The 72089-nt window shown below is 32.8% G+C and overlaps 3 protein-coding genes and 1 non-coding gene across 4 annotated transcripts; 3 read left to right on the forward strand and 1 right to left on the reverse strand.

Annotated features, from left to right (window-relative positions):
* The first annotated feature begins 34777 nt into the window (after positions 1-34777).
* On the forward strand, positions 34778-38482 carry LOC133781853 (bZIP transcription factor 29). Its single transcript, XM_062220955.1, has 5 exons — positions 34778-35087; positions 35227-36675; positions 36768-36900; positions 36993-37077; positions 37889-38482. Exons 2-5 carry the CDS (start codon positions 35417-35419, stop codon positions 38146-38148), a joined length of 1737 nt encoding a protein of 578 aa, XP_062076939.1. The 5' UTR covers positions 34778-35087; positions 35227-35416; the 3' UTR covers positions 38149-38482.
* Positions 38483-40921: 2439 nt separating this feature from the next.
* Positions 40922-41005, forward strand: TRNAL-CAA (transfer RNA leucine (anticodon CAA)). The gene has a single exon. It is a non-coding gene; the product is annotated as a tRNA-Leu (tRNA).
* Positions 41006-41151: 146 nt separating this feature from the next.
* Positions 41152-45789, forward strand: LOC133781854 (tRNA-dihydrouridine(47) synthase [NAD(P)(+)]-like). The gene is made up of 10 exons (XM_062220956.1): positions 41152-41562; positions 41949-42065; positions 42174-42407; positions 42984-43236; positions 43346-43602; positions 44128-44400; positions 44633-44914; positions 44993-45113; positions 45213-45382; positions 45477-45789. The coding sequence occupies exons 1-10, from the start codon at positions 41278-41280 to the stop codon at positions 45573-45575; spliced, it is 2091 nt and encodes a 696-aa protein (XP_062076940.1). The 5' UTR covers positions 41152-41277; the 3' UTR covers positions 45576-45789.
* A 3165-nt stretch (positions 45790-48954) lies between these two features.
* Positions 48955-51112, reverse strand: LOC133781855 (amidophosphoribosyltransferase, chloroplastic-like). Its single transcript, XM_062220957.1, has one exon. It carries the CDS (start codon positions 51034-51036, stop codon positions 49279-49281), a length of 1758 nt encoding a protein of 585 aa, XP_062076941.1. The 5' UTR covers positions 51037-51112; the 3' UTR covers positions 48955-49278.
* Between the last annotated feature and the right edge of the window lie 20977 nt (positions 51113-72089).

Genomic DNA, 72089 nt, shown 5'->3' on the forward strand with positions numbered 1-72089 from the left:
ACATTGACGACATGCTCGTCAAATCCCTCATTGCAAAGGACCATATCAACCATTTAAAACAATCTTTTGACATTCTTAGGAAATATAATATGAAACTGAATCCAACTAAATGTTCTTTTGGTGTCCTTGGGTACCTAGTAACCCAAAGGGGAATTGAGGCAAACCCAGCACAGATAGAGTCAATCCAAAGGATTCCTTCCCCAAAGTGCGTAAAAGACGTACAGAAACTAACTGGACGCATTGCAGCACTCAGCCGATTCATCTCAAAATCTTCAGAACGATGTCACCTCTTCTTCAACACACTAAGGAAGTCAAAAACCTTCGAGTGGACAGCTAAATGTGAAGAGGCACTGGGCCAGCTAAAACAGTACTTGACCAGCCCGCCTCTCCTCTCAAAGCCAAAAGACAATGAGACATTATTCATCTATCTAGCAGTATCCGAGACGGCAGTTAGCGCAGTCCTAGTCCGGGAAGAGGAAGGCAAGCAGTCTCCAGTCTACTATGTAAGCAAAGCTTTGCTTAATGCAGAAACCCGATATAGCCAGCTGGAGAAGGTTGCACTAGCACTCATCCACGCAGCAAGGAAGCTACGCCCATACTTCCAGTGCCATCCAATAACGGTCTTGACCACCTTTCCACTCAAAACAATCCTCCACAAACCAGAAATATCAGGAAGACTGACCAAGTGGGCGGTAGAGATCAGCGAGTACGAAGTAACATACAAGCCACGAACTTCCCTCAAATCTCAGGTATTAGCTGACTTCATTGCAGATTTTACACCTAATATGCATGTGCAGGCAGAAAAAGAACTTTGTTGTCTGACCGAGGGACAGTCAGTCGGAATCTGGAAGTTGCAAGTAGACGGCTCAAGTAACACCAGAGGAAGTGGGCTGGGACTCGTCCTGACTTCACCCCTAGGTGACGTAATCGAACAAGCAATCCGATGTGGGTTCAAAGCTACCAACAATGAAGCTGAATACGAAGCAATGATAGCTGGACTCGGACTAGCCAAAGACATGGGAGTAAAAAAGATCGTGGTCTTCAGTGATTCTCAATTGGTAGTCAACCAAATGCAAGGTAGCTATCAGGCCCGAGATAACAAAATGACAGCCTACCTCAACAAGACTAAAGAGTTGCAGTCAGTCTTCGACGAGTTCACTATCAACCAAGTACCAAGAGGGGAGAACAGTCATGCAGATGCATTAGCAAACCTTGGATCCTCCATCCAGACAACCGACCCCAAGACAATACCTGTAATATATCTCCAATGGCCAGCTGTCTGGAAAGATGAAGAAGAGCAAGTTAATGACATCTCCAACAACCGAACATGGATGACTCCAATAGTCGAGTACTTGGAACAGGACATCCTCCCCGAAGATAAGAACGAAGCACGTCGGGTCAAGGCTCAGTCAGCCCGCTTCACTATTATACAAGGTAAACTCTATAAACGTTCATTCTCTGGTCCATATTTGAAATGCATTAACCCTGCAGAGGCCAAATACGTACTGGCTGAGTTGCATGAAGGAGAGTGCGGCAACCACTCTGGAGGACGAAGCTTGGCGCACCGTGCCCTAACACAAGGCTACTACTGGCCAACTATGCGGGCTGATTCCTCTGACTATGCAAGACGATGCGACAAATGCCAACGGTTCGCTCAAATATCCCACCAACCTCCGGAGCGTCTCATCTCAATCACATCCCCTTGGTCATTCATGAAATGGGGGATGGATATAGTAGGCAAGCTTCCAACCGCACCAGGTCAGAAGATGTACATGCTTGCAGTGACCGACTACTTCAGCAAGTGGATCGAAGCAGACTCATTCCACCAAGTCCGAGACAAAGAAGTAAAGGGTTTCATTTGGAAGAATGTGATCTGTAGGTACGGAGTACCAAAATAAATTGTGACAGAAAATGGCTCTCAATTCATCAGTTTCGACTTCCAAGACTTCTGCAAATTCTGGAACATCAAGCTCAACTTCTCCACACCAAGGTATCCCCAAGCAAATGGACAAGCAGAGTCATCCAACAAGACCATCATGAACAACATCAAGAAGCGCCTTGAAAAAGCTAAGGGAAGATGGGCTGACGAGTTGCCGGGAGTCCTATGGTCCTATCGAACCACAACCAGGACTGCGACAGGGGAGACACCATTCTCATTAGCTTACAGGATGGAGGCAGTCATCCCTACTGAGAGCGAAGTTCCGACAGCCAGATTTGAGCTGACTACAGACGAAGAAAATTGGGAAAACATGTGCCATGAACTCGACACCATCGACGAAAGAAGGGACAAAGCACTCTTAAGAGTCTCGGCCTATCAACAGAGCATAGCCCGACATTACAACAAGAACATCTGCACTCGGACATTCAAAGTAGGAGATTGGGTTCTACGAAGAGTCTTCCAGAACACTAAGGAAGCTGGAGCAGGTAAGCTCGCCCCGACATGGGAAGGTCCCTACCTCATCACAAAGGTAGTCGGACATGGAGCATACAAGCTACAAACAAAGGAGGGACGCGATATCAACAACAGCTGGAATGCTATCCACTTGAGACTGTATCACTCTTAACTTAACCTAGTCTACTTTCATTTTCTTTCATCAGTAATCTCACAAGATCTTCATTCGAGCAACATACTGACACTGTAATGCAGGAAGTGTCAGAACTACATTTGGGCTTGATCCCTGCAAAGGGTATGTAGGCAGCTCCACGGAGCGCAGCCCCCTATCACAACCATTTTTTTTTATATACTACGAACAGTTCAATAACAAATCTAAGTATAAATTGACTAAGTAACTTTATACTTAGATTGGGGGAATAAGACACTAATATTCCATAAGTCATTCAGCCAATCGGCATTCAATACAATAACTTAAAGAACACTAACAGAAGCTACAACAAGCCATAATACAACAAAACTAGGTCAGTTAGATCAGGAAACAATACTACATAAGAAAAAGTTCATACAACAACTAGAAAAGGCCCGACAAACTCTGTCATCCCACGACAGTGAACACGAGTAGAAGAGGAATCAGTCATCCACAACCAGATCATTAGTAGTCATGATGCCAAAAGAAGTGGCTAACTCTTTGGCCCGGGTTATCTCTTCAGCCCTCATCTTCTCCAATTCCTCAAGATCAGCAATGTATTTGGGAACATCCCAGCTATCAGCCTTACCATCCCGAAACTCACAGGCCATTACGCCACGGCATTGGATCTCAGCCTCCAGCCCAATGACCAACATCCGATTCTCCAACGAAGCAACCTCGGCTTTCAAATCATCAACTTTACCAAGAGTCACTCTCAGCTTCTCGACATCAGCTTCCTTGGATTCTAGCTGAGCCTTCAAATCAGCTATGAGTTGATCAGACTCCTTCTTGGAATCTTTCAGCCGACCAACTTCACCCTGAAGATCATTTCTTTGACTCCTTGCTTCCTTTAGAGTTGCCATTAAGGACTTGATTTTCTTCTTCAGCCAAATGACCCCTTGCAAACCCTGACACATAAAAAAAGAAAATGTAAGACAACACGAGAAATCAGCTAGTCGGCACAAACAAAACTAAATGAAATCTTCGTACCTGGAACAAATGGGAAACAGTGGTATCAATTGACCCATCCGTACCAACCTACTCCATTCTGTGATCATCTTCGGGCCATGTTGCGAATTTTTACTACTGCGCAAGTATACGCAATCGAATAAACAAGTAATAGTAGTGGAAATAGATTATCGTTCCGTCAGGGAATTGATCTACTAATTACCAATAGCAAACTTTTATTTCTATTTGACTAATGAAATTTTAGTGACAATTAACAATGAACAATAAACTAAGAAAGCACAATTTAATTAACGAAATTTAATATAAGCGAAAGATTAGAGTATTCTAATTTCATCAACCTTCAATTCTATTCAATCAATAATACAACTAATATGTTTCTTTGATCTATGGTTATAGCAAGTTTACTAATGACAATTCTATTCTCTCTCAAGATATAAAATATTCAGTTTACCTGTGAATTTTCTACATGTCTGTGATAAATTCGACACATAAACCGCATTAAGAACAAAAACCTAATTGCTACACAAACCAATTTGATACTTTCGTTCTAAATTGAAATCTATGTCTATTGTCTAAAGCTATTCCAATTCTCACTTTTCAGATATTGAATTAAAACCAATAATCATGCAACAGATGGCCACTCAATTACAAGCATTAAACATAAGAACAATAGATAACCATAAATTCAAAGATTCATAGAAATTGCATTAAAGACGAATAGAATATCCAGTGACTACATTAAAATACTCTAAATAAGAATTTAGTTCATAATATTAAACTTCATCATCCAATCTAAAATTCAAAAACAAAAAATAAACACAAACGAAATAAACGCGGATTCTTCTCTGTTTCTTCCTCTTTGCTGTCAGAATGCCTTTTTTTTTCTGTTCCTTTCAGATCTTCTTTTTATTCTTTTTACAAAAATCCAAAAACCTACGAATTTCCATGAAAATTTCCAAAAATGCCCTCGTGCCGATATATCGCCCAAGACAGGCGATATATCGCCTGGCGAATTCTCTCGATGAAAACGCGAGTTTCTGATGTCGTTTCTGCAAAAACAAAATTTGGAATTCCTTCTTATGCCGATATATCGCCCAAGACAGGCGATATATCGCCTGTACAACATTTCCACATATTGGCCAATATTCGGCTACTAAAACCAACATTTATCCAAATTCTCGAACAAATCAGAATTATAACGACAAACTGCACAAGTTCACCAAACAGATTAAATAGAAACTTTCTCTTGAGAAAAGCAACCAAATCTATCTGAAAATGTTATTAATAAGCGTATATTTTATACGCTTATCAGGCCACAACAACTTATCAATCTCTCCTAAGTGAGGCCCAATCTCACTATAAGCAGCAGCATTGGAAGGGAACGAAAGGGCAACGGTGTCGCTAAATGGGTCGGAAGAATCATCCTGCACAGCCTTCTTCTTTTTTTTCGTTTGACTCCGTGTCAAAACAGGGGGATCAGTAGGAGGCACGACAACCTCTCTATCAGCTTCTGAGCTCCCAACGGACGATTTCTTTGCTTGACGCAAACGTTCCAAGACATTGGAACCGGTTAGAGGAAGTGTAAAGGGTCGGGACATAGCTACGTCTGCAAACAACCGCTCACTTGTCGTCAATTCAGTCAAAAAATTGGGAGTATATCCCAAGACTTCTAAACTTCTCTTGATAAACACAACACGAGGATTATCAGGACTCTGTAGAAGAGGAATACCTTTAGGGAGTTTTTCAACAGAGCACCACAAAGAACTCTGACGGAGACTCGATTCAGACAACAAATCACTCCACTCATGCTCCGCCTCAGGAATAGCAAGAATACTCTTAAGTCGACCAGAAGACTCCCTCGAACCCCAAAGGTACTCAACTCGAAGCCTACCTGCAAAATGATAGAATTATCAGCACACAAAATATAAAAAGAAAACAATAATAATAATTAAAATAAAAACAACAACAACAAGTATATGCAAGGAAACGGATCAGTAGGCAAGCATAAAGACTCACATGCAGGAGACCATGAACAAAGTATCCTACTATCAGCAGGTAACCCCAACGAGACGAAAGGGACGAAGAAGTAACGGTTCTTCCACCTCTTATCTCCACTCTTCAAACTAATAATTAAAGGAGGGTCCTTCCCCCTAGTTGTTAATTGGTACCTACCTTTGTCATTTAGATGTGCCTTCAAGTAGTACGCTCTCAACAAGTCAGCCACCCCAAGTGTTATCTTGTGCCTTTCACAAAGAACTTCGAGAGACATCAAAATCCGCCATGAATTGGGCATTAGTTGTCCGGGCAAAATCTCGTGGTATTCACATAACTCAACGACTAATCGGGGGATAGGAAACCGAAGCCCTTCTTTGAAGGGAAGTTCATACAGACACACCCAACCAGGTAAATGCCAGTCAGGCCGCTCCACCTTAGCAGGAGCATGCAGACTGATGGTATCAGGGATCTCATAATGACGACGAAGATAGGTCAACTCACCTAAACGTATGGAAGACCTAGGATTAGAACTAAGCATACTACCAGAACCCGACATACCACCATCAATAGGTTCGTTAGAATCTACTCCCCTTCCAGTAACATCACCTAAAGGACGACCCCCCAATTCTACTACTATAATTCGGTTGCAATCAACCATCTCAGCAGAACTTTAAAAGAGAGAACTAAAATCTTCTTCACTAAACGAACAAGACAGTCGAAAGACTGAATCAGCGTGGCTATCACACCTACTTGTAGACATAATGAGGTGATCACCTAGAGCAAAACAACAGCTAAGCCTTAAGGAACACAAAAAAGATATGAAGAACATTTAGCTAGATACACAATCAAGAAACGCTGGACGACTCATCAATCAGTCAGACGGACCAAACATAAAAAACATATGATAAAACGAGGCAAAACAGACTATTATATCAAATTAGATTACAAAGTATTCAGTTAGACAGCAGTCAGCCTATGAGTCTTTACTAATCAATCAAACATACCACTCGGCTCAAGGAACAGAAACACATGAATTAGACATACGCCTAAACAACAGAAATTCATATGCCACCATTGCAATCAGATCAAACACAAACAGAAAATCTACAAGATCAAACAAAAATAGTAGTTGAATAAACTAACCTAGCACGAAGAACGCGAAGAACATGCATAAGAACATTGAAAGGAAAACAAAGGGGAGAAAACTTACCTCTTGAGAAGCTCTTTTACTCCACACCTTGCACCTCCCCTCCAAGCCTTCCTCAAATGAATGCAATGGTAAAAACAAACCACCCTTATATAGGCACACAAATCCACCAGATTAGTGCCAAGTGTCAACCATCAGGTGGCCCTACCAAAAAGGATTTAACTTCCTAGGAACACTTAAAGTCTCAGAGACAAATGAAAATTCACATAGAGTAGGCCACTCGGCCATCCCGAAAGAGCACTAGGCCCACTCGGCCATCTCACCCGGACATACTACCTTCTCGGCAGGCCACTCGACCCAAACACACGAGTCACTCGGCCACCCCGGCGAAGCACTCGGCCCACCCGGAGGAGCACTCGGCCATGCCGACGAAGCACTCGGCCTTCTCGGAGGAACACTCGGCTATGGCAGCCCATTCAGTCGGCTAACATGTGACCCACTCGGCCATGCCTCAGGGCCACCCCGTGGACCACTCGGCCAGAAGGCCGTTCGGCCCAAGCATCCAGTCGGCCCAAGCACTCGGCCCAACCAGGCCCGCGCGCATCCGCAAGCCACTCGGACAGCCGATTGCATAAGGTGATCATCACTCGGTCGGATGCGTAGGTGCGCATCACTCGGCCGCAAGTAAGCAGCCAGTCGACCCAAGCAGCCGATCGGCCAGCAAGACCCCCGTGAATAATTTCTGAAAAGGGTAAATTGAGTCAATGCATATTCTAACAATTTTCTCTAACTATTGGGAAAATAGATAAATTCTGATGGAATTAATTTCTTTTTTACTCTTTGATAATAGAATGAATTCTATACCAAAGAGTGAGGGACAAACTGTAGTGGACAAAATCTGTATACTTGATAAATAATAGTCCAACAAGCAGTCAGTCAGCCCAATAAGCTATCTAACTAGCCAAGAAGGCCCAAAGCCCATGTAAAATAGGCTCGCATATACAAAGTACCATCCAAATACCCAAAACCATACCCGGACTCGAATTCGGATACACTCAGTCAGCCAGGGACCTTGAAACAGTCAAGGCTCCCATCACGTTCGCCAAGAATCTCGGAATGAAACCACTTGGAGCGAGTCAAACGAATCAGAAAGACGGAGGAGGACGAAACGAGGAGGAGGACAATAAATAAGACCATCAAAGGTTGAGAAAGGGCATCAGATAATCACTGAATTTTCTTTACTCTCCAATTGAAACGAAGGCTGCTCTATTTATGAGCAATCCAGTCAAGCAAGACTAAATTAGTCAGTCTGATTGGACCTGACCTAGTCGCTTGACCCCTCCGTCATCGCCACCGTCACTCTGACCATTTTACGACTCCTCCATCCATCATTATTTCGATTATTTATATCTTAATTTTATTGCTTTCTATTAGCTCTCATTACAACCCGACTGACTTGAGCGTCGGAGTCCCTTTGGCTGACACCCCACCGGTGCTCCCAATTGAACTCTCGTCTCTCTTCTCTTTGTTCTTGACAGGTTGCTGGTGCCCATCTAATCAATTGTAGGAAATCACTTCTACAACGAGTAATGTGCTTTGGCCGACCAGTCACTTCAGTAATGTGATATAGCCGACCAATCACCTCATAAGGGGGTTTCACCCGACCAGTTACATCAGAAAGGGGTTTCATCCGATCAGCTACATCAGAAGGAAAATTTAACCGACCAGTTATGTTAGATTTAGGAGTGTAGCCGACCGAATGTGTCAGAATCTCAGGAGTTAACTTGTAACGACCCAAATTTACTAATAAGGCTTAAGGGCCTTGATTAGTGTGTCGGGAGGGCATAACTATATTATATGTGATTTAAATAATTAAAAGCATGTTTATATGATTATTTGGATATACAAGATGCATGACTATGTGTATTAGTATGCATGTAGGCCCTGATTAGGTTATAAGGGCATATTTGTAATTTTGGCTCGTTGATGGCATAAATGTAAATATTTGTGATAAATTTTTGAGACCACATTATTATGTGGATATCTTTGTAACTTGTGACTCGAGGCGATCCTAGTGAGCGGTCTAGCGAAAAAGTCACAGTGGGAATTTATACCCAGCTCGGGGCAAGCCTAGGGGTATTTATGGGAATTTGAGAAGTATATTGGAGATTATTTGATATTGAGGAATATAATTGGTGACTAGTTAGGTGTCGAGATGTAAGCGGTAAATATTAGAGACGCTCGAGGAATTAGCGGGAATTGGGAGCAAATGACCTAAATGCCCCTAGATTGATTTAAAGGCTTAGGATTTATGGAAGGGCAAATTGGTCATTTTGTTTAAACCAGAGATAAGTATTGTTTTTGGCTTTATTGCTTTATTGAAATGTGTAGAAAACTTTAGAAAGTCTGAAGGAAGGAAAGAGACAAAAGGAAAGAAGGAAAAACAGAAGTCCCTTCTCTCTCTATCGGTTTAGGTCTTCTTCTCCATTTCTTGAAGAAATTTGGAGCTAAAATTTACAGGAGGCTCTAGGCTAAGGCTTCACACTTGAGACCTTGATTTGGCTTGAGGAATTAGCAGAAGTTATTCATCCATTTGAGGTAAGGTTTTAAGGCTGTTATTCAGTTTTTGGTTTTTTGTGTTGAAATGGATTTTTGAACTGAGTTTTGATGAGAATTCTAGGGAATTAAGGCTGAGGTTTTGAGGAATGAAAGCTAAGGAGGTGTGGAGGATAGCCTAAGGTTGAATTTCCCCATTAAAGGTAAGAAACTTTGGACTTGGTCACTTGAATTCTGAATTTTGATGTTCTGTTGAGTTTTTGAGTTTCAAGATCAATCATGGCTTTTTCTTGGTTTGATGATGCATGTGGTTGAGTTTTGTATGGTTGGGTCATATGGGGTGAGATATAGATGTTGGTAGGCTTGTTTTGGTGTTTGGTTGAGGTTTGGAAGGATTTTGGAGGGTTTTGGATCAAGGAAGTTCGAAGAGGAAAAATTAGGGTGTTGTCTTAGGGCGCTTCAGCGCTAGGCTTGGGTGCTTGGGGAATTTTTGGCTCTGTTTGTAGCGCTACAACGCCCTTTTTATGGCGCTGTAGCGCTACCCTCTTTCCTGAAGAGGGTTTTTGGGATATTTCTTAGGGTTTTTGCCCGGGGGCTCGGGGTTTGATTCCACCACCCCGTTTGGTGGAATTAGAGCTTCCCGAGGGCTCGGGATTGGTCCCGATGTTAGGTTTTGGAATTGAAGTTTGGTATGGTTCTAACCTATGACCGTGACTAGGTGTACGCTAGGGCTCAGAAGGGATCATGTTTGAGGGTTGTCATCATTGATCAAAGCTACCGGAATCCAAAGGTAAGAAAACTACACTCGTTTATGTGATTGTATTGGGACTAAGAGCTCCCTATATTTGCATAAATATCGTAGATGGTATTATGCCATGGGACATGTGATAAACGGCCTAAAAGTGTCGTAATCAATGTTTGCGCACAGGGCGCAGCTCGGCCACTGGTAGCTGAGGACAGCTTGATATTCACTGAGCTCGGTTTAAGCTGCTGGAGTCAATGGGATAAATAGGGGTGCGACCTAAGGGCATCGACCCTAATTTTTTTATGTGAATTGGTTGATAATGATAATCGATAAGTTTGATATGTTGAATGCTTGATTATATGAATGTCTTGGACTGTTGGGTGTATGATTGCACTGTATTAATTATTTGATTGTTGATTGATGATTATGCTCTATTATTGTGTTTTCTTGTTGGGCCTTGGCTCACAGGTGCTATGTGGTGCAGGTTAAGGCAAGGTTATAGTGGACCAGTCCTGAGTGGGAGAGCTTGAGGTTGAATGTACATAGCCAGCTGATCGGCCGCCACGACCGAGGAGTGGTACAGGAGGAGAAGAGCCTAATTGTCTGTTTTGCCCTTAGAGTGGCTAGTAACTGTACTTTTATCCTGAAATTTTGTAAATTGTCTTTTAACGTTACTACTTTTGGGATCCCATGTAAAAATGTTTGATCATAAGAAATAAAACTTTTGTGACCAAAATCTTTTAACCCTAGTTCAATTGTAGTTTCAATAATACATTTCTAACTAAATGACTTGATTAGCAAGTCTTGCACCTTTGTAAACACAGTGTAACGGTTTTGGCTATCCAGGGCGTTACATAACTACCCAGTGACTTCTTTACAGAACCTCAGCAACGACTTCAACCCGAATAGCTCGCAACTACTGCGCGAATCTCTCAAATATCCCGAGGTAATATCAATATTGTTGTAATTTAAATTTGTTTATTATTTATTAATTAAATTTGGTTGAAACAACCAAGGACCCCGTCAAGACGGGGTATTTTTCATGTACGATCCATGAGCCTATAAATAAAGAGCTCATGGCATCATTGAGGGGGGATCTTTTGGAGATCTTTTAGACTCTCTCATTTTGAGACTTTGGGACATTCTTGGGGCATTTTTTTGTGAAAGCTTAGAGATAGAAAGCTTGTATTCTCTAGAAAGAGAAACTCTGTATTTTTCTACTTACACTTAAGAAACTCAGTTCACTCAGGTTCATCTGATCTTAAGTGTAGGCTACATATATCACAACTCCAAGTGGATTAGGCTATTACCAACAAATTGGGGTTGAACCACTATAAAATTATTTGTGTCATTATTTTCTATTCAAGGCTTAGTGTCGTTTTTGCGTCTACTCGCCGTTGGCCCAAATCATGGTCAACAGTTGTCATTTGGTTAATTTAAATGGACTTTATTTATTTTAGTTACTTATTCGTTTGTGACTTATATTTTAAATTTAACATAAATGGATTCAAATGTTTTTTTTGAGAATTTGAAGTTAATATAAATGGACTCCAATGGTTATTTTTTAAGTTTTAAATTAAGCATAAATAGATCCAATAATTTATATATAACAAAATGATATTTTTTAATTAAAAAGAATTACAACTCATAACTACCCGGCAAAGTTCAAAATTGTCAATCTTTTTTGGACTGTTAAAAAAAACTGAAAAATCAAAATCTAGATTTAGAAATTATTAGAAACCACCCAAACTGATCATTGTTTAACCTTACTTTAACTCATGTATGAATACATTTCAAAGCTCCAATGATAAAAGACACATATGTGAGTATTAAGTGGACACATGGTAATAATAATATATATAATGTGAAATGAAATTATTGTTTTTACTATATTAACAATTTTTCTATTTCTTTTATTACGATAATTATACATTTAAATATATATGTTGCACCCAGATTTCGATGATGGAAATCTTGATCTCGAAATTCAGGTTTGTAAGGTGTGAGCTCGAAACAAGCACAGTCATCATGTGATCCTCCAGTCAGACAGTTTTGCTATAAATGACGACCTCGTAAGCTCGAGCAATATATAGCCTCGAAGATGCTCCGAGCTTATAAAATAGGCTCGCAACTAACAATAGCAAGGGTTCAACACTTGTATAAACTTCTTGATGCATCTCTTGCTTTCAGACAAGATGCTTCGAGCTTGAGGGCTTCGAGCTTAAGGGCTTCAAGCTCGAAGGTGATAGCTTTGTCAATGGTTACTTGGCGGGAACATAGGCAAAGTAAGATGACAAGCTCGTAATAGGCAAACAGTCTCGAAGGCGCACAAGTCTGGTGTTTAAGCTCGTCAATTCTATGTGAACATATTTATTGTTATAAATTCCCTATGTTTAAGGGATCTGATGTAATTTGTTATTCAATCCCACATTTTATGGGATGTTACCGTGTACATGGTAACTAATGCATTTATTGGCATTATATTATTTGATTTACAAAATATCTTCCCGAAATATGTGGGAAGCAATTTTGAAATCCTCTCTATAAATAGAGATGGGTAATTCATTTGTGGAGGACCGAATTATTGGGATTTGGAGAAAAGCCTCTGGGAAATTATTCTCTTAAAGTTTCCAGAAAACTCTAAAGAGTCAATAATATAGACTTGTGAACTAGGTAGATTTTAACTGCTGAACCATGTAAAAAATATCTTGTTTTCATTATTTTTTATTCACTTCCTCTGGTATATTTTTGTTTAATTGTTCTCCTTTCTTAAGTTGACGAAAAACGACATCAATAATATATATATGTATATAACCACGCGAAGCGCGACATTATTTCCTAGTTTTATATAAGAGTGTACCACTAATAGATTTTAAATTAAGTAAAAAAAACAACAATTCTTCTATGGTTTTTTTTTTTTTTTTTGTCAGGAATTCTTCTTAAGATTTTGATTTTAATAGTTTGCGAGTAAACTAAATTAGTAATTTAGTATCCATTTTTATTAGCCAACTTTAAACCATCACAATGAAAAGGAACCCTTTCCTCTCCTTTTTCTCTCTTCTGAAACCCTAGTTGTCAGGGGTTCTCTTTGCACTCAGGGCCTTCTCTCGGCCGGAGAGTCCAGCGCTGCCTCTCTCTGGCGTTGTACTCTTCTTTGGTCAAGAATGGATGATAGGGTGCAGCTGAGTGGTGGTGCCTTCAGTGTTGTGCTCTTCTCCAATATTTTTCTCCTCTCCTAGCCGGCATATGGTGGGTTTGGCTTCTTGCTGGCGTAGGTGGGGCTTCTGTCCCTAGTCGGCATGGGTGGGAGGTCAGTGCCTCCATGGTTTTGGTCAGAGCTATTGAGGGGGGCTTGATGCCGATGCGGGGGTTTCTTATTCCATTATATCGGTTTGGAGTGTGTGTCTAATGGGGTGGAGACTCGTTGCTGCTGGTTTTGGGTGGTAAACCTCTTTCTCTTTGGCTCCCTCGTTGGCGGGCTGCAGGAGCCAATGGTGGGTAGAGTATTTGGGTCGAGTTGCTGCCCTATTTAGTCCTTATGTTTTTAGTTTCTTTTCTTTTGTTTGTCTCTGGTTTTGTTGTTTTGTTTGGTATTTTTCTTGTAATAATTTGTATCGCCATATCTTTATGACTTTGGCTTGTGCCTTTTTTGTTTGGTTTGGTCTTAGTTTTGCTTCCACGATTGGGGGGTCGCCGAGAGGGTTGGAGCGTCGTAGCTATATTGTTAGATGTTTCAAAGGCGTACCTCCTTTGGTCGTGGTTTGTTGCTTGGGTCACGATCCTTTCCTATTGGTTGTTCCTTGGTTGAATGTAGTTATTATTGGATAGTTGTGCTCCCATATTATAATCGACATAGTTTGCTGTTTGTTTGGTCATCTCTTTGTGACATCTGTGCGGTTTTGTTTACACCTGACTTGCATGGCTTTGTCCCGTTAACCATTAAATGAATATTCTCCTTTAAAAAGAGTATCCATTTTTATCTACTTTTAGCACATTTGGTACAAAGGACTATGAATGTGATGTGAATTATTCATAACTTATAAATAAATAAATAATCAAAAGCTTCAAAATAGTCATATTTTATGAAATTATGGTATTACAAATCACGCTCAAACGTATTAAGCTGACTTAAATACCAAATTTCAATGCTGCAAAAAATATTAATATCAACATAATTATGTAAATATTATGTTATGAATATTAATATGCTATATCCTATATGAAGCTAAGTTCTCCATGTTTTAAATAAAAAAGAGAATATAATTATTTGGTGCTTTGTGTTGAAATATAGTTTTTGTGTCTTATGTTCTCTATTATATTTATCGAGTACCTAATAATTTGAAAGTGTATATTCCTTGATATTCTATCTTATTAATAATGGTCATTAGGTACCTTATAATTTAAAAATCGCGCTGTAGTTTGTTATTCATAGGAATGTACCCATTTAGTATCCTGTAACTTGTGAATAAATTTGAACTTAGGATACTAAAGTATATACAATTTAAAATTACATGACACTCAATTAATGATCATTATCAAAAACATAAAATGTCAATCTTGTATTTTGTGAAAACACAATGTTATATAATGTTAGACAGCATAAAATTTTATACTCAAAACATTATGTTCAATGATATGATAATGCAATTTAATTATACATTTTGAGTGACCTCATCATTATTTTTTAATAACATTGTATTAATTTATTGTAATAAAAAAAATAAAAGAGTAGTTAAAAATGTTAGTTGGCATGAATAAAAATTAGTTAGATTTCCAGATAAAATCTGCTACCCAAATCATGATGTATAGTTGTATAGCATGTTTATTTAGTCATTAGTAGGGTGATGATGAAGATTTTTGTGTATAATTTATCAATACTAATTTCTACGTTAATCATGTAGCACTAAGAGAAAGGTTTGTAGAACAATTAGATTACCCACTAGCTACTAATCATAATTGAAAATGTCATCGATGTATAATTCCTAAACAACCCAAAATTGATTTTGCATGATTAAAAAAGAAGCTTAATGAATTTTTGTTAGTAAAAGTCACAATTGAGATCTTGATTTATTAGAAGAGTCAAATAAAGAGTCTATTTGGGGGTCCCAACTTCCCAAATGGATCTATTTCATCAAATGATTGAGGAGCAACTAACGCTATAAATATGATAATAATAATATATGCTTCTTTCTTTAGTGATTGAGAAGTGAAAATATATATGGTCTTTATTGCAAATACTAATGCAAAAGTAGTTATAATAAAGTAAGGCACCAACCTTGACATGCTCCACCAATCTTGCTCACACAAATTCTAATTCCTTTTCATAAAAACAGATGAAAAATACAAATACATATATTGACATATTATTGAGAATATAACCATCTCGTACTCTGTGTTTCATCGAGCTACAGACTTGTATTCTGTATTTTTAATAATGCTCATTTGTTATTTTGTAGTTTAAAGTTATACATATTTAGTACATTGGGTTCAAATTTGACAATAAAATTTTATCAATATGATCAAACTGTCATCAATTATATGAGTTTCAAATTTAAATTTTATTACTTAATTGTATATAATTGAGAACAGATTGGTCATATTGATAAAATTTAAGTATAAAGTACTAAATATGTACGATTTTAAATTACAGAATACTATATGAATATTATTACAAATATAAGATATCAAATATTTCGATAAAACACAATGTATAAAATAAATATTTACCAAATATTATTATTATTAAGTAAACTACCCTCTTTTTCAAATATGTTTTGTTAAAAGGAATATATTAAAAATTAAAAAAAACATTATTGATAATATTCAATAGCTAGATGTGACCATCCAATCAATTCTAAATCTAAATCAAAATCTAGCTAATTTAACATTGCACGTAACATCAGATCTAATTATTATTTTGATTGGATTGATTTCTTTAATGTAAATTTTAGTTTTATGTATCATTACATAAGAAAATTTTTTAATATGACAACTTAAATATTTATCTTGTAAATGTGCCGCCAATTATGTTTTTGGACAAAAATACTTCTTTTATAAACATTTTTTCATTAATGTGTATCTATAATTCACTTTTGTGTTCTACGTAAAAAAAAATTTAAGACTTTAAATATACTAAATTGGTAGGTTTCAAAAAACTAGTAAGATTAAAAAAAATTAACTAGTTGTGACTAGTTTGTGCTTTGTATTATAGATCTGTTTGGTCAAAATTTTAGAAAAGCTAAAAACTATTTTTTTGAAGTAGCTAAAAACTAATATAATATAATTATTTTATATTAAAGTTTTTTATTTATGTTATTGGGTGAATAAACAATTAGTAACTTATTAAAGAATTTACACCAAAGCTAAAATATAAACCTAGAAAATCCCAATTTCAACTTCATATTTTAGTTTGTATGAGAATATATAATTATTTTATATGTTTACTTGATAATAGACTGATAATCTAAAATAAAAATATTTGAAGTACATAAATATAATAATTATACATAAAAATTTATCAAAATTTAAATTATAAAAATATTTTATTTTTGTTCAAAAATATATATATTTATAGGTTATATCTATTAGATATTTTATAATATTATTTATTTAAGTAATTTTATGTTTACACAACACTTTACTTATGTAGTTTATTAAATAAAATAATATTATTTTTGCAACTCACAACACTTTTAAACTATAATTTAACAAATAACAACTTTTTCTCATAGGTCAATTAAAGTTGATTAACATTATTTATTTTACTTCTTGATTCAAGATAAAAAAAAAACAATCAAAATCTTGACAAAAAAAAACTAATAGTATTATATAAGCAAGTGACAATTTACATTCTTATGATAATTGGCGCATTTTATAGTTAAAACTTAATAAATAAAGGTTGATTTTGTCAAATTTTAATAATTATAATAGAATTTATTCATATAATGATAGATTTTTGTTCACGTTGTTTTTCGTTAACTTAGATATGAAGAACACTAAACAATGATGCAGAAAAAACAAAAGAATTCACAAATTTTTTACATAGTTCAGCAGTTAAAATCTTATTAGTCCACAATTCAATATTATTAATCTTACTACTCCCTCGAAGCTTTTTTAGAAAGCAATTTGGCAGAATATTCTTCAATACAATTTGTGTGTGAATACAAATGAAATACTCCACACTATTTATAGACCTAGTGGGAATAATATCTTCTCATTATTTTGGGAAGTTACAGTTAGGCATTTAAATTTGAAATAAATACAAATAATGCATTAATTACATAATGAGTAATGATATGTGCACCCAAAATATGGACCAAAACATTACACACAGTAGCGTGTCACTGCTTTTTAAAACAGTGGGTCTCAGTTTTAATAAATGTGATTGGCTGGGCTAAACTGCCACATCACTGTGTGTAATATTTAGGTGTATATTTTGGGTGCACATATCATTACTCTTACATAATATCCCATGATAATATGGATTTAATATCTGATAACAACAAATCTCTAAAGAATAGGGATTTCATAACAGTCTTTCCGCGTGCAAAACATGTCGCAAAGCTTGATTGTTAGGCTGATGCACTTTAGAGACTGATCCATCGTCATTCCAGTTATAACTTCCTCCTCATCTAACGATTTTACCAAACTCGTTCCTCGAAGAAGGTTAGTGCCTTTGAACCTGCAAATCTGGCTTGAACAATGTGACTCATGCTCAAGTGCACAAAATGGATGGAAAGCTAAAAAAAAAAGAAAATTTGGCTACTTAAAAAAATAAAAAGTCAAGGTTGGTCTTAGCCTAAGTCAAGTGAGGCTCATATCTAAGGCTCTCCAAATTCGGAACTCCTAAATAATAATAATAATAAAAATTAAATATAATAGGATTAAAATTCTTTAATTTTGGTCAAATTTATAAAGCTGGTGGTCCTTTAATACAATTTTACTGTAACAAAAAAAAAACCGGCCCTAATTATAGTTGTAACAAAACAATTAATAAGTTTAGCGGATGAATTTGCCAAAAAAAAAGATAATACAGTAAAACTTCCTTATAGTAATAATGTTGGGACCAACATATTTTATTACTATAAGGAGACTATAACTTAATTGAATATTATATATATAAAATGTTGGAAATATAGACGTTTAAATTTAAATTAAATATTAATTGATAAAACATGTTAATTCAATTTATAAACATTGATAAATAAAAATGACATAAAATTATAGTTATAATGTCTATATCTATATAATGTTATAAATATACAAAATTATTTTACAAGTCTAAATTGATAATTAATTTTATCATAAATTTTTAGTATGTATAAGATAGCATATATATAAAAATATTTAATATTAACACAATTATTACTTTGTGGAGTCATATTTTCTAAAGGCGGGACTAAGAAGTATTATAACTTATTTTACAATGTGGAGTTTATGTTCATATTTATAATTGGTCTCAAGTTAAGACTAAAACTTCTTATGACTATAAGAGAGTTATTCCAATATAAAATTTATGGAGGCAAAAAAACATACAAACTGATAATTTTGCAAATAGACAAAGGACATTTGAGAGAGAATAAAAAAGAATGCTAGATTTTCATTATGTCGAAAAGATGATAATAAAAGTACAAAAATAACAAAATATATAGCCAAAATAATAAGAGGCTAAAAAACTAAACTACCCTTACATATTAATAAAACTTATATTATTAACACCACATCACAGAACTAAAATAAGATGAGAGAAAAACATCCAAAGTAAGAAGCCATGATGACCATAGCATAAAACACAGATAAAAAAAACATATTCGAAGGGGTAAATTCATATAGATTTCCATCCATTTGGATTGATTATAGAAAGGGAAAAAAAATGCCCAAGTTTCCTTTCCTTCTATGTTTTTCTCTTATTATTATCACTGTATAAAGCATAATGATTGAATAAAAGGGTATTTAATCAGTGATATGGACTATTAAGTGACAAGTGAGGGTCCAATAAATTTGACCTATATTAAGAGGTTGATAGGTGTTTTTGGCAAAGCATAAGGGTACCATCACAATTATCTCATTCATTCATATGCATTTTCATGCCATGCTTCACAACTTGTCAAAATTTTGATAAGGAATGTGTGGCCCATTTCCTATAATCACCAAATGCTATGTCTCTACTTAGTTAACAGCCAATTTATGATTTAATAGGAGTGTCCTATTCATATTTAGTAGCTAAAATCTTTGCTCAAAATATCTTCATTTTTAAGAAGAAGAAGAAAAATAATAATGTTTATCTAGAAATACCATGTGATGAATGACTTGTTTTGTTTTTTTAAACAAAAAAATTAAATAAGAATTTGAAATTTGCACAATAATTGCATGAAAAAGCAAAATTATTTTGCTGATTCCCTTTTATAAGATTGTTATTTTGACAATATCCTTCTTTATTCCATGGTAAATTAGAATCTTATAACAGATAGATATAAAAATAGATTTACAAATTGAAAATGAGGGTTGACAACTTATACATAGATGGATATCTATAACCTAATATTATTTTTTTACATATATATAGCTCACTCTACTCCACATTAGTAGAAACTCAATTCAAAAATAATTTCAACATAGAACAAAGTCCAAACATATTTTGAAATGCTCAAAAGCAAATACAAATCTCACAAGGAGATGACTCAAATAAAGGCTAACCAAATCAATTACACTAATGAAACACACCAAGGCATTGAATTTAGATAATTAAACTAATCTAAATCTCTAAAAAATATAATAATTAATTTGCAGCTTTCTTTAGATAAAATAATATAATAAATTAAACACCAACGTTGAATCAACGTCTCAAATCAAAAAGTCCACAACCTTGAACAATCTGAATGAATGATTCTTCTTTTTGTGTGAGTGTATTTTTTTTTTTTGTGAAAAATGTGATGTTTTAGTCTTAAAGATTCTTATGATTAGATTTTTTTTTTTTGTGGGGAAAGATAAAGAGATACTTACTTATCTTGATGAACTTGATTCTATTCCACTCGGTTTGGGAAAAAGGCTAATAGTGTAGACAATAAATTAGTATATTGTATCTACAAGACCAATATAACATGGTGAGTTGGTTTGTTGGTAAGCTCCATCAATGTTCACATCCTTATATTATATATATATATATATATATATCATTTAAACATTACCAACAAAATCACTAACTATGGCACAACTAATTTTTTTTTATTAATGATATCTTTACTAACTCAGATCTTCAATAACTGAAAAGATATAAAAATATGAAGACAATCAAATATAAATAAATTATAATTATATATATAGTTATGTAACTTTATTTTCATTTCTAGACATAAAATTACAAGAACTACAATAAACTATAGAAATAAAAATCTTATCATCATAATAAATAGACTCCAAAACTAAACAAATAAAAAGATCTAAAAAAATATTAAGAAACCATAGAATACATATAATACAACACATCTCTATGTTCTAAAAAATCTCATTATGATATTCACTTGTAACAAATGTATCTTATTATATATTTTGAAGGATCCAAAAATCTCAGACAAGAAAATCTAAATCTTATTATATAAATTAAAATAAGGCATCTGTATTCTCTCAAAACATTAAATCAAAGTTACGAGAATATTTTAAGAAGTTAATGATAATTTTGCTTTTTATGGGTCCATCTTTGATTTTGGGTCAGATAAGGATGTTGTCTTAGTGGGGCCCAAAGAATGGCAATACTGGGCTTTCGTTTTCAATGAATGGGCTCACCTTTTTATTAAGTGGGCCCAACCTCACTTCTTTTCTGTTGACAATAACCTCAACCGCAGTGGATAAGTTTTCTCCTTTTCCTTTGGGCACTAAGAACGTGCCACGTGTCCCTAAAAGCGATCTGCTGTAGCTTTCAACACGTGTTCTTGGATGGTTGCCCACTGCTTCAAGTCAGCAGCTAGACTTCATCAATGGCTGTGCTCCTGCCACGTTTCATACCTCTCCTTTCATCAACGGTCTTGATCTCCATACAGATTAAGGATATCCTTAATTGCTAAAAAAAATTATGTTAGGTAGGATGGAATTTGGGAAAGTAGAAGAGTGTATGAAAGAGTTGGAGGAGAACAAAAAACATTTTGGTAAGAGAATGAGTATGAGGTAGAGGAGAGATGGTGAGATGAGTTCTTAATTTTTCCAAATGAATCTAATCTAAAATAGAAGAATGAGAGAACAAGAAAATTTAATTATATAAATATCTTTTAAAAAAAAGAAATTGGTGAAAATGATATATCTTTTTAAGTGATTTTGCACTCTGGTTTATTTTTTATAATTTTTTGCAAAATGACATCTGTCTAAAATTCAACCAGTTGTCTAAATTTTTCGATCAACTGTCTAAAATTTTTTACCGAATGTTTGAATTTTTCGATCAACTATTTAAAATTTTGACTAACTGTCTAAATTATGAAAGGTTATTTTGCAAAGAATTATTAAAACTAGGCCAAAATGTAAAATAACTTTAAAAATATGTCATTTTTCCAAAGGACCCTTCAAAAATATGAAATTTATATTTTATAATAGGTAATATAGTAATTTTGTAATTATGCATTACATCCTTTTTTATTTCTCTTCTTTTAATATCCAACATCTAAATTCAAATTCTATATAAATTGTGGTTCATAATGGTTCAGCTTAGCAAAGCTTACGTCTAATGTAAAAAATTATCATCTCTTTTCATTATCATTTGACTCTCTTTTATAGTCGCAGAGAGTCGTTACAAATAAGTTTAGTTGTAACTCCAATATTGATAAATATATGCATAGCTATTTAGTTTTTTACAAATAAATAGAGAAACAGTTAACTAATTTATGATGGCACAAGAAAAAATATATAAAAATATCTTTTAAAAAATTAAAATTATATTTTATTGTGAGTAATATAGTAATTTTGTAATTGAACAATATATCCATCTCTTATTATCAAACACCATAAAGGAGAATTATTATCTCATACAACTAAACTCAATTCCGTACAAATTATGAAAAGCTATCAAATGAAGAAATAATATCGGAGATTATAATGGTTCAACTCAGTTAGAGCATACGTCTAATGTAAAATAATAACTTCTCTTTTCATTGTTATTTGACTCTCTTTTATAGTCACATAGAGTCGTTACAAATATATTAATTCTAGCAGTAACTCCCATATTAATAAATATATACATATTTATTTAGTTTTTTTGCAAATAAATAAAGAAATAGTTAGTCCGTTACATCATTTATGATGACACATTATGTTGCTCGTAAGTCTCTTCTAATGACATCGTGACATAATTATAGTCTCTGAAATCGCACTTTCATAAACACACATTTTGAGATCGCGTGTTTGTGAAAGATGTATCATGTTTACACGTTAAGAAAAGTTATACCAGCTCGCATGTTAATAAATTTTACCATATAACATCACATACATACAAAATATTGTGCTTATCATATGTTACCAATTACAATTTGATCGACATTTTGAAGAAATTTAGGATCCATAGATGAAAATTTTAACTTTTATTAGAAAACACGACTTTATTATTAAGAAATTAAAAACAAAAGAGATTAATTTTCAAAATTAAAATTTTAGGGACCAAATGGTAAGAAGTGACATAGTACAAATGAAAACATACATAAGGGGAAGCGATATAATTTGAGAAAAGGGTCCACTTTCAAACTTCATTTTTGGAATGTCATTCTTTATATGTTAAAGGACGGAAAGGACTAAGGTGGTAATGTTTGTAAAATACATGAGCCAAATGCCAAAATACAAAAAAATATTTATTTATATATAACCAAATATTATTAGGGTACTTTTCTTCCTAATAAATCACCTTTTTTTCGAAAGAAATGAAACACCTTTTTATTAGCACCACGATTAGTGACCCAACCATTTCTTTGTTTGTTAGCTAAGTTGAGATCATCTTTTATCCACTCCACAAAAATAAAATATTAAAAAAAATAACAAGGCCTAATTGTGTATTGATTCCTGAGAAAGATTGTGGTAAGACTACTTTTTTGGATGCACCCATATGATTATTTTTTGTGTTTTGTAAGTGGATAAATTATAATCTAAATTTTTTTATATGACGATATATATTGTAATTGTTTAGAATCTTCTACATATTTTTTAAAAATATGAATAGTTTACTGTGCCAATTTTTTTATATGACAGCATCTATTGTAGTTGTTTAGAACCTTCCACATATTTTTGATATATTTTAAATAATTTTATGTGCCAAAAACAAGGTTTAATATAATATTTTTGAGACGCATATAAAAAATAGGTACGTGTAAAATATGTTATTTGAACTTTATTTTTAACATATATTCGAAATTTATCAAAAATGTATGTAAACTTCTAAATAGCTATAATATATAGTATCATATAAAAACATTCGGGTTATAACTAATCCACGAATCGAAAATAAGAAGTGATCGCACCAAAAAGATAGTCTTACCGCAACTGCTCCCTATATTTTAAAAATTATATTAAATTGCAATTAATTAAAAAAAATATATCAACTTCCAAACTAGTTACAATTATCAAATAAAAAATTTATGTAATTATCATAAATAAATAAAAATAATAATAAAAGAGAGTTTAATCTATGTAAGGGGGAATTAGTGGGGTTGGCATGCATGCAAAAGAGATTTGATTTTGTTTGGTTATTCGTGGGTACTTAGTTTGACGTTAAAATGAAATGAAAGTGGTTTTTAGTGGAAAGTCCATCAAACTTGTTCTGACGACACACGAAAGTGAAACATTTTTTCAAATTTCCAATTGTCCATATGCGAGGCAAAACCCTTCATTTCGTACGTACCATTCATTTCATTTTATTTCTGACATTTCCCAATTTCACCCACGAATGCTATGTTTGCTTGCTTCTATTATTTCGTATATCAAAAAAATAAGTAAATACAAGAAAATTTATCATCAAAACAATAGTAGTATTATTATTATTTTGTATGTACATAATATCCACCTCATAAAACTTATAATGTAAGCAATTTTCATCAGTAATAATATATCATATCATAATCATAATAATGGTTTTGGTCTTTAAGCTATATGAATTAACCATATTTTAGAATTTATCTTCTTCTTTTTTATGGGTATATGGCTATTTGTTTCGATTAAATTTAAAAGCGAGAGTGTTTTTATATAATAGTTACTGTATTGATTCATGAACTTTGAAGAAAAAAATTGTGGTTTTAGTTGATTTAGTTTTATCTATAGAATTGTGGCTAAGTTTGGTAAATTTTATAAAACAAAAGATAATAAATAGAATTTTTAAAAATAAAAAATTAAATTAACTCAAATTCAAGAGCCTACCTAGTTTTAAAGTTTCAGAAACTAAAACAATCTTTAGAAAATTCAAGCAAAACAGTGTCTAAAACGCTTATATATAGTTAAACTATATGTGGAAAAATTGTCAAAAGTTTCTGAGTAGAGTAGTGTCACATGAACACATGCATAAAAGTCAATGATTCTTATTTATAAGAAAGAAAGAAAAAAAGGTGAAAAAGTCAATGTGATTCTTGTAATTACTTGGTTGCTTTTCTGACCAGAATTTGATTCAAGAAGAAGCAAGTAATAGTAGTGAACGCAACTCAACTCTCCATCCATACAAAATTCTCATAATTGAAGAAAGAGAATGACCGTTAGAACCTTCCCAATAATATTATTCCCCTTAATTAATCCAAATTATAATTTTTCTTTTTTTTTTGGGTTAGGTGAATTTGATGGGACAATATGGCCATCTTTGGTGGTAATTTTGTAATTTTGTAAAATATTTTTATTTTTTATGGTTATTGTCGGCTGGTGGCCGAACTATAAAGTTAATTATTTTTAGTTATAAACTTTTTAGAGTAATATTTATTAAATAAATAAATAACAAATTTAACCCAAAAAGGTCAACAAGAGAATCATAATGTGTGCAACGTTTGCATTATTTTAATATCTCAATATTTTTTTACTTTTCCCTAAGCGTAGGTTACCCTTTAATCACACCCTAATGTTATATATTTTAAACAAAGATATAAACTATATAACAATAAATAAAAATGTATGCCACATTCAAAGGGGAAGCTTTATATTCATATAGAGAAGTTCTATTAGAGGGTTTCAAAAAGTGGTAGGGTTTTTGAGTATTCCCAACCTGTGATTAGTTTTTTGTGGAATATTTTGATGACTGTGTATTTTGTAGTTATTTAGAGCATTTTGCAAATTTTTATAAAATTTCGAATAATTTACAATGCCGAAAATTAGGTTCAAAACAGGTTGTCGTACTCATGATTAATTTTTTTTATGCGCATAGAAAACAACATATTTAAACCTAGTTTTTGACATTGTAAATTATTTAAATTTTTTTAAAAATTTGCATGATAGTTTAAATAACTACAAAATACACAAACATAAAATATAATTTCAAAAATTATTCGCAGATCGAGAATACACAAAAATTCTACCGGTAGGGCTCTTTGTGAAGCCCCTCCATTCAAATTTCCTTACTATAAATATAAAAGGGTTTTGTGATTTGCAAGACGTGCATGAATTGTAAAATGAATCAAGTGGTGTGGGGGTGGTATTGGGATGATGCGTGGGTCTATATATATATATATATATTTGGGTAGCATTCACGAGACACCAGACTAGGAAGGGTCTAAAATGCTTCCTCTTCACTACGTCACTATAATTGAGTGCCCTTTAAGCAACTTAATTATAATTGTATATATGATTTATTTTGTATATATATATATTCAAAGGCTCTACATATTTACATGTTATTATGTAATTGTTAAAGAGTGCCAATAATGTGTGGATATATAATTACATGGATGTGTATTATTGATTATTGTGATGAACATATCTAGGGAACAATAAAGAAAAATAGAATACTACTAGGGCTAATCCACAACATAGGATGATGTGAAGTTGGGCTATAATAAAGTACAAAATGTGCATTGGAATACTTTTGAAGTTTGATTCCTTATGTTGTGCTTTGAATATAATATTAACTCATATATATATATATATGGGAGTAAATATTGCTCCATTCGTACATAAAATGAAAATTTTGTATTGACAAAAAAGAAAGAAAGAAAAAACCAGATAAAAATAAAATTTGATATTAATAAAACATACCAAATTTATACTTACGCTCTCAAAAACGACATTTGATGACAAGATCAATTACTTATCATCAAAAGGGTTCTAGACTTTAAGCACTTGCTCGACGTCAAAACTCCTAACATTAACGTCATATTAGGGATTGGGATGTTGTGTATACTCTTTCAATAGATGTATACATATATCAATTTTATATTTATATATAGAACATTTGAATCAAAAAAGAAAAAAAAAGTGTTAGAAACTCTAAATACTTACCAATCGTTGTTCGCCCATCCAAATGAGAGATGGATAGAAGAGAAAGAGAGAATAAATATGTGTGTGGGTGAGAAAATAATAAGAGAAAAAATAAATAGTGTTCGGGTTTTTTGGTTGAGGTCCGAGCTTTATTTCATTAGGTTTCATCGAGCATTGCTCAATGTTCCACTTTATCTAACACAAAAGACGTCGCATATGAAAATGTGTATCGTCTTTATGTGCCATCTTTTCTATATATATTATAATAGTGTTAATAACATAAATTAGAATAAATCCACTCTTTATATAAAAATGAAACATCATCCAAAGTCTACATATAGTTACATTTGGACAAAAAGAAATAGAGGATTGGTTTCATCACAAAATATTGACATTACATGTAAATTATATAGGTAATTTTCCAAAATCACTAATGATTGAATTTATAAAAGTATATCAGGTTAAAAATAAATATATTAACACACTTATAAGATTGTTAGTTACTCCACTTAAATAATATTGAACTAAAAAAATTCTTAAAAATACTATCTTTAAGAGTGTCTCGTATCGAATATATGTGATAATATTATTTCACTTTTTTTTTTTGAATAATTTGTAATTTTCATTAGAAGTTAAAGTACATAATTACAATTTTGAAATAAAGTTTAGATTAGAACCATTCTAAACTAACTCATCTTTTAATTCTAAAGCGTTTTTAGCAAAATTATGAGTTAAAGTATTAACCTGTCTTAGGGAAGAAAGACAATGAGTGATTAATACATTGGATTACATCAGAAATAAGAGATAAATCCTCAATAGAAAGCTTATTAACTGGATCAATAGCAAAATTTGAGCCAACCTCCACATTGAGAACACCATTGGATTACTTTTATTAGTATAATGAGAACACCATTGGATTAATTCACTTTTAATATAATGAATTACTTCACTTATAACAATTTATTTTAACAAAATTCTTATTTTACGTTATCTAGATAAAATTACATTCTATAGAAAATAAAATAATGCAAGTACTCGTTAATATATAGCAAAAATAATCACCGCAAATAAAATAATATCTAAAGAAAGATAGAATGAGACTCTAAGGGCAAGTATTATTACAATTGCTCAAAGTCGTCTAAAAACTAAGTGCTTGGATGAATTTAAAAATATATATTTTAGATATTTGAAATTATAAAAGAATTAGTGTCCATATGTTTTCTCTTTAAAAGTTTATATATATACATATATATGTATATATATTAGGTAAAAACAACGTGCAATGTACTTTTGCTAAGTTTTATAATTGTAAACATTGTCTGTAATTTTAACAAAAATGGATTCCCTATTTTTTTTTTAAATATATATATATATATATATGAAAGACTTCTCAATGGTTATTACCCATAGATGGGTACTAACAATTATGATGATGTGGCAACATAGTGACTTGGTATAGCAAGTCACCAGCATATAAATATTTTTTTTTCTACATTAATTTTGAATTTACTTTTTTTTTTGTCATAATTAATGTTGTTTCCAACTAATGAGAGATAATAATTATATTTAGAAATTGATATATATTTGAAAAATGAAAAATTTATAATATTATATTTTCATAATAAATATACGTTTTTCATCAGGAAATGCTTCCAAAAATTTGAAAAAATTAAAATTTATTTTTAGAAATATTAATTAACAACTGTAAATATGGACTATTGATCTTAATCTAATGGTTAATATTAAAGTAACTATCCATGGGTAGTAACCATTAAGAGTGCACCCATATATATATATATATAATAGAATGAATTATAGTTATATAGCATATATAAATATTTATATCAATAATTTGTCATATATGACGTCTAAATACAATGTTGACATATATATATACTAGATACAAGCAACGTGTAATATTCAAGTTTGCTTATTTTTATTTATAGAATATATTAATTATTTTTATTAAATTTATATTAATATCATATAAATTTCAAATAAATATCTTATTTTACTTAAATAATTTATTTATTTTTGTGTAAGTTTATGTTTGTTCTAGTTTTTGAATTTGAGAGTGAAAACAAGAAACTATATATTATATGTTAAATGTAATATTAAATATTATATGTGAATTTTAAATTTAAGTTTCTTGTTAGTTTTCTAAAAAAAAGTAATTTGTTGCTAATTGATAATAGATTATATTATATGTTTAATATGATATTATTCTAATAAGTGAGTTTAAGTTTAATTAAATTTTATTTAAGTTATAAAAAGTATGATTTTATTATTTTTAAATAATTATCATTGTAAAATATCTAAAAAAAATATCATATTTTAATTTGTTTAATTATTTATTATTTTTAAATAATTATTATTGTAAAATATCTCAAAAATATCATATTTTGATTTTTTTAATTATTTATTATTTTTAAATAATTATCATTGTAAAATATCTCAAAAATATCATATTTTAATTTTTTAATTATTTATTTTATTTTATTTAAGTTTAGGTTTAATTTTTTATTTTACAATAATAATTATTTTAAAATAATAAATAATTCAACAAATTAAAATATGATATTTTTTAGATATTTTACAATAATAATTATTTAAAAATAATAAAATCATATATTTTATAACTTAAATAAAATTTAATTAAACTTAAACTCGCTTATTAGAATAATATGATATTAAACATATAATATAATATACTGTAAATTAACAACAAATTACTTTTATTTTAAATTAGCAAGAAACTTAAATTTAAAATCCACGTATAATATTTAATATTACATTAAATATATAATATATAATCTCTTGTTCTTACACCTAAATTCAAAAACTAGAATAAATATAAACTTAAACAAAAATAAATAAATTATTTAATTAAAATATGATATTTGAAATTTATATGACATTAATATAATTTTAATAAAAATAATTAATAAATTTTATAAATAAAACTAAGATTATGTCATAATATACTTTCTTTGCTGGGACGTTGTTAGCTCAGGGATATCAACGTGCATTAGGGCTTGTTCATTGACATATTGCGTGCTATAATGTGTATCAATTGTTGTAATATGTATTGATTTAAAAATATAAAAAAGTCAAAACTAATTTTAAAGATAAGCTAATGATGCATTATTGGACTTTTATTATCATAAAATATAAAATATAAAGGAGTTAGTTAGTTCAAGTAGATATGTATCGTGTGTGTGTATATATGTAGCACATTTAAATGTTTGTATATATTAAAATGCAATTCAAATTATTTGTGTCCATGGTTACTATTCATAGCAATATTTATATAGCGAGCATATGTACAATTAATGAAGGTTGATAATCATATTAGTGACAAGTTCATTGTCACCAAATATTAATTAGTATTTATATATTTATACAAATTATTAATTATTTTATAATAAGAATTCTTCTTATTACTATTTGCTTATCGAGTCTTTCAACAATTCGTACTCATCCACATATCTTGCCAGTCACATGTGTTGTTGTTCTGAATTGAGTAAGACTTGTAATTAAATACGGTTCCTCAATCATTAAGACATAAATAAGTAATAAAAAATAGAAGAAAAATCTAAAATTTTCACATAAAATATTTATACCTAGAATATGTTATTATATATGTGGCATATAACTAAACCACAACCCCACCACATATATTCCTTTTTGAATGGCAATTAATATTAATGAGATTTATTTTAGAAGAATAATGTTATTATAGGATTAGGATGATAATAATTTGCTAATACTCTATATTTAGACTTATATCATGTGAATATTTCAACTTTAGTCAACAATCCAATTCGAATTTAATTGTGGTGGGAGACATAAAGGGAATAAAATTGAAAAATAAAAGAATAAATTTAGGTTAATTTTTATTTATTGCAAAGAAAAAAAAAATACCATACAGCAATTTTTTTTTTTACATTATTATTTTGTTACAATATTATACTTTAATGAAAACATTATTGGGATCAAAAGATAGTATTTTTTTAGTTGCAGATTGTTATTAATATACATATATATAGTAGGTCCAAGTAACGTACAAAGTACAATTGCTTAGTTTTATTTAGAAAATTTATTAATTATTTTTATTTAGTTTTTATAATTGTCATATAAATTTTAAATAAATTAACAATATTATATATAAAAGAATGACATAAACATATTAAAAGAAAACTTAAATCAAAACAATGATTATGTTTTTTTTATATAAATAATACAATAACATTTTAGATCACAAACAATCATATTTAAAGTATATAATATTCATGATATTATTCAAATCACAACTCAATAATTAGATAATAAACTTGTTTATTATTGATAGAAGATAATTATTAAACATATAGTTTTTGTTATCCTCGTTTCCTCCCTGCATACGTGGCCCCGTACACTAAGTCCATGGGTTATCCTGAAGGGACCCGAGGCCCAAACCGAACCCAATAGACGGGGAAATAGTAAGTCCTGGTAGCCCAAATGTCAGTAAGCCCAACATTTTCTCAGAATGTAAGCCGGGACCATGAAGTTGGCACATTTCGTCTTCCCGAACCCCTTGTAAGGTGTCGTCCGGGATACGATAAGAACGATGTTTCCTTCCCAAGTCTAAGAATGGACCGGGACAATAGTGGATGAACCCAAGATCTGGTAAACGAACTAGGGTCCTGGTAAATGGATTGGGATGTTAGTAAACGAACTCGGACTAGGCGACTGTGTTGGGCATAATAAATTGTCTCCGACACTAACATCACCCTGAGAAACACAGAGTTTTGTCTCCTTAACTAACCTGCAGAAGAGGTTACATACAGAATGTACATTGTTATTTCATAACAATATTGCCACTACTCTGACGAATCTTGTCCCCCGGATCTCTTTAGAAGCCCACGCGTAACAGACTGGAGTTGTGTACTGTTGTCAATCGTACAACGTGGTTATGATCAAGTCGGCCCATTGGGCCCTGATTAGTGTAGTCTATTTGATAGAATCCTTTGTATTAAACCTCCGTTAGTGAGCAAATAATAATTATATCCATATTGGGCCTGGATTAGTCCAGCCCAAATCTAGTGCATCCAACTACCTATAAATAGGACTAGTTGTGCATTGTAGAGAGGATCCGAATTTTTGTCTTGTAAGCAATTGCTTTGCTCAAACTTGCAGAAAACTCCATTGTCAAAAGCTCTCTAAGCTTTAATACAATTGACTTGTGGACCAAGGCTCATTAACGTCCCAACCACGCAAAAGCCTTGCTTGCATATTCTAAATCCTTTCTTTTTAAGCTATTTTATCTTTCATAATTATAGTTTCCGATAAACTTGGTAAATAGTTTTGTATTCAATTGTAACGCCCCACGTTACTATGGCTGCTTCTTGGAATGACGACTGGCCCTACAAACCAACACGAGCTTTTCCAGCGTGTTTTGTCCTCACTCACACGCTTTCTGGGAAAACTTCCCAGGAGGTAACCCATCTTGATATTACTCTAGGTCAAGTAAACATAACGTTGGAGTTCTCAAGTGATGGACTACCGAAAAGAAGATGCATCTTCTTGGTATAGGCAGTACCCATCTATCCATTTAAGCCATCTTCAACTGTGTAGTCCCATACTCACACAATCTTAGAATCATCACACTTGACCTTCCCCAGGCGGTGTGGGATCACACAGCTTTTAATAAGAGTTTTTTTTTAGCTGCAGTCCCCATTCTTTACACTTTGTAACACTTAGGTCTCAAAAGTTTATTTTGTATCAGTTAAGTCCCCAATATTTTCAAATCATATCATTTAGGTCACTAAATGCTATATTTTTATTTATTTATTATTTTAAAATACATAAAAAATACAAAATAAATGGTAAATCATTCTTAAAATATTTGGATATTTAATTTATGACAATAATAAACATAATATGAGAATAAAATATTTTCATGACATTTTCAAAATTACATAATATTTTTTAAATTAAATTAGTGTTTCATTAAAAAAATATTATTACCTACATTGTTGTTTTATAATTAATACTAATAAATATATTATATCGATTATCTTGATATTATCAAATTTTATTATGTTTTTGCTTGATTATTTCATATATTTTTTAAACTTAATAGTGCACATAAAATTATTTATGTGCATATATATATATGATTTGTTATTTGATAGAAAAAAATTACAAAAATAAAAATAAATATGTACATAATAAATATTGATAATCTCGTGATAGTTCAGTTATTAATATTAAAAAATATAGGTAAGAATTTTTTTTAATGAAAAAGTAATTTAATTTGTAAAACTATTTAATATTGTTTAAAATGTCATGAAAATATATTTTTTCAATATCATGTTTGGTATTATCAAAAATTAAGTGATCCAATTTTTTTATGATTGTTTCAATTATTTTTATGTAGTTTGAAAGAAAAAAAAAACTAAAAATAACATTTAGAGACTTAAATGATACGATTTGAAAATGTTGGAATTTAACTGATACAAAATAAATTTTTTGGACCTAAATGTTACAATGTGTAAATAATGAAGAATGCAGCTAAAAAAAAACCTTATAATATGATATTTTATATATAATATTTGAATTTATATTATTATAATTACTAAATATTTATTCTAGCAAAATTTTATAAAAATTAAAATTATATATTATTATAATAATAATATTTATAACATTTAAATTTATATTAATATAATTATTAAATATTTAATTTCGTATTTATATTAATATAATTGATAAAAATATCATAATATTTTATAATATTTAAATATATTATTATAATTAATAAACATATTTTTTAATTTATTTTAAAAATATGTTTCGTTAAATATTTAAAATATTTTATTAAAACTAACCAACGAAAACGTTAAAACCAATAATTTTCATTATTTACACATTTTTTTTATATAAAAGAAATATTTACATTTTTGTACGTATAATAATAAAACTAATTGTGGTGCGACTAAAATTCATAAATATGAAATTGACAAGTGATTTCAATCTATTATTAATAAAAAAAATGTCATAAATATCCCATAAGCCAAGAAATATCGTCAAACTTTTTAATCTAATTGTGAAAATTGCAGTTTTAAAATATGAAACACTTACTATAAGAATTTGGTATTGTCAACTAATTTCTATTTTTTGTTTCCTTACAATAATAATCAACCGAATTCTTTTGTAAGAAACGAAATTATATTATTAAAGCATATTAAAAGTGAAAATTGTATTTTGGCTAAATACATGGAATATTCTTTTGTTACCTCTATTTAAACCCTAGACTTCTTATAAACTCTCATTTATCCTATATGACTATTTGTCTTTAAAATATAATTATTTAATACTATTTTTATATTTATCATTATTCTTTGTCCTAAATATCAATATTTTAAGTCCATCAAGAAAGAAATATATTAATATTTTAATAAACCTAATTTGTCTTGTTTCTAGATCTTTTTTATGCGAAACAATTTAATTAACGAGGCACGCAAATTAAAATTACACAATTAGGAATTATCATTAACACCGAATATAATTTTAAAAAAAATTAATACCCATTATACCATACTAGCACAATTAATTTGCCCATAATTGGTACTATAATCAATAAATATTGGACCATCTTTAATTTTTGATATTATTCCATAACGAAATTCACATTTTTTATCTATATTTTAGGAAAAATACTATAAATAATTTCCCATGAGGCATAAGATCTACAATTCAAGGCAAATCTATATATTTTGTTGACTAAATTTATTAAAATACCAAAAAAATTACATCACATGGAACTTATATACAATCTAATGAAAAAACTAAAATAATAACAACAAGCTATAAAAAAAAAAAAATCTATTTGACATAAATTTTCTAATATTTGGTCATAGTAACTTAAAAAAGGAAAAACAAATCCACAAAAATTTATACCCCTCAATAAAAATTAGATACCCCAATCAAATTTTGTCGGACAAAATTAATATCATGTCTTAATTTTATTTTTTATTTGCAAAATTAATATATATTTATTTCCATAAAAAAAAAAGCACGCGTTTAAAAAGCGCGTATTACAGAAAGGATGATACAATTTTTTTTTTTCCAATTTTGATTTATTTATTAAAATAAATAAAAAATAAAAAGAAATTGTCTTAATGAGGGAATTGCGTTGTTGAGTAAGGCAGGCAATGAGGTGAGAAAGACAAATGAGGTCGGAATGAAATTGAAATGCGAACGAAATGAAAATTCTTATTAAATGAAATTCACTTTCACGCGTTGTTGTGCCAGTAGTCATGAAATCCGTGGCAATACAATACTACTAATATTTAGTACAGTGATTCTTGTGTTTTGTACTACTTATAATGCTGCTTACTTAGTACTAATCCTCTTCTTCTTCTTTTTTTCGTCTTCTTTTTCTACTCTCCGAAACCCCTAACCAGAAAGCCAAACCAAACCAAACAAAAAAAAAAAAAAACGCAAGTTTCAGAGAGAAAGAGAGAGAGGGAGAGAGAGCGCTCTTCGGCATTTCCGCCAAAAATATATTACAATTATTGTTATTATAAAAAAATATTTGTATAAAAAGTTAAAGGGTCGGCTTTAGATTTGGAGGAGCTTCCGCCAATTATGGCAGACAAACAACAATAGTCAGCTCTTGTGTTGTTTGCTTAAGGTAACCCTCCTCTTTCTCTCTCCTTCGCCATTGTTGTTTATAGCTTCAAGCTATAAGTAGTTGTGTTGTGTGTGTATATGGTAAAATGCTGAGCTTTTGTTGTTCTGGGTTTTCTTTGTGATTTTTTCTTTTGGTGCAGAGTTTCGGAATTTGATCTGGTTTGTTTGAGTTTTTGTGGGAAAAGGGGAAGTGGGTTATGCTTGAACTGGATATTGAAGCATTTTCTGAGGTGGGTTTTTTGTGATATTGAGTATTGATCGTATATATAAATATATACACATATATTTATAAGAGTCGGTGACTCGGTATTGGTGTTGGAGTAAGCTGAAATGGGTGACACTGAAGAAGCTCATAGTGAAAGGATTCAGAGGCTTCAATCTTCATTCGGAACTTCGTCTTCTTCAATTATGAAACAACCTTTAGCCGTAGAACAACTCAACATACCTCAATTAAACCCTTCACAGTTTCGTTCTCGGCATTTCTCTCAAAGCTTTAATGGTGGCGATAGTGGTAAGAGAGTGGGTATACCACCCTCGCATCCTCACCAGATCCCACCCATTTCACCGTATTCTCAGATCCCAGTCTCCCGTCCGGCCAACCAGCAAATGGGTTCTCAGAATTTCAACCCGGGACCCACCCATTCTCGATCTTTATCTCAGCCAGCTTTTTTCTCTCTCGATTCGCTCCCTCCGCTGAGCCCTTCGCCGTTCCGGGACTCGCCGTCGACTTCGATATCGGACCAGTTATCGGCCGACGTGGCCATGGAGGACAGGGACGCCAATTCCCACTCGCTATTGCCGCCGTCTTCGCCGTTCGCCAAAGGCAATTCGCCGAGGGTTGGGGAGAGCTTGCCTCCCCGGAAAGCTCACCGGCGGTCGAGCAGCGATATCCCATTTGGGTTTTCATCGCCCCCTTTCACTCCGTTGGGGGTTTCCAGTGGTTTTGATCGGTCCATGTCGAGCCGGGAGAGCTCCGGGTTTGCAATGAAGCAGCCGATTCAGTTGGTGAAGAAGGAAATGAGTTGGGAAAGAGGTGGTGAAAGCAATGCCGAAGGAATGGGAGAGAGGAAATCTGAGGGTGAAGTGGTTGATGACTTATTTTCGGCTTATATGAACTTGGAAAGTATTGATGCCTTGAATTCTTCTGGTACTGATGAGAAGAATGGGACCGAGAATCGCGAAGATAGCAGAGCGAGCGGGACGAAGACTAATGGTGGCGATAGCAGCGATAACGAAGCCGAAAGCAGCGTAAATGAGAGAACTGGATTATGTTCTATGACTGATCATAGGAGAGAAGGGAACAAAAGGAGTGCTGGTGGAGATATTGCTCCAACCTCGAGGCATTACAGGAGTGTTTCAATGGATAGTTTCATGGAGAAGTTGAACTTTGGGGAGGAATCCCCGAAAGTGGAACTTTCGTCAGGAAATCGCACCGCACAACATTCCCCGAGCGACTCCATGGATGGAAACTCCAATGCTTTCAGCTTGGAGTTTGGTAATGGTGAGTTTAGTGGGGCTGAGCTGAAGAAAATCATGGCTAATGATAAACTTGCTGAGATTGCATTGACCGATCCAAAGCGGGCGAAAAGGTAAATACATTTTGCCAACTTTGTAATTCATTTTGGTATTGTTTCAACATGTTGTTTGTTAATATGTTAATCTCTGGATTGTTTGGTTATAGGATTTTGGCTAATCGCCAATCGGCTGCTCGTTCGAAAGAAAGGAAGATGAGATACATTTCGGAGTTGGAGCACAAAGTTCAGACTCTACAAACAGAAGCTACCACATTGTCTGCACAACTTACGTTGCTGCAGGTACTTAGAGAGTTGACTCTATGAGGTTATTGATTTAATACCTCCTTTTATTTCTCATATCACTAATTATTGGTCGGTGTCTTTGTGTTTAGAGAGATTCTGTTGGGCTCACTAACCAGAATAATGAGTTGAAGTTTCGTCTTCAAGCTATGGAACAACAGGCACAACTCCGAGATGGTATGTAGCTTCCTTATATATCTTCACTTTTCTAAATTCAATTATTTTGTTGTTCATTATCGCTTAATCGGTGAATTAGTGATATGTTATATTGAAAGTTTTTCTAGGGAATTTTTTCCAATTTGCTTTGTGGTTTCTGGAGAAGTATCTTTTACCCTTTTTTTTTCCAATTGTTTGAGAGCAAAATTCATGCGGTTGTTTTTATATGTATAATTATTATCTCTTTTCTTGATTTTACAACTCAATCTAATTGTAGCTTATTTCATCCCAAAACTCTTTGCTAAATTAGGTTATGTTCAATCACGATTTTCTACGTTTACAGCTGTGACAGTGAAGATTCTCATTAGCTCACGTTACGTTATAAACTACCTAAGTTGACAAATTTGAAAATCTTCATACCAACCAACTTCCACCAAGTTTTTTAGTAGGAGACGTTTTATGTTATGAGAAAATGTTCATGATTAATGTTAATTTCCAAATAAATGTCTTTACCAATTGGGTTTAAAGTACTTGAATCATACAAAAATCTCAAAAGTGAATTATCATTTTTTTAAGAGAAAAGCCAAATATTAATATGAAACAAGTTCTCTTATAAACTCTTCGGTCATGAATTTGCTGAACTTGCTTTTGGAATATGGATTATTATTCATACTTCATAGCATGAACTTTGGTTTGAATTAGAAACTCTCTTCCCAATCTATCCTCAGTCCATCTCAGCCAACTATAAATTTTAGTCCTGACCGAGAATGAACTTTCTAGTACTGCGAATGCTTCCTTACCTTAATTTGATGTTTGTGCTTGAATTCAACAGCTCTCAACGAAGCCCTAACAGCAGAGGTTCAACGATTGAAGATCGCTACAGCTGAGCTGGGCGGGGATTCTCTCACTTCTAAGTGCATGGTCTCGCAGCTCACGATGAACCCCCAGATGTACCAACTGCAGCAGCAGCAGCAACAACAGCAACAGCAGGCTCATTCTAATCAATTCAACAACCAGCACCAGCAACATCAACAGCAAGCCTCGCCGCAGTCTCAGAATGGCAACGGAAACTCAAAAACCGAGTCAAATTAGTAGCTTATAATATCCTTTAAGGATTTTTCAAAGGAAAAAAAAAAAACTTCATCGTATTCATTTGGTTGGCGTTTCTTAATCGAGTCAGTGTTAGTACTTAAGTGCATTTATTCATTAGTTCTTTTGTCTACAACAACAAACCAAGAAGAAAAACAAAAGTGTTGAAGGTGTGTTGTTTTTAAACTAAAAACTCAACCTGCATTCAATGTCCAGCTCGGGCACTTTGTCTTGAAGTCGTCTTAGTCCTCCCTTGCTATACAAGTTAAATTCGTGTTTTGTAATGTTTTAATGTTCTTTTTCCTTTGTTATTATTATCATTATTTATTTTTGGGTAGATATGTGTTGGAGTGTAAAAGTATTTGTTTTTAGCCATGATTTGTTTTGTTGTGATTCTAGAAGAGTGAAACTCTTCTTTGTTTTCAGTAAAAGAATTTATAATTATTATCTACATCATATTAGACAAAAATGATTGAACAATCATCATCATATTAGATTTTGTGATTGATATAAATTACAAGATTTCAAGCAAGATTTTTTTATTTTTTCATTTTAAAATTTAAGTTCCAAAAAGAGGTTAAATATATTTTATTAAGAAAAAAGAGCAAACGAACCTGGTGGGCAACCATGTAGCCACGTCTTATTAATATTTTGAGTAAATTTACATAGTTCTTTATGCTCTATTTCAATTAGTGGTTAATCATGAAATTTTCTTTATGAAAAATAAAATAAAATTTAGTTTGGTTTTCTTGTTATCATGTTTTAAAGCCAAGTATTTTTTTGGTGCACCGAGAAGCCAGAGCATTTGTTTCAAGTTATTCTCAAAACAAGCATGTGAATGTAGTGGTGGGGGTCTATTCAATGGAATTCTCTTTAGAAAAAAATAAATTGTCTTTTCGTTTTAAAAGCATATTATTAGTATATTTTATTTTTGTTATTTTACAATAATTAAAAAAAATGGGAGTAGATGAGGACATTAAAGAGTAGTTATGATGTTAAAACGGGAGATGTTGATTGAAGGGATCAAAATAAGATGAGAAGATTCTATTTGATTTGCTTGCATAAAGTAGAGTAGACCAATCCAATTACTTCACTATAACAATGCATGCACGATCTATTTTTATACATTTATTTGGATATACATAATTTAATTCTGCATTCTTTTTATATTTATATATATATATATATATTTAATGAGTCAAGAAAAATAAATTTGTGATGTTTTTAAATTATAAAATAATGGGTCGCAATGTTTTTATATTATTTTATAATTTGAATATATATATATATATAGAGTGAATTATCCTCCAATTAAATATGGTTATCATCTAGTTTTACAACAATTCTCATATCTCACTTTGGATTTTAAATCCTCAGTCCCGACTATATTTTGCCACTTAAAAAAAACAGCCATATCACTTAAAATAATAATTAATTAACTTATAATAAATAAACTAAATTATCAATTTAGAATATATGGTGTTGTTTAATTGTGAAAGAAATAAAAGTAAGAAAAATGGGGAGAAGATTTGGGTACATCATCTCACTTTTGCATTAAAAAAAAAAAGACAATGAACTAGAAACATGATCTGGTAGATCTCCCAACTCATTAATAATAGTTAAAGAGTGGATAAAAGAAGAGAAAGAGGGGTGGATTAACTAAGAAGAAGGGAGGAGGGCGATAGTTTTTAAAGTTGTATGGTACGATAGGAAGATAGACAAAATCTTTTTTACTATTTAAAATAAATAAAAATATTAAAAAATTTAGTCATTTTAATTATTTAAAAAATTCTCATTATTATTTTTTATCGCAATAAAGGGCATTGGTGATGTCCTCACACCCTAGCCTAACACCATTTTAGGAATTTATTGAAATATAAAAGGATATGTATGTTTTCTTAAGGGTTATCTAGGGAGTCCACCAAGTACCAGGAGTCACTTCAACCTAAGAATGACAAGCCCATAAGAGAAGTAATAACTTCAACCTCAGTGCGACTGCTGGTGGGAATTGATTCCTCCATGGTCTGAAGAAGAGCCTTGGTAGGTCATCCTTTATCACTATGCCACCACCTTTGGTCTTCAATTCACTCACATATAGAGGGATGGTTTTTTGTAAGTCCAAGGATTTGCAATTTATAGTTAATTTTTTCCCTTGGTTCCCATTGTCCTTACCAAACATAAATAAGCTAAATATGCATTACTTTGTTCGACATCTCTTAATCCATCCATCTTCCAATAAGTTGTTAGTGTATGTAATATCACACCTTTTTTTCTTTGTGGCCTACTCATGATTTTATTTATTCTAAAGTAAAAATTAATTAATTATATAAAATATTTATAACTTATTACAATTTAAAAATTATTCTTATTTATAATTGACCTAAGTTGGGACCAAATTCTTTTATAACAAAAAAGAATTTATTCTTATATAGAGTATCCCTATATAGAAATTCAATTGTATGTATAAAAAAAAAGAATTAACCATTTAATCTTAAACAATTTATAAATATAAAATGATTTTTTTATAAAATAAAAATGCATAAATAATTTTTTTAACAAAACAAATTCCTTACATTCTTAAATTTTTCATTTCATTATTAATTTTACAAAATTATTTTTATTTTGGATTTATTTATTTTATGAACTAAATTCTCAAATTTGGAAACAGTATATGAGATTTTTGTTATTATCTAGAAAATAAAAAAAAAAAAATTTAACCTTAATGAAACTAAAATAGTATTATCCTTATAATATAAGTTGAAGGAAGAAGACACAAGTCAGGATGGCCGAGTGGTCTAAGGCGCCAGACTCAAGTTCTGGTCCTCTTACGAGGGCGTGGGTTCAAATCCCACTTCTGACATGTAAATATACTTTTTTTCAAAAGAGTTCATCAAAACGACTTGTCTTTTATCAAACGAAGTGTCGTTTCTAAACGACTTGTCGTATATTTTTGTTTGTCTTCAGGGAGAGGAAAAAAAAAAACAGAAGAATCGTCTGCCTCAAAAGCCCTACTGAAAGAGTACTCGCTCAGTCTGTTTGTCTCAGAACCTCACATAATAAACCCTTGTAAAGTAGCGCCTGATATATTTTTTTTCACAGCCACCGAGTCCACTCGGAACTCGGAAATACGCCATGGACGAGTCACCAGCCGACGTTCAACTCGTCCAGGAACCTATGGACTCGGCCACTCCAGAAGTGGCGGCCTCGAACGGGCAACCGGAGTATAGAACGCCGGAAGAGCTCGTCGCCAAGGCCATCGCTCCGGTCAAGCGAGAGTTTCTTCGTCCTCATCCGGTTCGACCTGTTTCGAACAATCAAGAAGACGGTGCCGTTTCGGAGTCGAAAGAGAAGCCTGCTCAGCCCAGCGTTGTGAAGGAAAAGAAGTCTAAGCGCCAAGCCAAACGTGAGCGCCGCCAGGTACTCTCTCGTTACATATACATATATGTGTAATGTAGTTCTCTGTAGGAATGTCTATGTATATGTTAGTATATATGTGTATGCTTCTCTACTTAGGTATGAAGGATTGAAACTTTGGCTGTTCTCTAAACTTTTTGGATTGTATTATAGGCAAATTTGATCATACCTGTAAGTAATTTTTTTTATTTAAATTTCAAATGGTTCTGAATTTCGATTAATGCTGAACTGCAAGTGTTACTTATGACCAAGAATTGAGTATCTGTTATTATATAGTGTGAGCTTGTCAGCCCATTGATTTCATTGAACCTATTGCATTTGTCTATGAGATGGAATAGAAAGAAAGAAATGATTGTATGGCCTAAAAATGAAATTTTTGAACCCTGCAGCAACAGAAATCTTCTTCAAATATTTGCCCTGAGGTTGCAAAGACAGGAGATCCTAGTTCTTGTCCTTATAGTGATAAGTGCCGCTTCAGCCATGATGTGGAGGCTTTCAAAAATCAGGTAGTGTAATGGTCATTTTATTTTTATTCAATGACTTGGTGGATTTTTTCCCCTCATAAAGTGCTATGGCATTCAAGAATTTATAGAGTTCGATGTTTCCGAATGTAGAAACTTGATGACTTGGAGGGCGAATGTCCTTTTGTAACTGCTGAAGAGCCATGTCCTTATGGTTTGGCGTGTAGATTTTTGAGTACACATCCAGAAGGTGATTCTGGAGTGAAAAGTGCTAGAAGGAATAGCTCAGAGGTGAATGGATTGAGAAAAGATGTTCAAAGATTGTTGTGGAAAAATAAAATGAATTTCCCGAAAGCAGATGCCAAAGTTAAAGCTCTTGGACTCATGGTATGAACGAAGTTATCACTCAACAGTCATATCTCATTATCTGCTCTTTTTCTGGCTGTGTCCTTGTGTGTTTTTTCTTACTTCCTTTTGAACAATTTGTTTTTTTGTTTTGATTCCCTTTAGTGATATAATTTTGCAGAGAGAGTTATCTGATTAGATTTTCTTTTCTAGTGACTCATGGTTTTCATTTTCTTTTGCGTAATTGCATGTGTGCTGGTTTAATCGTGGTATTCTGGATCTCTATGTTTTGAGGTGAAATCAGTGCAGTAAATACACCACTGATTACACATTAACCATTATTTGTCTGATATATGAACTGATTAATTATGCAACTGATGTGTTTGCTGTATTATAAGATTCCGCTCTATTTTTTCATCCTTTGGTCCTGGATTTTAAGATGATTCATTTAGTAATTTCTTCGCGTAAAACTTTCATTTCTTTTTCTCTTCATTATCTAAATGGGTATTTCTTAGCCTCTTGTTCTGACAATAAATTGCCTTTTTAAGGGTTTGCATATGCAATCTGCAAATGCTACCTGGATTATTGTATTTATAGCTACCTATATTTTTGTTGCAGGGGCCTGCCAATTCTAAAGCTAAGAGTTCAGAAAATAAGCCGGATGGTGATGATCACATTACTGCAAATAATTGTGATGCTGCCAATGGAAATGGCTCTAGTGCATTGGTTAATGATACAGAAGTTGAAAATACTGTTGTATTAGAAGAAAACGACGATGTTGAAGATGCATCTGAATCCAATGAACCACGGCCGTTAAAGAAACCGAAGTGTGTAGATGCAGATGATTGTTCTGACAAAGTGGAAGTTGGAGGTTTTTCCTTGCTCTTCTCTAGTTTTTCGTATCTATTCTGTTTCCCCCCTTCTTTATTATCACAGGTACCAATGCTCTAGTTGATGTATTGTTGATTAAACTGCAATAGGTGTAAGTGGCACGGAGAAAGTTGTCTGTGAAAGCTCCAAACAACCAGAAGCAGATTCTACTGCTGAACTTTTAACCCCAGAAACTGATGGAAGCCTGAAAGTACACCCACGTGAAAAGAAGATTATTGATTTTAGAGATAAGCTGTACCTTGCTCCTCTGACCACAGTTGGGAATCTTCCTTTTAGAAGGGTTTGCAAAGTTTTAGGGGCCGATGTGACTTGTGGTGAAATGGCGATGTGTACCAATCTTTTGCAGGTTTGTATGTTGTTTCTGCTGGCCAAAGGATTTAATATTGGCTATTTTTTTTCCTGCTGGTTGAATGGTTTAGATGTAGATTAAATTACATTTTCTGCTGGTTGTAGTTATTATTAATATTTTCTCTAGGCTGATTACCTTGTAGAGTTAAATTTAATTTCTTTAACGCACTTTTAATTCTCCAAGGAGGATTCAATGATTTATATTCATCCATTTTACTCGTACAAGCCTCTGTGGAGGGAAAATATAACACCACTCCATTATCATTATTGGAGATACATATGTTTGTATGTGAGTGGCTTTGTGACTTTGTGTTTACAAAGACTCAAGTGGGTCAGGAGTTTCTTGGACATTTATTCTGTTAAAAAAAATGTTTTGTAGATTGTATGAAATTTTGAATGACTAGGCGATTCTTTTATTTATTTATTTATCACTTGAGATGTTCGGTTCTTGAAAAAATGGACGCATAATTTGGATATTTGACATTTGATTAATGTTTTTATTTAACATTTCATTTGGGAACAGGGTCAAGCATCAGAGTGGGCATTGTTACGACGACATGCGTCTGAGGATTTGTTTGGTGTACAAATATGCGGAGCATTTGCAGACACGGTCTCACGTGCTGTTGAACTTATAGATCAGGAATGCACACTGGACTTTATTGATATAAATATGGGGTGCCCCATTGATCTTGTTGTGAACAAGGGCGCTGGATCTGCTCTTCTCATGAAGCCAATGCGAATGAAAGGAATTATAGAGGCAGCTTCTGGCACGGTAGAAAAACCGATTACTGTTAAGGTACTTACAATTTTTTACCCAAACAAAAGTTTTGATAGAGTGATGCAATTGGTAGATATTTGCTCCTGTAATGCAGTAGATTTTTCTTGATTTTTTTTATACCACTAAGGTAATTTGTTAAGCTTGGTTGCATACTTTCTGTTCTCTTTTTCGGATTTCATTATTTGCTTGGCTGTGTTCTTAACTTCTTACAGATGAGATGTATTTTAACATTTTTCCCTTGCTGTACTAGGTGCGTACAGCCTATTTCGAAGGGAAAAATCGCATTGATTCACTTATTGCAGACATGGGCAACTGGGGAGCCAGTGCAGTAACGATACATGGTCGATCAAGACAGCAACGCTATAGCAAGCTTGCAGATTGGGAATATGTATACCAGTGTGCGAAAAAAGCCCCCGACACATTGCACGTATTGGGAAATGGAGATATTTTCTCTTATCTGGACTGGAACAAACACAAGGTTGATTGCCCTGAGCTGTCTACCTGCATGATTGCTCGAGGAGCGCTAGTTAAGGTCTGTTGTATGTAGTTTTGCCTTACATATATTCTTGATTTTAACTATATAGCTTAAAGTTTATATTCTGCTTTGCAGCCTTGGTTATTTACCGAAATCAAAGAGCAAAGGCACTGGGACATTAGTTCTGGAGAACGATTCGATATTCTTAAGAAGTTTGTTCGATTTGGCCTTGAGCATTGGGGTTCCGACACAAAAGGTTCAACTTTTTCAGCCTACATATATGATATATATATCTACACAAAGTTATTATTTATTGTGAAATTAACTACCGAAGCTTGATCATAAAATTCTTCAGGCGTGGAGACAACTAGGCGTTTCCTGCTAGAATGGCTTAGCTACACATGTAGATACGTACCCGTTGGTCTTCTTGATGTCATCCCGCAACGACTGAACTGGAGACAACCGTCCTACTTCGGCCGTAATGACCTTGAGACGCTGATGGCTTCTGATTCTGCAGCGGATTGGGTATATTATCCAACTATGTTGATCATCATCAATCCAAATGGTGCCCCACAAAAAATATGCAAATTAATCATCTTTTTTATGTCACATTTTGCAGATTAGGATATCAGAAATGTTGCTAGGAAAAGTTCCCGAAGATTTCACATTTGCACCAAAGCATAAATCCAACGCATATGATCGAGCAGAAAATGGCTAATGTTGTATTGTTATGCGCTTGCAGAGAACAGATCATTCCAGTCCTACCCACTATTATCTTTGGTGTTTAGAGTTAAATTTAATCATATCATCCATAAATTGTGTCCTGTTGCAACGAAGTAAAACAATAGTTTGCTTTGTTCAGATTTTGTATTTGAACGAGAGTTCATTTCTAAAAATTATTAAAAAATAATAATTTATTATTATTATCTTAAGATTAATCTTATATTATTGTAGAACCCATTGTGGGACCTTATCTGATTCACTCTTATCTTATTATTGTACTAGAATGAATGGGAATTGTAAAAATCTAATTTTACCCAATGATTTGAGTTGGAAAGTGTTTTTTCATTTGACACGTAAAGTGATGATAAAGGTTTTAAAAAAAGTGAGATTGTTTTATTTGGTAAGTTGCAAACATTTTTAGTAATAAATACACATAATCATTATCCATAGGAGATTTGAGAATGGTGACCTTGGAGATAATCTCAAAATTATTCTGAAATAAAAAAGTTGCAAAATTCTCAACTAGGTTGAGTTTGGTAGCCTCCCATTGAAAGCTTCTTCTTAGCTATTAAAGTGAGTAGACATTGGTTAAGTGTCAATTGCCAAGTGTGAAAACGAAGACCATGAGAGTGTTATGCATCAATTCTTTCCAACTTCACCATTAAAATTTAAACCTTCAACACAACTTTACCAATGATATGGAGCCATGTTTATCGATTATTATTATTTATTGACTTATATTTTGAAATTTGAAAAATAAATTCTTTTCCCACACACCGCATCCTTTTTCTATTGTGTAGAAATTAATAGCTCTAGAGAAGGTCTTTATCCTGACCATTTAAACTTCCAAGACTTTATTTATAAGGTCCTAGTGTATGTTAATTGTGATAGTACTTTTGTTGATGATATTTCAAAAACAATTTAGCTTACATTCTAAATGGTATCGAGTCATGGTTGAAGGTGTTCCCATTGATGATGTAATTGAAACCAACTTGATTATGAGTCTTTTTGGCATGTTTAAAGTTTGTACAAAGTATCAAAGTTGATTTGGAGAGTGTTTAGATGAATTTTTAAAAATGTTTGTGTTCTAGAACTCTTTTTTAATAAATGTCTATCTAAGCTCTTTCAAAAAAAAAAAAACTCTACTTTATACACATTCTAGTAATATATTTCATAATTAATATTATTGTAATTAATAAATGTATTAAAATAATTATGATTTAAATAATACTTTTAAAGTATAATATCCAAATAATAATTAAAAATTAGGTTTATACATTTTTAGACCCCGTGTTTTGACTCATTAGCTGTTTAGACCCTGTATTTTGACAAATTATTTTTTGGACCATGTGTTTTATAAAATAGTTCAAATAGGCCCCTAAACTTGATTTTGATGAACAAAAAATTGAATATAACAACACAGTTCTTAGACGGAATGACTGCATTTTTGTTATGAGTTGTTAGTTTGATTGATTATTTGTGATTTTAGTTCAAAAAACTTTGATCAAAATTGGGTTTAGGGGTGTATTTAAACTATTTTAGAAAATACAGGGTCCAAAAAATAATTTTTCAAAACACAGGGTCCAAATAGGTAATGAGCCAAAATACAGGATCTAAAAAAGCATAAAATCTTAAAAAATTTGTATTTTCTTTTACTGTCAAATAGTAAAAAACAAAAGTTATACTAAACAAGTCTTATTTTTTTAATATATAAAGCAATATTATGAAGTATTACACACTAATACATTATACATATGGTCTTTCCCAATATTAAATTATCAGGTATGACCCACATCCATAATAATATAGTATTGGATAATATAAATGTCTCTTAACATTATTCATAAAATAAAAACAAATTTGACTTGAAAAGTCTTTTCTTCTTTCATAACATCATATATTTCAATACTGTTCATGAAATTATCACTTGTGATGACACTTTCAACCTATCTTAATTAGACTCAAACAAAAATAGGTTGATTCGAAATCATCTCTTTTACTAGGTTGATTTCTTGACTTTCCTAGTTTTCTTAAAATTTTAAGACATTCATCTATGCATAAGAGGACCTATATAAGACATTCAACTATCAATTTTTTTAATATATATTGTATTTATATTTTAGTCCTTAACTCTTGTATTTATATTAATATGCCCTTTCACTCATAATTTTTTACATTTCACTTCTTAAATTATATTTTTTATTAATACATCCTTATATTTAAATTATACACTAATATTATATAATAATATAATATGTCGGGTAAACTAAAATTTAAGTTTATCTCTGGATCTGTGATATTGTCATCACATTCAACCTCAAATAAAGTCTCTAAAACATCTTATAATAAATAATCTTATTGACACAAAAAATGATATTAAGTAGTGGTATACGTTTGTGGTTATAATTTTTAAAGAAGAAAAAAATGGGTACAAAAGAAAATAATGTTGTATATTAGATTTTTTTTTAAGTGTAGATTTCAAATTATTCTAAAATTTCAAGGTAAATATTTAAAATTTATGATATTATATTCTACATTTAAATACCCTACAAAAAAAGGGATCATTACATGGCATACAATTTTTCGTAAAAACATTTCATTTATATAGTATGTCAATTTTAGTTTCAGTTTTACTGTTTGTGTTTTTTTCTTCATTTTTTCAGTCTAGGTAGAGTTAGAATATGATTTTAGTCAGATAAGTTGATAAATTTTTTGGTGTTCTTGGCCGAAACTCTTTGGAAATAAAAGTTTGATTTTCATTTGTTTTTAATCCAAAACAAATGATAGAAACCATCAAGAAATCAATTTCAAAGCGTTTTTGGATTACAAAACATGAAAAAACTCATCGAAGGAGTATTTTCAGGTTGAATTTTCTTTCCAAATTCATAGGCTTTAGTCGAACTATTCGACCTAGTCGGAGGTTGACAAAGTCATATAGAGAGCACAAATCTTTTCCTGCAGCTTTTTTTTTTTTTTTAAAATTGATAATGAAAATTTTCAAATTAATTTTATAAAATTTTGTGATTTTCTTTAATTTTCAAAATTAATTGAGTTGATTTTCATATCATATATATTTTTACTCATTTTTATTCATGCTACTCTTTTGAATTGATGTTATGTTTTTGAAAGTTGATGTACTGCTCAAATTTTATAATTGGTTTAGTAAATTTTCCTTTTTTTACTACACTTTTTTAAACATCAATTGCAACTCTTTCCTCTGGAAGAATATATGGATTTGCTGTATATGAATATTTTATGTGACAAAAATAAAGAACGTTTTTCCACCAATTTAAAGAAGAAAAAACATGGGATTTTAACACATCCAAAAGTTAGATGGAAATAACTCCAAAATAAAAGGAAGGGACAATATAATATAGTAGCAAAAAAATATTTATTTAATTATAAGAGTCGGACTTGACTTGAGTAGTATTTATGCTTAATACGACAAAACCATGTAAGCAAATAAACTCCATTAAGCTCCGCATCCCTTAAACTACAAACTACTAAGATGAAGATTACCAATAAATTAATTATCACTAGCCAAAAAAAACCAACTAGATTGTGTAACAGGATTTCAAATCAAAAATTTCAAAATAAAAAACACTTATGATGAAATTAGTCCCCATTCCCCCACTGCATCACACAGTTTGATATCCCTGAAGAAAAAAAAACAAGTTATTCCCCACAAGAGCATATTTCTATACTTTAACAACACTATCCTTTTTAATCTCCTCATCTTTCTGGTTCACGTTAGCTTGAACCCAACCTCCATCAATGGATTCCAAACTTCCATTCAAACCATCATCCACAAAATCCCCAACCTTTTTTACTTTAATCTGTCTAGGCTCCACAGGGTACTTTCCTGAGAAACAAGCATAGCAAAACTTGGGAGCCTCTTTCTCCAACAAAGTGGTCAAACTATCAAATGGTAGAAAAGCCAGTGAATCCGACCCAATAAACTCCCTTATCTCCTCAACACTCATCCTATTCGAAATCAACTCTTCTGAGCTTGGTGTGTCAACTCCATAGTAACATGATCCAATGATTGGAGGACTGGCTATTCTCATATGAACTTCTTTGGCTCCAGCCTCCTTAAGCAACCTAACTATCTTTGAAGAAGTTGTTCCTCTAACAATTGAGTCATCAACAACCACAACCCTTTTGCCTTCCAACACTGCTCGGACCGGCGAAAGCTTGAGCTTCACACCAAAGTCCCTAATCTTCTGAGAAGGCTCGATGAAAGTCCTCCCTACATAGTGAGACCTTATCAACCCTTGTTGAAAGGCCACACCAGCTTTAGCAGCATAGCCAAGAGCAGCCACCACACCAGAATCAGGCACAGCGATCACAACATCACAATCCACAGGGGCTTCAGTGGCAAGGATTTCACCGAAGGCTCGCCGAGATTCGTAGACCGAACGGCCAAACACCACGGAGTTGGGCAGAGCAAAGTAAATATGCTCGAAAATGCATTGTTTTGGCTCAGGGTGGGACATTAGGCAAAGTGATTGAACACCATCTTTGTCTACAACCACCACTTCACCAGGAAAAACCTCTCTTTCGTATGTGGCTTCAATCAAATCAAGAGCACAAGTCTCAGAGGCAAAGACAACAGCACCATTGCTCCTCCTTCCCATAACCAAAGGTCTAAAGCCATGGGGGTCTCTGACAGCAACAAGCTTATCATTGGTTACAAACACCATGGAATAAGCTCCTTCAAGTTGCTCACAAGCATCAACAATCCTCAAAATAAAAGGTCTGTGCTTTGAAATAGCAATAAGATGAAGAACAACCTCAGTATCAGAACTAGTATTGAAAATAGAGCCGTTATCTTCGAGTTTTGCTCTAAGAAGGCTGTAATTTACCAAATTGCCATTGTGGGCAACTCCAACGGAACCAAACCTATACCCTGCAACAAAAGGTTGAACATTTTTTAGCATAGAGGACCCAGCAGTAGAGTACCGTACATGGCCAATAGCCAAATCTCCAGGCAACTGGTCGAGCTTGGAATGGTTAAAGACTTCAGAGACGAGCCCAACGCCGGTGACGGATTGAAGAACGTCGTTCTTCACTGCAACGATTCCGGCTCCTTCTTGGCCACGGTGCTGGAGAGCATGGAGAGCCAAGTAACAGAGGCGAGAGGCCTCTGAGTCGCCATAGATACCCACCACGCCACACTCCTCGCGAGGCTTTTCGTCATCATCATGGAAGTAGTCATCGAAAGTGCTATCTGGGTTTTGCTTGTCTTCGGGAAAGAAGTCGGAGATAGGGGTTTTGGCTGAGGCGGTGAAGAGGGTTTTGTGTGTGTAGGAGAGAGAGGCGGTTTTGGGAGGAGAAGAAGAAGAAGAAGAGAAAGGTTTTGGGAGGGGTTTTGGGGAGAAAGAGAGAGGGGTTTGAGATGGGGTTAGAGAGAAAGGAGTGGACTTTGATAGAGAAGAAGAGACCTTGGCCGCCATGGGAGGAGGTTTGAAAGCTTTTGGGTGGTGATTGTGTACGAGAGAAGAGGCTCAGGCTTGAGAGAGAAAGAGCCTCTGGAAATCGTTCAAAGTTCTAGGTTTATGGAGTGAGGAGAATCTGGGGATTTGATAAAGTAACTGTGCGGTGAGATAGTTGTCTCACCCAACCCTACAATTAAAAGATTCTTTTAGGATTCAAAGGTGAGGCTTCAAAGGTTCACACGCCATATATTTAAATTTTACATTATTTATTTTGTATTTTTTTTATTTAAATATCTTTTTTGTTTGAGAAAATTTTAAATATCTTATATAATGAACTAAATTTGAGAAATATATTTGTCAAATTTTTTTTTTTTTTTGAGAAATATATCTCCTCTTGATATTTTTATTTTAGAATATATTCTTTATGAATTGTGTGAAAAAGTGAACTACTAAGTTTGTTATTGTAGAGGTTGATTCCTATAATTGATGAATAGTATGTTAGCAACCTGTCAAGAACAAAGAAGGAGGTAGTAGTTCAATTGGGAGCATTGGTGGGGTCAGTGTCAGTGTCAGCCAATGGGATTCCGATACTCAAGTTAGTCAGATTGTCGTAAGATATAACTCAAAAAGTAAAATAATAATGTAAGTAATCTTGAATAAGTGAGTAGGATGAGGATCGGGTAATGGCGGAGCTTGATAGCCCGATCAAGTGAATCTGACTAGTTCGTGGTTAGGTGACGGCGGAGCTCGACAATCTGGTCAGGTCAGTCTGACTGGTTCGACTTGCTTGACAGGATCAATTCGAGAAAATATTGCTAGTCAAAGAGAGTATTTAGAGTAATAGTTATCAAATGGATTGCTACTTTCCCCTTAGGGTCTTCCTTATAATCTTTTTCTTTACTTTTGCTCCTCTGCCCACTTGATCCACTTGACTCGCTCCGAATGGTTATCCGCTGACATTCATGGAAAATGTTATATGTATTTTGACTGTTTCAAGGCCCCTGACTGACTGAGCATATCTAGATTCGGGTCCGGCTGTTATATGTGAGTCCGTTTGCATCAGGTTGGGCCATAATAACCAGTCTGGCTGGCTTATTGGGTCATACAAAGTCATTTACAAAATTGTTACTCTCAAATATTACCCAATAATGTGTAGATTGTTTGTTAACATTTGAGTTTGGATTTCACAAAGCCATCATGTAATAGGACTGTTGGAGACATGTTTTTAACTCTCATTAGGTGTATGGATGTTACAAAATCACGTGGGAAGAGATTGTGACGTTTTTTGGAAAACTGAAAATTGGAGGTTGAAATTTGCACTGTGGCCGTGGCCACTGATTATCCCTGGTCATGGCCTGGGGGACAGAGGTCAGTGGTTGCGGCCACTGATACTCCTAGTCGCAGTCTCGGGTGCTAACAACCAAATCCCATTTCTAATTTTCAAATTTAAACAGTTTTAACTTCCCAACTAACTCCAAAATCTTCATTTTAATTCCATAAACATCTAATTAAATATTGGTGACAACCAAGGGTTGGTGGAATTTGAAATTTAAATGGTGTCTCAAAACTCTACAAATAAGAGTCTAATGCTCACTTGCTAGATATACTATTTTCTATCCACAAAACACTTGGTTGGTACACCAAAGAGACTTGAGACTTACAATTTGAGATAGCTATTTCCTTAGAGATCCTTTAGTGATTAGAGAATATAAGAAAATAAATTTTTGGACAAAGGTCTTGAACCTTATTCAAGTTGGTCATCCTCACTATTCTACACTTTGGTTGTGTGAGAGTTTATGTTATTTCTATTGTTCTTATTTCTTTTTGTTTTGTTCTTCTTGTTCTTATTATTTTGAGTTTGTAATCTTCTTCTTCGACATCTTTTTATTTATTTGTATTTTTAGTAATTAAGTTGTAACATATATCTTAATCAAACACTTTATCAATTGTATTTTTGCATATACTTGTATTTTGGTTTTCCCTATTTACATTGGTTTTCCCTATTATTTTAGTAATAATATTATCTCTTCAAATTGCAATCTATCGAATTAATTCAATCTAAAATACTTCTGGACTTCTTCATATTCTTTTTTTCTTTGGTTGAATTCTTTTCAGAAACTTTACCAGAATTTATTAATTGTTTTTAAACTTGCACGTAATCTTTAACCAATGTACTGGTATACAGTATACACTATTATTCAATACATAAATATATATATATAATATTTTAATAGAGAAAATGGTGTGATGAAGCCAAAATTTTTAAGTATGAAGTAAAAAAACAAATAAATTATTATATAGGAAAATTTACAGATGAAAATTAATTAATTTAGAAAAATAACGTGTGAAACTTTTATTTAAAAATTTATCAGGCTTCACTATACCAAAAAATCAAAAAAAATTCCACTTCTCTTTCTTCGACCACCACTTGCTTCGACCAATTAGGAAAAGCAGCAATGATAAGTACGATGGCTGACGAGTTTCATTGGCAGACAATGCTAGAGGAAGCTGAACACACTGGTCAAAGGTGTTTGTACCTTGAAAATACGAGCTACCATATTCAGTTCGGGGTACTAGACAACAAGTCATTTAGTTACATTTCCAATCCAATAGTAGCGAAAACTATGATTTATTCGAGGACGATATTAGTATCCTAGTTCTTGTGTTTTATTGTAGCGTCCCGAAACTCCTAATATGAACTAGTGGATAATTTGGGAGATTAGTGGTGTAATATGAGGTTTAGTGGGAATTATAGGCAAATGACAAAAATACCATTGTTGGTGGTCAAAGGGTTAATCGGTGATAAGGGCAAAATGGTCATTTGACCATGAGATTAGAGAAAAAGAAAACCAAGGCTGAAGGTTTCTCCCTTACCCGTGCTAGGTTATCCTCTTCCTTCTTGACGGTTCTCTTCAACACTCACCAACAAAACTACAAACCACCTAAGCCAAGTCCAAGATTTGAGTTGAAGGAATTTCCAAGAGAATTGAGGATCTTGAAGGGAAACTAAGCATTAAGGGAAGGTTTTGCAACAACTAGGATCAGTTCCAACCATTGGAAACCAATAATTTCTCATCTATGGTATGTGTTCTTGGTGTTCATCATGTGTGCTTGAGGAAGTTGGGAATTTTGTTTGAATTTTCAAAACTTGAGGACTTTAGGTTGTTTTAATGAGTGAGTGGGCATTAGAACCATGTTTATGTCTTGGTATAGACTCTGAATTTGAATTGGAACCATGAAAACTAATGAGTCTTAGGATTTAGGAAGGATTGGGGAAATTTGATATAAATGGTGAGATTTTTATATGGGAACTGAATTTGGACATTTAGTTGTGGTTATGAGATGTTCTATGATGTGTATATTTGCTTTGGTATACACAATTTTTGAGTTAGGTATAGGTTTGGGGCGTATTGGGGTCGGTTTGAGTTGAGAAATCACAAGAAAATATAGAAATTTCTGGGTTTTTTCACAATGGTGTCGTGGTTCAAGTGGTTGAGCGTCGCGACGCAAAAGCATCTCTGACTTTAGTGGCGCTGCGACTCTATAGGAGGGGCGACGGCGCCAACCCTGTTTTAGGTCACGGTTTTCTGGTTTCGCAATTAGACTATAACTTTTGACCTCGATGTCGGATTTGAAAATTCTTTATATGGTTGGAAAGCTTGTGAAAAGCTATACATTCCAAGATTCTAAGACAAGTTTAGATGTGTTTATTTTGGAGTCGAAATTATGAACTAAGCCCGGTGTTAATCGATTTCTATCGGTATTATTTAAGTTTGAATAAAGACGCTTGAACGGAATCACACTTGGGTCGCTTAGCTGCTATTACTGGAATCTGGGTAAGAAAACTGGCACACGCACCAAGAGTAGGGCATTGGCCCCGACCTATGAACGTGGTTATAACCGTGCAAGGAATATATATATAGGGTTATGTACCCATGCTTTGTAAGTAAACATGTTGCATATGTTTGCTTTATGAATTGTCTATGATTGATCGGCAAAGCCACTATGGGAGTGTCATGCGCACCTGCTCGGCACAGGCAGTGTGAATGCCTTACTTGTTGAATGAACTGTTTATTAATGCAGTTTGTTGTTTATGTTGTATTTGATATTTATTATGCCATGATGGTTTTCTTGCTGGGACTTGGCTCACGGGTGCTCTGTGGTGCAAGTAATGGCAAAGGAAAGATGGATCAACCATGAGTTGGAGGGCTCTAGGGTGGCATGTACATATTCAGCCGGCTCGGCCGCCACGGTCGAGTTATTTTGAGGGACTTAGGTTATGAGTCCAAATTTGTTGCTTAGACCGACTATTTTGTATTTTTGGATGTAATTATACTTTGTAAAACCTTTTTGTGGAATCCCATGTAAATATTTAAAGTTTTAATGGAAAATTCAATTCTTTTTTACCAAAAATGTTAGTACCTAATCCCTTAATTAATTCTAATTACACTTTTGAGTCTAAATGAATCGCTTAACGAGTTAACTACTATTTTAAACACACAATGTAATAATCCTGGATTAGTAGGGCGCTACATTTACGTTGCCAGAGATCGAGACATGGCCATATGTTCAAGCTTGAATTAATAGGTCAGCTCAACTAATACAATAAATAAGTTCGAGACATCAATATGTAGTCAGAGTTTTGTTTATTATGTTAGGTCGCCTTACGTGAAAAGTATGTTTGAGTTATTATAGTATAATTGGAGCTCGCTAACAGTAAATGATAAAGGATACTTATTGGCATATCCCTAAAGATTTGGGATAATCACTCTTCAATAAGGAAAGAATCTAATTTATGTCTGTATCAATTGTATTAATTATCAATTAAGAGGATATATTGTAATTATGAGTAGTTACCAGAAATATGTACTACTCAAACATGTTCATTTTCCACTATAAATATGAAGGGAATGGACAGTGAAAGGGACAGTTTTTTATGTATTGAAACTCTGAAGAAATCATTCTAGATTATTCTTTCTAAGAAGATACTCTGAAATAACAGTGACTTGTGAACTAGGTAGATTTTAACTACTAAATTTTTATTGCTTTCAATCGGTTTATTCAAGTCTAATCTCATACTATTTCTTTTCCAATTCTAAGTTGACAAAAATCGTGTCAACAAAGGTGATGCCGGTAAGACTTTGAATTCATTTTTCGGGGAGATTTGACCACCACAAGACTGGAGGATGGTACCATTAGAACAAACTTCTTGAAAGGAACAAAATCAAACAATCCATTCCCCAACATCATCATCATTGTTCAATGGATTTGTGGGTATATTCATCACTTTAGAAGCATTTTTTAGCACAAATAACGATCGCCTAGACTCAAATGTGGTACCAATGAAAGCTATTCATGAAGGGAGTCGTTTTAGTGTATGGCAAGCCTAGGTTTCTCGTTGTCACATGCCGAAGATGACATAGAGTTTGAATTTGTGCAAGAATTGTTATGCCTCAAAAGTAACTTTTTAGTTGTTTTTCTATCTAGGTAACCACAAATTAAATACAAATTAAATGCAAATACATTTTAAAAGTAACAAACCTAATGAATTACCAAAAAATATGTTTTTATTTTCAATTAAAAAATTACAAGATAATATTCTAAATAGCCACTTTTTTAGTTTTTATTTTATTTTGATAACAAAAAAATTAACTAAAATTCAAACTTAAATACAATTTAAAAGCAGTCAACCTAATGAGTTGCTAAAAAATATCTTATTATTATTTTTATTTAAAAGCTACAAGATAGTATACTATACAAGTCACTTATAAAAAGTAGCTTCAATAGGTTTCTAAACAATTAAGATAACAAAAAAATATCTTAAACATCACATAATTAAATAAGCTACTAAAAAATTACTGCAATAATATGTTACTAAATATTTTTATTTTTGGTAAATCAGAGAATAGTATATTAAACCAACAAATTTACAACCTGCAGCACCATAAAAGGCCTGAATTCTTTACTGTTCTAATTACAATTGATCAAACTAAGACTTATCTCTAAGTGCTAATTCCCTGTACCTAATTCCAGTAAACCTATATTTGACCACATTCTTAATAGTCTGTACAATTGAACCTACTTGTTTACATCTCAATTGCCACAAAACCTCATTTTTGTTGAGCCAAAGTTGATAGCATAAAGCAACCAATGTGACAGTAAAAACTCCCTTTTTAAATCTGCTATGCTTGATGTGTCTTATATTACTCAGTAAGCCATGAAACGAGATAGCTGGTGTCTTCCACTGTAACCAAGTCTTAACTTCTTGTAAAACTCTGCTGCTATACAAGCATTCAAAGAATAGATGCTTTATATTTTCTAAACCAGATCCACAAACAACACAGTCTGTCTCTTGACAGATGTGAAATCTCTGAAGCCTCTCTCTAATAGGAAATCTTCCCACCATGATTAGCCAAACCAGAAATCTATGCCTTGGTCTATTCAGTTTGTCCCACACCAGATGATGCCAAGTAACTGCATTCTGTATTGGACATAACAGCAGATAACCTTGTTTAATATGGTATTTCTCAGACACAAATTTCTGAGTGTCCAAAGTCTGTTTGAGTCTGTTTTTAACATTGACAATTTGTTTCCAGTACCAGCTACTTGTTGATGGAGCATCATAACTCCACCAATCAGCTATTCCCAAGTAAGCATGATGAACCCACTTAATCCAAAGATTATCGTGTTTTGTTGCCACATCCCATACATATTTCCCTATAGCTGCCTGATTCCATTCTAACACATTTCTGAATCCTAATCCACCCTCATTTTTTTATTTACATAGTGATTCCCAATTCACAAACCCAGGACCCGAATACTCAGCAGCTCATTTCCATAAGAAGGCTCGGCAGATAGAGTTTATCTTCTGAAAGATTACTTTGGGCAAAATCATAATCTGGGACCAGTATGAGTGAAGTGTTATCAGGACTGAGTTGATCAAAGTCACCCTACCTACATATGAGAGGTTCCTAGAACTCCAAGTTTTAATTCGAAGAACCATTTTCTCCACTAACAACTCACAATCATCAGCTGATATTCTTTTAGAACTGATTGGGATACCCAGAATCTGAAAGGTAGAGTGCTTCTCCCAAACCCCGAAACATCCATGACTCTTTGCACTTCCATGGTATTCATTCCACAGCACTAGATAGCCGATTTGGCCTCATTTGGGTGCAGCCTAGATGATTGAGAAAATAACTTGAGGCCTTGTAACAACATATATATTGATTGAAAATCTCCATGGAAAAATAAGAGAACATCATCTGCAAAGCATAAGTGATTTAACTTGAGTTGAGCACATCAATCATGATATTGAAAACCTGTTTTGTTACCTACTTTCCTCAGGATACGTGTGAGGTACTCCATGCCTAGAACAAAAAGTAGAGGTGACATGGGGTTTCCTTGCCTGAGGCCTCTTTTTGCTGGAAAATATCCATGCATTGAACCATTCAGCATAATAGAAAATCTGGGGGTGCGAACACAGGTCATGATAAGTTGAACCGATTGATCTGGAAATCTCAAAGCTCTCAGCATCTCCTCAAGAAAATCCCATTCTACCGTATCATAGGCCTTCCTCAGGACTAGCTTTATCATGCAACTAGGCCTTGACCTCTTCCTACCATAATGCCTTACTAAATCCTGACAAACCATAATATTGTGAGAAATATATCTCCCTTTGATAAACCCACCATGATTTTTAGCAATCAACTCAGGTAAAATATTTCTCAGCCTTGAACAAATCATCTTAGTAGCTACTTTATAAACCACATTGCAACAGGCAATAGGTCTAAAGTCACTAACCCCAGATGGACAGTTTGTTTTTGGTATCAAAGTTAAGCTTGTAGTATTCAACTCCTTTAATAGATGCCCTGAATGAAGAAGATCCAAAACAACTGCACTAACATCCTCACCAACTAACCCCCAATTATCCTGAAAAAAAACAACTTGGATAACCGTCTGGTCCAGGGGCTTTAACACTCGGAATGTCAAACATGGCTCTTTTAACTTCTTCACTTGTATAGTCGGACAACAAAAACCTAGCCTTCTCTTCAGTTAAAATAGAGCCAACTCCTACTATGTTAAGTCGCACTTTCCTTCTTCCTGCCAACTGTGATCCCAATAGTTGCTGATAATAATTCAAGAAAGTTGTTGTTGACTGCGTTTTTAGCCAACGACGTGAGAACGTCAATAACGACAAGCCTTCAAGAGAAATAAAAACGACAACAGACGGTATAAACAAGAAAAGTAAATAACACAAGAGATTTTTATAGTGGTTCAGCCCCGATTGTCGGTAATAGCCTAATCCACTTAGAGTTGTGATTTATAGATCCGTACTCAAGATCAGATGGACTGAGCCAACTGAGTTTCTTCAGTACAGATTGCAAAAATACAAGTATTCTCTCTTATTTCAGCACTTTCTCTCTCTAGAATAGACAGTCCCAATTTTCTCTCTCTAGAAAGAAACAGCTCCAAAGACCCTTCTCTCATCCCATAAGCTCTCTATTTATAGGCCTGAGATCCTTAACTGATATCCCTTCATGATAGGGATATTTTATTATATTTATTACATTTAAACATTCAAAATTCAAAATATAACAAACCCCCCATTTGTGGGAAGAATGAGAGATTCCCACGTATGTTGTTGGAGTTGTGTCTGACTTAGTCTCCTCTAGCTAGTTGGTCCACCTCCTACTCACTACCCATGCAAGTACTGGTTGAACATGCATGGTGGTAGGATATGCATGGTGGTAGGACATGTTTTTGTGGGTTGAACGTGCATGGTGGTAGGACATGCACTTCTCTCCTCTAACATGGCACTCTCCTCTAGCATGCCATGTTCCTCCTTGAACCAATCTCCTTGGCTTCTCCTCGGACCAAGGTGGTCCGAGGCAACCTCCTTGGCACCTCACCTTGGACAACATTGGGGCAACCTCTTTGGCACCTCACCTTGGACAACATTGAGGCAATCTCCTTGGTGACATCTCACCTTGGAGAAGGTCAAGGCATCCTCCTTTAGCATCTCCCAAACATGTCCGATCGAACATTGTATAGGCTCTCCTTATCAAAATCTAAGTCTCCTTCCTCTTGCATGAGACTCCTCCTCCTTAGCTACTTACCTTGGACACGTTCGAGCCAACACTTAGGAAACCTTGGGAGGCTTGCCTCCTACACACCCTTGGGGTCTCTTAGGACCACATTCTCCTTGGGGTCTCCTAGGACCACATCCTCCTTGGGGTCTCCTAGGACCACTCCCCTTAGCTCTCCTAGAATGCATTCTCCTTAGCCTCCTAGGATGCATTCTCCAATTTTTGGGTATAACAGTTGTGACTGCCTCTCCAGGGTTTTCTACCCAATGTCCAGCCATGTCTTGAATTGTATAGATTCTATTCCTTATTCTCCTTGCTCTAATACTTGAATGGAAGAGATGTGTGTTCTCATCCCCTTTTTTAATCCAATCCATTTTTTATTTCTGATGCAGAAAAGAATGATAGCTTGTATGAACAGCCATATACTCCTTCCTTGCTAATTTTTCTTGCTCTATCAATTGCTCATTCAATGGGTCTTTCTGCAGGCAATGTTGCTTCCTTATCAAATCTTGATAAGCTAAAGTATCAGCAACTGGGATATTTTCAAACCCCTTCTTGTTAATATCCCTGAGAATTACTCTAAGCCTCTTTAACTTCTGCACCAGAATAAACATGGTTGTACCTTGACATGGCTGGTCCCAACTGCCTTGAACTTTTTGCTTGTAATCTGATGCGTGTTGCCGCATGCGAAAGTACTTAAATGGTATTTTTCCCCCTCTAAATTCTGGATATACTGTTAACACAGCTGGAGAGTGATCAAAAGTTCCTTCAGGTAAAAACATTACTTCCGCCAATTCATACTTGATGAACCACTCTTGATTGGCCATCACTCGATCAATCTTGGAATAAATTCTGCTATCTTTGTCTTGCTTATTATTCCAGGTGAAAAAGCAGCCCAAATATTTCACATCTTCAAGTTGACACTTTTCTATACATTCATTAAAAGCTAAAGATCCTGCTCCCTGTGAACGATTTCCCACTCTTTCATCTGCATTTAAAATGTCATTAAAGTCCCCTAACACCACCCATGGTTGACTAAGACTGCTTGCTAGACTTTTGAGATCCCTCCATAGTAATTCTCGACCATTTGCATCATTGAAAGCATAAACAAAAGTAACCAAGAAACCTTCATGACCATCACCCGACTTAACCTCCAAATGCATCATTCGACTCGAACAAAACCTAATATCAACCTGAAACATAGCTGGATTCTAGCTAATTATTATTCTTCCTCCCTTGTGCCATGCATTATTCGAAGAAAAACATCACCCTGCAAACATTCTTATATAAACTTCACCAAGCTTCTGGGTTTTCACCCTTGTTTCCAAGAGCCCAACCAATCCAATCTTCTTATTCAAGATTAAATGTTTAATCTCAGTTTGCTTTTTTGGATTGTTGAGGCCTTGGATGTTCCATGCCATAATTATATCCATTACCAAGAGGTGGATCTCCCCCACCTCCATTCTCATCTACACTCTCAACTACTCCTCCTTGCTTCATCAAGACCTAAAAATTATTTCCAATAGTAGTTGCAGTTACTGGCTATACCCAGACTTTCCCACCTTTCTGCACTTTCTGAAACCCATCTTCATCCTGTACCCTGTCAGGAACCACCCTCGCATCCTTCTCTAAACTCTGTTTCACAACCCAAGTTTTGTGCTGTACCGATTGTTTCCTACACGCCCCTGTGGCATGTCCCAAACCTTGACAGATTCTACATAGTGTAGGTTTCCATTCATACTAAAAAAAAAAACTGATACTTCCTCATCTCTTTCATTTATGAAATATAGAAGTTCAAGAAACTCCTGTTTTAAGTGTACCTCCACCATAACTCTCGAGTAATTAAGCCGTTCTTTCCTCTGAGTGATCTGGTCCACCATCACAGGAGTTCCTAATTGACTGAGTATCTTAAACAGAGCCTTCTCCCCCCAATATTTGAGATCTAAAAATTTGAGCTGTATCTAAATAGGCGCATACTCCACATTTTCTTTTTTGAAATCCACAGATGCAACCCAAGGCTTCATGATAATAGGCTTCTTATCAAAGAACATGAATCCACCTGAGATAACCTGATCTCGACTCTCCACATCATGAAATCTAACAATGAATATTCCATGTGTGATCAGACCCACCTTATCCACCTGCTCTTTCCAAATTCTTATAACAAAACCTTCAAAGACACCTAGTGGAGGATTAGCCCCTAAGACATAGCAAACCATTGCTGAGTTCCAGTAGGCAATCTCATCCTCTATATCTTCCATCTCTATCTTAATTACTTCCCCACCCGACCTTCCAGTATTCATTTCCCCAAATTTTTCATTTAAGTTCCAAATAATATTGCTGGATTTGAGTATGGGAGGAGTAGCCTTTTCCTTACCTGAATGTATCTGTTGTTCGCATATCTGTGATTGGTGCACAAATGTCGAAACTGCTGCGTTTGTCTTAGCATCTTGCTGAAGAAGCATTGCCGATTTCGGGGTCGAGACTGCTCCAGAGGAATCCTTCCCACCCAGTTCAAGTTCGCCTTCTTCATCAGAGAATTCTATGGCCTGAACTCCTAGAATTTCATCAATCGATTTGGTTTTCTTCGCAATATCGGAAGAGGTCAGACCAGTTTTCTTCTTAATTTTGCTTCCCGATTTCTTGGCTTGTCGCTGAGCTTTGATTCTCTTTGCCATGGCTCCAGAGAAAACTCTCTGAGAGAATCAGAGCTTTTCCAAACCGAAAGGGATGTTTTTTTTATGTTACTAAATATTAACTACAATAAAGAGTTGCCAAATAGTAACTACAATAATATGCTACCAGGTATAACTATAATAAAAAAAAAAAGTCATAATTAAAAAATAACAAATATATATCTTAAATAATTTAAAAAGGCAACCAAAAGGTAATTCAAAAGGTTTCAGAATAACAAAAAAATCTAAGGGTCTGATTGGTTCGCGATTAGAAAACTGTATTTTTGAAAAGTGAGATTCTGAAATGAAAATATGAATTTAGTGACTAAAAACATGTTTATGAAAATGTGATTGGTTCAATGTCAGTAAACTGTTTTTGAGTTATAAAAAACTGAATCTGTGATTGGTATTAAATTTGAAAATATAATAGAAACTGAATACATGATTGGTTCAGCTGAATCTGAATATTATTTTAATTTTATATATTTTATATACATAAGTTGTATAATATTAAATTTTGATTTATCAATATATTTAATTAAGTAAAATTTAATTATATTGATAAATTAAAATTTAATAATAGTGCATTGATTAAATTAATAACAATATTGCATTGTCATTAATTTTGATTTTTTTTTTCTAAATTAAAGTTACATTTTTTTTAATTAACTAAATGCGCAAATTTTCATACTGAACTATAACTAATCAAATATTTTACAGCTTCTACAGCCAAAAATGCACATAATTACAAATTAGACAAACCCCATAACGAAAAATAGATAATCTTCATTAAAAATATATATTGAAATTATAATGAAGACATATAACCTTCATCAAATCAGTGGTCAAATAAATAATCAAATAGATCACTACCAATCAGGGTCTAATATTGGATACATTAGAAAACGTGATTTGGTTGTTTTCAATTTTACAACACAAAATCCAAATATTGTTTTGGATTTGGTTTCCAAAAACAAGTTACCAATCATGTGTTCTTGTGGGGTCCACAAATTTTAAGTTTTCAAAATAATAAAAAATGTATTCAAATACTCTACCAATCAGGGCCTAAACTTTCGAACTTTTTTTATTTTTTTGTGCGTTGAGCTGGCAAATAACCACTTTTAATATTTTAAATTATAATATGTAAAACCTTATTTTAAATTGAGCCTTTTATAACACATCAATTGAAGTGGTGTTTCACACTATATGGTGCCTTATAGCATTAATTTTTTACAAAATAAGAATGATATATACTAAATTTTATTTAAATTGATTATAGGTTTTCAAAAACAATAATAACCTACAAGAATATTTTATTATTTTATTACAAAAAAATTGTTAACAAATAATTTTTTTATTTATAAAAAAAACATCACTTTAATTTTTAAACAACATATTCAAAGCATAAAATTTCAAACCAATATTTGAGAACAAAAACAAATTAGCAACATGTTAGTTGTTACTTTAAAAAAAATGTATGGAAGGATTGAATTTAACTCTTGTTTGTGCTAAGTTTTAAATGCTCCTTGGGAGTAAAACATGCCTTATAGGCTGGTGTTCCGAAGCTTAGGAGCCTTTAAAATTTTAAAGGGTTTATATATTTTTGGGCCATGTGTTTTGTTCTATTATTTGGTAGGACACTTTATTTTAATAAATTTATTTTTGGATCCTGTATTTTGTAAAATAGTTAAAATAGACCCCTAAAATTAATTTTGATGAAGAAAAAATTAAATTTAACAACACAATTGTTAGGTACAATAATTTTATGTTTGTTCTGAATTGTTAGTTAGGTGAATTATTTGTGATTTTAGTTCAAAAAAATTTGACCAATGTCGGGTTTATGGTTCTATTTCAACCATTCTACAAACACACAGAGTCCAAAAAGTAATTTGTCAAAACACATGGTCCAAACAGGTAATTAGACAAAATACAGTGTCCAAGGTATAAACCCAAATTTTAAAGTAATACAAAATAGATACTTTTTTAAAAGAAAGAAAAACATTTGCAAGAGCATCTCCAATTGAGAGCTTTAAAAAAAGTAGAGAAATTTGCGGCTAAAACCCTTTATGTTTGTTTTGTTGAACACTTAACCCCCTTTTCTTTAATTTTGGTGGGAAAACCCCCTTAAGTCCCGTTCCATTTGCAATTCACTGTTCCGTGCATTGACCCCGTTATCCACACAATCCAACTCAACCTATCTACGAGAAATTTGTGGCTAAAACCCCTTATGTTTGTTTTGTTGAACACTTAACCCCCTTTTCTTTACTTTTGGTGGGAAAACCCCTTTAAGTCCCATTCCGTTTGCAATTCACTATTCCGTGTATTGACCCCGTTATCCACACAATCCAACTCAGCCTATCTACCAACGTGGCTGCTTTAATACACAGGTGGCAAACTAAAACTATTTTTGTGTTTTGAAAATAATACATAATAAAATAAATCTAATAAATAAAAACCAAATCTATGATTTTTTTGAGCACTAACTCGAATAATTGTTGTGAATGTATCATTGAAAGTAGCCAATACTTAAATAAAGGTAGTCATGAGTATTTAAATGTGATTCCCATTAAGACCCAAAGTAAACAGTACTTAAAAAATAAGACTATCCGAAAGGTCCATTCTGATGCTGATTCACAATTGCAACTATCAAAGAATATTTACCATAGAATATTTGTTTAAATTGACAAAGCAAAAATTAGTGCTCATGATAAATATAGGATCTGCAAGATTCTGCATATATGCTAACAAGAAATTTCAGTCAATAAATACAATCAGAGCTAAGAAACCAGTTATAAATCTACAAACATAAGAACTTTTCTGGCCAAACTTTTATCAATTCTACAACTTAAAAATTCAAATACAACAATACCATCACTATTACAATACAAAATAGAAAATGTTTTATGCAACTTCTAATATTTTTCTTCTCAAAATCTTCACCAACGTGGCTGCTTTGACCATAGCTTTCTACATTTGATTCAACTATCTCTAGCCTTTGTGGCATGTTACGAATCTTGTCCACTGAATATGCAGGTTCTTCATCCATTGCTGTAATGGAGGAAATTTCACTCTCCAACTGTAGAATCTTCCTAAGCAGCCCCGGTATCACTTCTCTTGATTGTTCACACATCTCAGGGTCCAACCAATGCCAGAAATCACAATAACCCGGACTCTGCCAAAAACCACCATTTTCGTTACACATTGTGAACCATCAAAGAAAAATAAAATCATGAAAAGAAGAACAAAACTCACTGGATGATTCCAGCAGGTTATAAATCTTCGACCAGGATTAGCATTTCTCCAAGAAGTCTTCACCACCACTTGTTTCGGCGTACGACTTCTACATTTCACATTTCGTACATTCTCCATGGAAGTCGACAACAACCCACAAACTCTCCAACCCCGAACGATTTTTCTTTCTTTCTTTTAATCGGCCCTAAAATCGACCAGATATGGAGCGTAAGTATCTTTTGATATTGGAGGAGTTGATTTTCTGATTGGTTCGAAGCTAAATCGCACTAGGTGTGTGTAAGCCCTGTCCAAAGCTTTGACCCCAATACTCACAGTCGGCATATTCTGGGAAAAAAAAATCGTAGATTTGGATTTTATTTATTAGATTTATTTTATTATGTATTATTTCAAAACACAAAAATAGTTTTAGTTTGCCACCTGTGTATTAAAGCAGCCACGTTGGTAGACAGGCTGAGTTGGATTGTGTGGATAACGGGGTCAATGCATGGAATAGTGAATTGCAAACGGAACGAGACTTAAGGGAGTCTTCCCACCAAAATTAAAGAAAAGGGGGTTACGTGTTCAACAAAACAAACATAAGCGGTTTTAGCCGCAAATTTCTCGTAGATAGGTTGAGTTGGATTGTGTGGATAACAATGTCAATGCACGGAACAGTGAATTGCAAACGGAACGGGACTTAAGGGAGTTTTCCCACCAAAATTAAAGAAAAAGGAATTAAGTGTTCAACAAAACAAACATAAGGGGGTTTGGCCGCAAATATATGTGCCAAATTTAATATATGCTAAAATCTATGCAAAATTTAACACAAAATATAGCATGAGTTAAATTTAGCCCATAATAAATGTCACATTTTTTATTTACTCATTTGACACTAATTAATGTTGTTTATATTAATTTAAAACTTTTTAACTTTTAATTTATTTATTTAACAATTTTTTATATATTTTCAATAAAAATTAAGTATTATTTAATTTTTGAGTCAAATTTGGCACAAAATTTCCTATATCTATTCTAGATGGTCTTAGAGATCTAATAATCAAACTTTCCCTTGAGATTCAAAATTTTCAGATCTCACATCATTTGGGAGCATAATAAAATAATTATCACTAACTCGCATAATAAAGATAAATCACCTAAAAAAGTTAATATAACATTATTCAACAAAATCCCATCTTCCTTAAAATAAATAAAACTAAACTAAACATTTGCTGACTAAAATTAGTGTCAACACTTTCCAAATAATTAATTTATTTTATTCTCCACAATCACTTATCCTCGAGGAACCAATTAATAATTAATAAAAGGGTAGGTAATTATTTGGTACCCTGTGTTTTTGCAAAATATTATTTTGGTACTCTCTATTTTTAATAATGCTTATATGGTACCCTGTATTTTAAAATCGTATATATTTGGTACCCTAAATTTAAATTTAATTAATAAAATTTTACAAATTTTATCAAACTGCTGTCAATTATATAAGTTTCAAATTTAAATTTAATTACTTAATTACATATAATTGATGACAGTTTGATCATATTGACAAAATTTTATCTATCAAATCTGAGTCTAGCGTATCAAATATGTATAATTTTAAAATACAGAGTATCATATGATCATTATTGAAAATAGAGAGTACCAAAATGATACTTTGTAAAATCATAGGGTACAAAATGAGTAAATTCCCTTGAATAATGTGAGGGGCATATTCTTAAACTCAAAATATGCCAAAGTATTATGCATCTTAAACATTTTAGTGAGTGATTTTATTATTTCTATGCATCTATGCTTTTTTTCTTTTTTAAAATATACACGTGTTGTATAACATTTTAATGTTTTTCATTTTTCTCCTCCCTCCCTACATAGTTATCTATTTTTTTTTTAAAAAAAAAAAGAAAAAAGAAAGGAGCACACCAATCTTTTTCAATTAACATGGTCGTCCTAATCATGGTTATGGTGGGTCTCGAGAATAAAAGAAGTATTTACATATATGAAAGAAAAAAAATATTTGGTGAAAATTTATAAATTTTTAATATAACTTTATAAAATATATATTTTAACTTTTTTTTTTTGCTAAATCACATTTGAGTATTAGACATGATATTGTGTGGAAAAGATCATCTTATAAAGAATTATGTATATATAATTATTGTACAAAATAACTATATAAAAAAATAAAAAATAAAAAAGTATTTTGGCAATAAAAAATAAAGATGTTATATTAGGAAATGGGTGGTAGTTGATAATGAATACACAAACTCGGTGGTCAAAGTCAAGCCGAACATAGGATGGGGGGCGCTACTAGTAGTAGTACTACCCTCCATTACTCTACTTTTGTTTTCTTCTTCGAACACAATGACAATTTTGTCCATCATTTTTTATATATAGCCTTAAATACCAAAGCCAAATATGTGTAGATTGTCCTTAACACCCCTACCGAAAATGGGCATCTAATGTAATATAATCATAAACCTTATCCATTCATGATGTAGAAACTAGTTTTTCCAACTTGTAATGACACTAAAAACTTAAGTAAGATAGCTTTGGAATCAAACTAATTATATTTTAATTAAGAGGTTATAGCTGAATATAGTTATTAGTGCAAATAAATTTATTAAAACCCAAAAATATAAACTTTAACAACAATAAGAGTAAGAACTCCCTAATCACTACTATTTGAAAATATTTATATAAATTATTTAATGTAGTGATTTACACTTTAGAGTTGTTACTATATCTTTATATACAATTTGTTGACGCCGTTTTTCGTCAACAGTGAAAGAAGAGCACGTAAACAATAATTAGTAATGGCCAATAAAAATATGATAATACAAACACGATTTTTTACGTAGTTATGCAGTTAAATCTGCCTAGTCCACGAGTCTTTCTTATTAAGACTTAAGAATATCTCTGAAAACCCTTCAAGGATGAATTCTCCAGAGTTTTCCTTAGGCTCACAAAAGTTCGGTCATTTACAATGGTGCATGACCTCTCTATTTATAAAGAAGATTTCAGAATACTATCCCACATATTTTGGGTAGTTACTCTTTTTATCCAAATAAATTAAATGGTCTTAAATGCCTATAATCCAATATAAAAGGAAACGTCCCCTGAATACCAGGGGGCGTATAACTAATCAAATAATATCCCTTGATTGTAGGGGATTTACAGTAATAAATGTAGATCGCGTCTCTTATAGATGACTCATATAGGATATTCAAAGTTATTATCCTATATCACCAAGGTCATATTCTCCCAGGTTTCTTACTGACTTTCGAGCTATAACATATCCCGAGGCCATGATCCGAGGTCATCCTCGAGAACAGATGCACCTCGGGGTCAACCTTTTGAGCTTGTGAGGATTTCGAGGTTACCATCTTCGAAGTCGTCTCTGTTTCGCAGGCTCGATGTTTAGATTTCGCACATATTCCAGACTTTACGAGTTCATTTATTATGCATTCAGTTTTCGAGGTCACACTCATCGTGGCTCGAAATCAGGGTATAACACAATTAATCTCATACATATTGAGTAGGAACTAAGAAGAATATTTGATTATATATAATTATTACTATATAAATGTATATTTTCTTAATATAAAACTTAAAAAAATTTATAACTTATTATAATTTAGAAATTATTCCTATTTATAACTAATCCAAGTTGGAATTAAATTTTTTTATAATATGTTTTTATGTTATAATTGTCTTATGTAATGGTCTAATTATTTCATGGTTCACTCTGTAGGTATCATTCATAAAATATATATTTATTAATTTGGACAATATTTTTTATTTAAAATAAAATAATAATTACATGCTATAATTATTACATGTATTGTATTATATAAGACCATCTCCAATGGGGAATGTACATATTGTGCTATATTTGGCAAAAAAAAAAAAAAATCAATATGTGGTATATTTGTCACAATTTTTAGCACTATGCACCAATGCACAATTGTAAAAGTTGATGCAAAAATTAATCTTTCATTAATGCTCATTTGATATGTATTGAAAATATAAAAAAAAGTAATAATTTTTCTTTAAATTTTATTGTTAATGGTTAAAGATAATAATAAAATAATAAGGTAAAAAATCTAGCATTTAATGGTGATTATTAAAAATAATGCTAAAATAATAAAAAAAGTGTAGCATTTATGGTGATATAAAATATGCGTCATGTTATATTGTGTGCCAAATTTGACACAATCTTTAGCACACCATTGGATCAACTTTTTTGTAAAGTGAGCTATATTTTAGCAGTGCATCATCAATTTGGCACTCTATTGAAGATGCTCAAATAGACTATAATTCTCAATTCTATTAACAATATAAATATTTAACCTGACACAACCCACTGAAGGAAATACTATTGGCAATTACACAACTCTTTTAAGATTAATCTTGATCTTGCAATGTTGATAACACGTCATTAGTACAACCTTGGGAGGAATATACGTCCAACCTTTTCATAATGAGGGATTGTTGGTATTAAATGATCAAATCAAATGTACGCAGTGAAATATATGGACCCGTTTAATAAATAATAATACCAGTCAGGATCATATACATATATAAATATTAAATCACTTACAAATAGATCAGAGATTACCTCTTGTAGCCTATCAAGTGTCTTTGAGTCTTTTTGTATAAATCAACGATCTTTCTATCCAGTGTTCTGAGATCTCACACCCTGATCTTCCAGACCAATCCTCAAACACACAAGGACGTGTGTGGGTACGTAGGATTCAAAATGTTGATTTATATGACTCCCTAGATGTACTCAAAACATGAGATCTAGAGAGTTTTGACAGAGAGAAGGTTTATAATAGTTTTCAGGTTTAGAGAGAAAACTATCGCTTTTGAGAGAGAGTCTAATTAACTATCATTCCCTGAATATCGTGTATATCAAATTTATAAAGATATTTAATCTTATTAAATAATCTTTATTTAATTAAAATATAATTCAAATTAAAACTGATTAGATATTTTTATTTAATTATCTATTTAAATCATATTTAAAAATAATAATTAAATAACTAATTAAACAAATTTATTTGAAATTCAAAATTCAAATCCGAGGATAAAAGCTCTCATGCTAGACGCCACACACTGTACTGTACAATGTGTGTTGCCCAGCCCTATTAGGGTTGCCCTAATTTTCTCATTTGTTTATTTAATCAACTTTTAAGACAAGATATTTATTCCAACATAAATATCACTTACTTTAAAATTAACTTTATCTTAAAATATCAGTTTTTAAATTAAATAAATAAACATCATATTATAAATAAGATATTTATTATTTTCTCTCTTTATATTAATCCAAACAAGATTAATATTAATTTTAACATATAGTTTTTCAAAATAAAAACTATATAGTTAAATAATTAATTAATTCAGAATTAATCAATTACCCATAATTATCAAATAATTATTTCTTTGCCCTGGAAAATTAATTCCTTTGCAATTTAGTCATTTCTTTTAACAAATCTTTCTTTTGACATCCTTACCCTTGACAGTGTAGGACAGAGGTGATATAGGGACCATGGACCTATAATACGAAGCACTAATAAACCAAATTATTAATTAAACTCTTTAATTTAATAATCTTAATAATCTTATATATTAATTCCATGATTACTCCACTATAAATATGAAATTGCACTCTAAGTATTTATAGAATTATGTTTACAGAGTTTTCTCTAGTAGTCCATTGATATAATTTATGTAATTCTGTCCTCCATTATTGGTTCGTCAATTAGAGCTGGTCAAAATTACCATTTTACCCTTCTAATTACCTCTTGATCCTTAAGTACCATTAATTCACTAGCGAATAATTAATCTATATTCTAATTATAGATTTGAGCTCAATAACTATTCAGTTCCAGAATCAACCCTTCAGGGAGCCAATATTCGATCCGTTAGGAAAGAATGGTTTCCAACATTGTAATTCATGTTCTTAGCCATCCATGATATTGAATCTTCAAAACAAAAGTCATTTGCCTCATTATTCTAAGAGACCTTAACGAGTGAATCAAAAGATCCAATAAACATA

Source organism: Humulus lupulus, chromosome 6 (assembly GCF_963169125.1).
Source record: "Humulus lupulus chromosome 6, drHumLupu1.1, whole genome shotgun sequence".
NCBI lineage: Eukaryota > Viridiplantae > Streptophyta > Magnoliopsida > Rosales > Cannabaceae > Humulus > Humulus lupulus.

Coding starts and splice junctions, on each gene's coding strand:
- LOC133781853 (XM_062220955.1), top strand. CDS start 35,417: ATGGGTGACACTGAAGAAGCTCATAGTGAAAGGATTCAGAGGCTTCAA. Junction 36,901..36,992: donor CACAACTTACGTTGCTGCAG/GTACTTAGAGAG, acceptor CTTTGTGTTTAG/AGAGATTCTGTTGGGCTCAC. Junction 37,078..37,888: donor ACAGGCACAACTCCGAGATG/GTATGTAGCTTC, acceptor TGAATTCAACAG/CTCTCAACGAAGCCCTAACA.
- LOC133781854 (XM_062220956.1), top strand. CDS start 41,278: ATGGACGAGTCACCAGCCGACGTTCAACTCGTCCAGGAACCTATGGAC. Junction 43,237..43,345: donor TGACAAAGTGGAAGTTGGAG/GTTTTTCCTTGC, acceptor AAACTGCAATAG/GTGTAAGTGGCACGGAGAAA. Junction 44,401..44,632: donor AAAAACCGATTACTGTTAAG/GTACTTACAATT, acceptor TTGCTGTACTAG/GTGCGTACAGCCTATTTCGA.
- LOC133781855 (XM_062220957.1), bottom strand. CDS start 51,036: ATGGCGGCCAAGGTCTCTTCTTCTCTATCAAAGTCCACTCCTTTCTCT.